General features: G+C 40.5%; 3 protein-coding genes across 3 annotated transcripts in view; all 3 read left to right on the top strand.

The window, feature by feature from the left end:
- bpnt2 (3'(2'), 5'-bisphosphate nucleotidase 2) overlaps positions 1 to 9,369 on the top strand; it is a 10,480-nt gene extending 1,111 nt beyond the window's left edge. The window contains exons 2-5 of the mRNA XM_024435430.2: positions 1,945 to 2,104; positions 4,525 to 4,620; positions 5,244 to 5,405; positions 7,838 to 9,369. Coding sequence (XP_024291198.1) covers positions 1,945 to 2,104; positions 4,525 to 4,620; positions 5,244 to 5,405; positions 7,838 to 8,109 — 690 coding nt within the window. The 3' untranslated portion in view covers positions 8,110 to 9,369. The remainder of the gene's footprint in view (positions 1 to 1,944; positions 2,105 to 4,524; positions 4,621 to 5,243; positions 5,406 to 7,837) is intronic.
- A 28,515-nt stretch (positions 9,370 to 37,884) lies between these two features.
- penka (proenkephalin a) lies at positions 37,885 to 47,899 on the top strand. Its single transcript, XM_024436439.2, has 3 exons — positions 37,885 to 38,279; positions 38,496 to 38,636; positions 46,498 to 47,899. Exons 2-3 carry the CDS (start codon positions 38,499 to 38,501, stop codon positions 47,044 to 47,046), a joined length of 687 nt encoding a protein of 228 aa, XP_024292207.1. The 5' UTR covers positions 37,885 to 38,279; positions 38,496 to 38,498; the 3' UTR covers positions 47,047 to 47,899.
- Positions 47,900 to 57,908: 10,009 nt separating this feature from the next.
- On the top strand, positions 57,909 to 63,184 carry LOC112259587 (epidermal retinol dehydrogenase 2-like). Its single transcript, XM_042329578.1, has 5 exons — positions 57,909 to 57,914; positions 58,243 to 58,356; positions 58,602 to 58,652; positions 60,315 to 60,460; positions 62,368 to 63,184. The coding sequence occupies exons 1-5, from the start codon at positions 57,909 to 57,911 to the stop codon at positions 62,432 to 62,434; spliced, it is 384 nt and encodes a 127-aa protein (XP_042185512.1). The 3' UTR covers positions 62,435 to 63,184.
- Positions 63,185 to 72,089: the final 8,905 nt, after the last annotated feature.

Here is a 72,089-nt window from a genome sequence, read left to right as displayed (position 1 = left end):
GGCATCTATTTGAATAGATCCATTGAATATACACTATCACAAATAAGTCCATTCTTAATTATTTTTAGACGGGCCCTAAGAAACATAAGAATACAATTTATTTTCTAAATAATAGTGTCATATTGTGAGTAGAATAGTGTTACTGGTCTTGCAGCCTGTATGCTAAATCAAATTGTATTGCTCCATACACAAGTGTAGCAGTTATTGTGTGTGTAGTGAAATGATTTTGTTCCAAGCTCCAACAGTGCAGTAATATCTCGCAATACGCACACATCTAAAAGTAAAAGAATGAAATTAAGAAATATAGAAGTATTAAGGTGAGCAATGTTTGAGTCTGGAAAATGTGTGTATGTTCTATCCACATACTGTTCATGTCTGAAGAATACATAGAATAGTATATGTACAGCAATAGTTGAATAGGATAGGCCTTGACTAGAATAGTTTATACATATGAAACGGGTAAAACCGTATGTACATAAGTCACCAATGTTCCATTATGAAAGTGACCATTGTTCCATGTCTATAGGGCAGCAGCCTCTAAGGTCCAGGGTTGAGTAACCGGGTGGTAGCCGGCTAGTGACTGTGACTAAGTTCAGGGTAGGGTACTGGGTGGAGCCTGGCTCAGTCTGATGACCTTGAGGTAGAAGCAGTTTTTCATTTAGCTAGGCAAGTCAGTTAAGAACAAATTCTTATTTACAATGACCGCCTACCCCGGCCAAACCCGGACCACACTGGGCCAATTGTGCGCCGCCCTATGGGACTCCCAATCACGGCCGGATGTGATGCAGCCTGCATATGTCACTAAATACTCCAAAAGTAATCCGATTTTTGTAATACATTTCAGGCAATATTTCAACAGCTAACATTTCTACAGCCTAATTGTAGCCTAACCAACGTACAAACGGAGATTCAGTGGGGGAAAAAACATTCGGACATTGATTGACGTATCAAAACGAGTCCCCACACTTGTCTCAAAGCAGTGTGAAACGGTGCTGTAATAGTTGAACATGCGGGCAGGCTATTGCTTCAAATGTGTTATAACAATTGGATGACTGGGAGTTTCAGTAAGCAACAATTTGATGCCTTCCATGGCATTAGCCTACTTTATTCCAATATTTGTATCATTCAGTAATATTTATTCCCACAGTTATTCTTTATAAATCCGTCCAGTTGTGGTTAAAAAAAACAATGCATATGGTGGGCTATGCAAAGAGATGGGTGAAGTGACATGCTTCGCAAAGTTAAGAACTAGCAGAAGGATCGTAGTAATGGGCACTGCCTAGCAACCATCAATAGCATAGTATGTGCCAATGCATTGCATTACGGCTACATTTCATACTAAGCCGTAGGCAGAACTTCACTGCAATCATGATTGGGTCGTTTAGCGGAAATATAATTAGAGGCTTTGTCGCCGACAACACCTTTCATGTATAAAGAAAAGTCGGCAAAGAGTTGGTAGGATCCTTTGGGCTGCAGGTAGCCTAGAGCGTTGGGCCAGTAACTGAAAGGTTGATGGATCGAATCCCAGAGCTGTCAAGGTTAAAAATCTGTCCTTCTGCCCCTGAACAAGGCAGTTAAACCACTGTTCCCCGGCAGGCCGTCATTGTAAATAAGAATTCAAATAAATAGTAGATGAAGTTTAACTTTTTTTTGTTTTGTTTTTAAGTTGGTGGGAAAACATATTGGTTTGAAATGTGTATTACTGACACATACCATGACTTATTGTAGTTCCATTGTCTACGCCCCAGAGAGTTTGCAATGGAAAGCACACCCTTATTTGTCCCTGTATTGTTCAGTGTCAATCACCATAAGAGGCATTGGTCTCTTTACATGTCGACATTACTTCTAACATAACCACGTGTTCAACAGAACAGCCTTCGTCTTCATAGTATTGATAATGATTTTTACACGCTGATGTTTACGTGTGTTCTGTCCCTTTTGTAGGTGAACTCTGAAGAGCATGATGAGACCAACAATGAGCTGGGGGTGTGGAACAGAGACATCCCTGCTGACATCCTAAAAAGCGTGGAGGTGGGCAGGGATGTGCCTGCTGACAGTATCACCATCTGGATAGACCCACTGGACGCCACTCAGGAGTATACAGGTATGGTGTCATGTTGCAACCCACTATGGTCGGTGTTCTGAAGGGTCATGCCACCTCACCAATTCCCTATTTACCCTCTGGACACGCCCAACTCTTGCCAACTCACCTTAACTGAACTCGCTCTGATAATCACCATTCCACTCCCTTCCTCAGTAGCTTGTTTTACCTTATTGTTTGGTGGCATGGGGCGGCCCAAGTCCTTATTCCTTTTCCTTTGTTGTACGTGACCTGACTAAAAACAACAACATCCTAGAACAACCTCTTATCACAACTTGTATCTCAAATGTACCTACTGGCATTACAAGCCATCAAATCTTCATCCTAACCAGAGCTTGAAACCTACCCTAAGATGGTCCTTTTATTTCTTCGGCCAAACCCATAAACCTGCGCCGAAATCACACGTGTACACTGGTTTGCCTAATGCCGAACCTTCTCAATGATTTGATTATCTATATTAATGTTCAGACCTATACTAAGCTTTCCCGCTAGATGCCATGTCAAAATGGAGCCCTACTGTAGATGTGCCAAAGCAATAGGAGGCCAACAGATGGGTTTACTTTCACCAGTCCTGTTATATCATGTCAACGTTAGCCATTGTCAAGATAAGAAATACAGTGCCTTCAGAATGTATTCACTCCCCTTGACTTTTTCCACATTTTATTGTTACAGCCTGAATATAAAATGGATTAAATTGAGATTCTGTGTTACTGATCTACATGCAATACCCCATAATGTCAAAGTGTAATTGTGTTTTTAGAAGTGTTTACAAATGAATAAAACATGAACAATTTAAATGTCTTGAGTCAATAAGTATTCAACCCATTTTTATGGCAAGGCTAAATAAGTTCAGTAGTAAAAATGTGCTTCACAAGTTGCATAGACCTACTCTGTGTAATAGTGTTTACCATGATTTTTAAATGACTACCCCTCCCCTGTAACCCACATACAATTATCTGTAAGGTCCCTCAGTCGAGCAGTGAATCTCAAGCTGAGTCAAACACAAAGTCCAGGGGGGTTTTCCGATGGTTCGCAAAGGGCACCTATTGGTAGATAGTTTAAAAACAGAAGCAGACATAGAATATCCTTTTGAGCATGGTGAAGTTATTAATTACACTTTGGATGGTGTATCAATACACCCAGTCACTACAAAGATACAGGTGTCCTTCCTCACTCAGTTGCTGGAGAGTAAGGAAACCGCTCATGAATTTCACCATGCGGCCAATAGTGACTTTAAAACAGTTAGAGTTTAATGGCTGTGATTGGAGAACTGAGGATGGATCAACAACATTAACATAGATCCAAAATACTAACCTAAATGACAGTGAAAAGAAGGAAGTCTGTACATAATTAAACTATTCAAAAACATGCATCCTGTTTGAAATAAGGCACTAAAGTAATACTATAAAAAAAACTTTATGTCCTTAATACAAATGTTATGTTTGGGGCAAGTCCAACACATCATGGAGTACCACTTTTCATATTTTCAAGTATGGTGGCGGCAAGGACTATGGCGTTTTTGGGATAAAAATAAATGGAATAGAGTTAAGCACAGGCAAATTCCTAGAAAACCTGTTATCTGCATTCCAACAGACACTGGAAGACAAATTCACCTTTCAGCAGTACAATAACCTAAAACATAAGGCCAAATATACACACGAGTTACTTACCAACACAGCATGGAATATTCCTGAGTGGCCTAGTTAATGTTTAGACTTAAATTGTCTTGAAAATCTATGGCAAGACTTGACAATGAAAATGGCTGTCTAGCAATGATCAACAACCAATTTGTCAGAGCTTGACAAATGTAAAGAATAATCAGCAGATATTGTATAATCCAGGTGTGCAAAGCTCTTAGACTTACAGCTGCAATCGCAACATGTATGGTCTCAGAGGGTTGAATACTTATCTAATCAAGATACATTTACATTTTAGTCACGTAGCAGACGCTCTTATCCAGCGCTACTTACAGTAGAGTGCATACATCTTCATACTTTCTTTCCATACTGGTCCCCCGTGGGAATCGAAACCACAACCCTGGAGTTGCAGGAGCCATGCTCTACCAACTGAGCCACACGGGATATATTCGTGTTTGTGTAGATTGTTGACAGAAAATTACAAATCTATTTTAATCCCACTCTGTAAAAAAATGATAGGGGTGTGAATACTTCCTGAAGGCACTGTAGTTTAGGACAGATCTATACTATAGGACAAGATGGGGGGAAATATATATATATATATATATATAAGTACTATTTAGACACAGCTTAAGTTTGATCTCTACTCCTCTTTGTGTGGGTGATTGAAATGAGACTGTGGGGGCTACCTATACTCAGCTACAGAGTAGTTGTCTTAGCAGTGTCCTGTTTCCTAAGCTGTATCCTGTTTCAATGAGCCCATTGTTTTCTTTCTCCTATTGACAGAGAACCTGCTCAAGTATGTCACGACCATGGTGTGTGTGGCCGTGGATGGGAAACCTGTCATAGGCGTGATCCACAAACCTTTCACAGGATACACAGGTGGGTTTTTCACTGTCACCGATTGTATACAAGGTGTGTACGTGTGACACTCCCTCAATGGTTTAAAGCATGGGATTTTTTTGAGTAGACAAAATGCTCACCGTATTTCCTACACCAATCTAATGCTTTTAAATCTGTTAGGGGAGTGAACGAGTGCAAGCTTTGGAGAGAAGGGGGAGAGACATAATTTGGGTTCAGGACAGAGCAACACTGTTCTACTGTAAGATATACCAGTCAGTGGACTGGTGACAACAGGGGCTAAGTCACTCCTTTGAGAATTTCCCCGGGAGGGGAGCTCACTATAAAGTGGCTTCATTGGTGATTGTGAACGGCTGCATTGTGTCCATTGAATGGCGAGACGATGGATGTGCGAACCCACTGTCAGGAGAGTGTGGGTTTGTGTTGACTTGCAGTGTCCCGTCCATGCCCAATGAAAATGATTTCAATTCATCTTTATTGTTACAGCCAAAATAAGTCATGGCCTAGCCTCTACCCACAGGCGTTTCTTTCCTGACAGTTATATCTGTTTCTTGCATTCTATATTACATAACTGTAACCAGTCCTGTTGGTATGGAACTAAAAGTCCATCTCCAGCTATTTAAAGCATATGTTCCTGTCCACAGCTTGGGCCTTGGTTGGTCATGGGTCTAACATGAAGCCTCGCACCACCTACAACATGAACCCTCCCAAGGTCATCGTGTCCCGGTCGCATGCTGGGAAGGTGAAGGGTTTCATCGAGGAGGCCTTCGGCAACACTACAGTTATTCTCCCAGCAGGGGGCGCAGGTACGGCGCTGTGCTTAAGCGTTCACCCACATTTGTTATGGTAGTAGTCTATCGCCTATGATTGTATGCAACCTATAATTAGTCTTTACTTAACATTTTGAGAGGCATACGTATTTCTGCAGATGTTAGTTTCATGCAGAGACATTAAACTTCACTTCGCCCCATTTTAATATGCACTATATGGATCAATGTTTTTTCTGTGATCATATCGGCATTATATCAGCCCCTTTTTCGATGCAACAAACCAAAACAAATCTAACTTTGCAAGATTGAGTCTGTGATTTTGTTATAGGCAGGTCCAGAGTGCAACAGATTAGAATTCTATTGGCGGGGGAGTAGCCCACGAGCGGTCTTTCAATCACCCGTGAGTGAATGTGCTTTTCAGATCACTTCATATCAGAGCGCAGAGCTGCGTGTGCACATTTGTTGATATTCTTTGCTAGTTAGTGAGTTATTTGCCCCGTTACAGATCAGCATAGGTCAGCAATGGGGAGTTACTGCTTCCTGCAAGAGCACAAAACGTCTAGGCTACATTTCAAGCTGTCTTTTTGAAAAGCCAGTCAAGCTTAATTAAAGGGGCGGTGTTGTATTTTGAGACCGGCTTGAATATGCAAATAAGCCAATAGGCGGAGGGGTAGTCGACATTGTCTAATTCTCTATATGGTAATAATAATTGTATTTTGTAAAGGGGTTTCTTGCAACATGCAACACAGTACCATGCAATTTTGTCATCTATTTGGCCCATGGTATTAGACCAAGTAAAAGAAAACATAAATTAATGTAAAATCGGATTTAAAAGTCTCATGCAATGTAGGCCTGCATTGAACACCACATATAGGCTACTGTAGGCTACATCATGTACATTTCAAATGTATTTCCATTCAAAAATGTTATCTGAATTGATTTTGTTGGTTGGCCTATATTATGCTCAGATAGCCGCAATAGCCTATTGGCTACTGTCTAAACTGTAAGGCCTTAGTGTTCACTGTAAACGCGTGCCGGAAGTTGCACAAAATTCCACTCACAAGACCAAGAATTTGCTACTTACTCGCAAAAAGTTTGAGGGAACATTGGTTTCAAGTGTTATGTAATTTTGGAATCAAATTACTTCAGGTATGTAAACTCAGCAAAAAAAGAAATGCCCTGTCACTGTCAACTGCATTTATTTTCAGCAAACTTAACATGTGTAAATATTTGTATGAACATAAGATTCAACAACTGAGACATAAACTGAACAAATTCCACAGACATGTGACTAACAAAAATTGAATAATGTGTCCCTGAACAAAGGGGGGGTCAAAAGTAACGGTCAGTATTTGGTGTGGCCACCAGCTGCATTAAGTACTGCAGTGCATCTCCTCCTCATGGACTGCACCAGATTTGCCAGTTCTTGCTGTGAGATGTTATCCCACTCTTCCACCAAGGCACCTGCAAGTTCCCTGACATTTCTGGGGGGAATGGCCTTAGCCCTCACCCTCCGATCCAACAGGTCCCAGATATACTCAATGGGATTGAGATCTTGGCTCTTCGCTGGCCATGGCAGAACACTGACATTCCTGTCTTGCAGGAAATCATGCACAGAACGAGCAGTATGGCTGGTGGCATTGTCATGCTGGAGGGTCATGTCAGGATGAGCCTGCAGGAAGGGTACCACATGAGGGAAGAGGATGTCTTCCCTGTAACGCACAGTGTTGAGATTGCCTGCAATGACAACAACCTCAGTCCGATAATGCTTTGACACACCGACCCAGACCACGACGGACCCTCCACATCGATCCCGCTCCAGAGTACAGGCCTCGGTGTAAAGCTCAATCCTTCGATGATAAACGCAAATCCAAATCCATGTAAGACAAAACAGCGACTCGTCAGTGAAGAGCACTTTTTGCCAGTCCTGCGAGGGAGGGCTTGTACGCGTAGGCGACGTTGTTGCCGGTGATGTCTGGTGAGGACCTGCCTTACAACAGGCCTACAAGCGCTGTCTTAGTCGTCCCACAGTACGGACATTGTAATTTATTGCCCTGGCCACATCTGCAGTCCTCATGCCTCCTTGCAGCATTCCTACGACACGTTCACGCAGATGAGCAGGGACCCTGGGCATCTTTTTGTGTTTTTCCAGAGTCAGTAGAAAAGCCTCCTTAGTGTCCTAAGTTTTCATAACTGTGACCTTTCCCACCGTCACTGTAAGCTGTTAGTGTCTTAACGACCATTCCACAGTTGCATGTTCATTAATTGTTTATGGTCCATTGAACAAGCATGGGAAACAGTGTTTAAACCCTTTATGATGAAGATCTGTGAAGTTATTTGGATTTTTACGAATTATCTTTGAAAGACAGGGTCCTGAAAAAGGTCTGTTTCTTTTTTTTGCTAAGTTTACATAGCTCATTATTACTATGGTTTGCAATTATTGCTGTTGTATTTTCCATTGATCCCAGGCTATAAGGTGTTGGCTCTGCTGGACCCCCTTGATGAGGACATTGAGAAGGCTGACGTGTACATCCACGTCACCTTCATCAAGAAGTGGGACATCTGCGCCGGCAACGCCCTGCTCGCGGCCCTGGGAGGTCACATGACTACGCTGAAGGGCGAGGAGATAGACTACTCAGGGGCCGCGGGCAACAGGGAGGGTCTGCTGGCCAGCGTCAAGGTGGACCACCAGGACCTGGTGGCCAAACTGCCGGCATGGGACTCCTCTGACAAACACTGAGGATCACACACACACTCACTCTCTCTCTCACACACACATACACACACACAGATGATCAGAGACAAATGGACAAGATGACCATAAGCCTTGAAGATCTAACAAGCACAGATGAGAGGACAAGACAATAATGCAATATATTACAAAGCCTGCCAGTCTCCTTCAAACTCCTTTCTCTATTTGTTAATGTTTGTTAAGCTAGATAGGTTAACCGTTTGAGGAGATAAATTGTTTAACTCTCGTTTAACACCTTACATGATAGGGGTGGGGTTTTGGCTGCTGCAATGCGAATCGAGTTTGAATATTGGAATGGTAGTTTGAGTAGACCTTTCCTTTAAAAAATATAATATACATTTTCCGCTTGACACAGTCCCAACATGAAAATCCTACATCCTGGAAAGTCTTAACTGCTGACATGCAAGACATTTTGGGATTGTACAGTGGACTAATGGAAAAAATACCAAAAGATTGTTTGAGTGGATTTGTACTTTAATGCATGGTACTTCCTTCAGATTCACATTCATTTGATTGTTCTGTATGCATGTGAAGGTACAGTTTCCTTATTTTTTCATGAATATCATCAAAGTTCACTTTGTATCGCAGCCTCCTTCGCCTCTACCTTTTGGGAAAAAGGCTATACAGTGTGTTAAATCCATATGTGGCTTATTTAGTCGATGCATTTGTAAGTAAATCTACTCTACTAGAAACCATGCTTTTGTACGTATGTTAAGTGGAAATACTTATTAGCTAAACATGCTAATTTAGCAACAATATATTGGAGATCTTTGGTAATGATTTAGATTGTCAACAGAACACCCCTTCTGTAGATTGACATTCGGAATAGACCATCCATACATGGATATCACTAACACTGTGAATACTAACTGTATTGTCCAACTGCGCTTTCTCAAAAGGACTATTTTTGTGCCGTGTGTGCACATGTTTTGTGTCTGAACTGGATGTGATTGCTAAGCCTGTGCATATAGCTGTCATGTAGCTGTGTCTCTCAAACTCCCCTCTTGTGTTTCAAATGAAATGGCGGTGTGCATGACATCAGTGACGGGGTTATGACTGCTTCATACGTGATCGAGATCATTTCATTTCTGTTTGACGTATGTTGCACGGTTGAGAATTACAGGTTCAAAGCTGCCCCTGTCCATTAATTGAACCCGTTTCTATAAGCACTTGTCATGTTTTCAAAAGATAGTGTATCTTTGAAGAGATTACAGCAAAAATAAAGAAGCAGAATGGTGGAATCCTAAACGATCAAGTCTGTTCACTGTACATAACCCATGAAGGTAGATTCAAAAAGTCCAAACTACAGTACAACGTATTGTTTTACCAGAAGAGGGAGACGTTTGCATGGGAATTCTGTTCGTCGGGACGAAATTGGTTTCGCGGAGTTCTCTTGAGTGTACTGGAGTCCATCTATTGTTTGAACCGATTTGTTGTCGGAGTTTGAACTCTGCATTCAAGTAACAGGCCACTATAGGCACACAATGGCACGACGTACCACGGTACAACTAAAATCCTGAGTGGCCCAAACCGTTATCTACCAGCAAAGTCCAACCTTCCAGCACCCCTGACTTATGAGGCACAGACTACCCACTGGGCACAAACTGGTTGAATCAATGTTTCAGTGTTGTTTTGCGGGTGAAATGTCAACCACAGGATAATGTGGTTACCAGTGTTCAACATAGACAGACCTTTTATAAAATATGTTGAATTTGTACATTTGAAACGACGTCAGATCTTCAACATTATATCCACTGTCAAAAAAAAACAACTATAGGCTGGGCAGCACGTCCCTGTGGAGAATTGATCTATCTACAGCACGTGTCAAACTCATTCCACAGAGGGCCCGAGTGTCTGTGGGTTTTTGCTCCACCCTGGTACCTGATTGATGAATTAAGGTCACTAATTAGTAAGGTTCTCCCCTCACCTGGTTATCTAGGTTTTAATTGAAAGGAAAAAACTAACACCCGCAGAAACTCGGCCCTCAGTGGAATGAGTTTGACGGCCCTGATCTACAGCAATCCCGTTGGTCTCCCATCCAGGGTTTTAACTAAGCCCTGCTTAGCTTTGATACACTATATGCCACTGTCTGACTATTACCAATGTGCTATCACGCAAAGGATTTGAGAGATCTCCGCTTAAAAACAAAATAGATTTATTAATGTCATTTGAAAGGGAAGGTTAAACTTTGGTTGATTTCAAATGGAATCTACAAGTTAATAATTAGTTGGATTCACATCTTCATCTCAACCAAAAATCGAAGATACAGAATAGGCCTTGAGTCAAACTTTATATCAAGTGCATTTAAAGTTTGGTCTGATTCAATTTAGTCCTATTCTTTAACTTTCCTTTTTGATTGAGATCAAGATTTAAATCCAACATATCAATTATTCATTTGTAGCTAAACTGGAATTAAACCCAGAATAATTCAGTTGTACAGATGGGACTATCCAAGGAGAAGATAATCTCCTTTAAATGTTGATATTTGGTTGCTTCGTCAACCAAATACAATTCAATATTGCTTTTGTAGTAGGGGGGAGTGGGGTATGTTGAGAATTGTTTTTACATTCAGCATCACTACGTCATGGGAAATATAGTATTCTTTAACCAAGATATCTGCATATATTTCAGGATGTTGTGTATCCCTAGAAATAGAGTGATTATGCTGTTAGAGTGGGCTACATAAACAATGGTGTGGCCTGCTGAACATGATGAGATTAGTTTCCCCTTTATTATGCTGCGTTCATAACCATGTTGAAGGTGCTATTTACCATATACGACTGGGAAAATCCACTTGAACGCCCCTCCAACTCGAAATTACTAGTGGGAAACTATTATCATCCCTGAGCTCTGACTTCTCCCACATGCTGACGTCTGACGTCACCTACTAAGGAAATAACCTTGATAACAGCATTTTCAGCACTTAAATGTAACAACAAAACACTTTTAGAACGCTAACACATTCTAACCGTTCTGATTTGTCCCAGAAACTGATGAGTTGGGCCCAAAGCAGAACACACGTGGGTAAAGTGATGTTTTGAAAATGTGTCATTGGCTTTGATATGCTGATTAGTTAGAGATGATCCAATCGCTGATGACTTTGTTTTGAACAACGCCCCTCATTTTGACGTTACCACAACTTCAGCGATGGCAGCCTCAGACTGACGTATGTAGCGAACATAAAGCAGCGGAATAATTCAGTTTGATTTGTCAGGCAAACAATTCATAGGCAAGTTCTCTGCATTTGAGGCTACTAATCCCATGAAACTGGTCCTTGACATGTTTATCAAGCTGAGACTCCATGTCCTCTGCTACTCTGTCATAGCCTCTCTTTATCAAGCTCAGACTCCATGTCCTCTGCTACTCTGTCATAGCCTCTCTTTATCAAGCTCAGACTCCATGTCCTCTGCTACTCTGTCATAGCCTCTCTTTATCAAGCTCAGACTCCATGTCCTCTGCTACTCTGTCATAGCCTCTCTTTATCAAGCTCAGACTCCATGTCCTCTGCTACTCTGTCATAGCCTCTCTTTATCAAGCTCAGACTCCATGTCCTCTGCTACTCTGTCATAGCCTCTCTTTATCAAGCTCAGACTCCATGTCCTCTGCTACTCTGTCATAGCCTCTCTTTATCAAGCTCAGACTCCATGTCTTCTGCTACTCTGTCATAGCCTCTCTTTATCAAGCTCAGACTCCATGTCCTCTGCTACTCTGTCATAGCCTCTTTCAGACAGGTACATGTTCATGTCTTTATTGTCAATGTACCTCTTCAGTGTCCTTCAGTCTGTTTTTTCCTCCCTTGCTGCTGCTTCCCTTCTCACTTCCTTGGCTGCTCTTTCAAGAACCTCAAGGGTGGCTAGACTCCTATGTGTTTTACTAGACTATCTTGAGTTCATATGCATGACACATTGCAAAAATACTCTGCATATTATGCATAAAACTGACTAAATGTAATAATTTGTATGGGGTATGGTGGCCATTGGCACAACTTACCCAATGAGCGTTGGCTCAATTTACCACAAGGAAAACATTTTGACTATGTAAGCCCACTCAGCTACAAAGATGCAATTTCATGCTAGGTTTAGGACCGCATATTGTTGCTTATACAATCTAAAAAATTAGGGGTTCAACAAGGGTTCTTCAAAGAACCTTAGGGTTCTTGGCACTGAAAATGGCCCCCAAAAGGTTCTTCCAAGAACCCCATTAGAGGTGGGGTTCATCAAGGAACCTCCTTAGTTGGTGGGGGTTCTTGCAGGAACCTAACTGCCCAACTGAAACATTTGGATTTGAATGTGAAAGGAGAGCAGGTGCAGGCACTTAACTGAAAAATGCAAAGATCTCCTCAATTTAAGGTAAGGTTTCTCCCTTGTATGATCTAAATTGACATTGTTTTATGATGATACCATCTATCTTTACAACAGGAAATGGACACAATTCAATGAATATCAATCAACAAAGAGGTAAGGCTATGTAGGCTATAAGAACATGTTGAAGGCTAACTGTATTGGGTGCAGATGACTGAACTGCTCACTTTTGTGTCTGTGTCTGTAGGTATACAGACGAGGAGGCATACAAAGGTATGTCAATTGGTATTGGTATGTAATGCAGATCACATTTACCATCCTCCTCCCTTTCCTCTTCAATGACTATCCCATAGGCCTCTACATTATGGACAAGGTATGTGTATGAAAACCATTATCAAAACAGTTTTATTCATTTACCACAAAAACCAGGGTATAAATACTGTCGTGTGCATATTTTATTAATCATCTGTATAATTACTATTTTGGGGGGTTCATAGACTTCACCCTTCCTACACTTCTGATGAATATAACAGGAAACCTATTCGATCACCATGTCCTGCAAAATCATTCTGGCTATGGATACGGAGAACATCAACACATTAACATCAACACGCCAGATTCAAAAGTGTTTCAGGTGGGCAGTTAGTTAGGTTCCTGCAAGAACCCCCACCAACTAAGGAAGTTCTCTATTGAGGTGCTTAGAAGAACCTTTTGGGGGCCATTTTCAGTGCCAAGAACCCTAAGGTTCTTCAAAGTACTTTGAGGATCTTAGAAGAACCCTTGTCGAACCCCTACATTTTAGAGTGCGTTGGACTTGGGGCTCTGCTGAGAGTTTACATTATATTTATATGTTTTTTATTCTTCTTTGCCACTAAAATCATAACACTGAGAACTAAAATATTGTGTTATTGTTAAAACATTAACCCCAAAAGGTTCTTCAGATAACTTATAAGGGTTCCCCCATAGTTTCAACTTGAAGAACTCCTAAAGGATACTCCAGGAACCTTTTCTTTTTAGAGTGTGGAGACCCCAAATGATATACTCTATAACATGTCTACTTTGGTTTAGATACAAGCATCATGAAACCTACAACACAAAACATTCATTTGACTTTGTGAGAATCTGCTTTTTGGACCTATCTAAAAAGTAATGGTTCCCAGAGTATCCTTTATGGGTTCTTCAAATTGAAACTGTGGGGGGAACCCTATAAATTCTTCAAATAACCCCTTTTTATGGATTCTCAAATAACCTTTTGAAGAACCTTTTATGGTTTGTTTTCGAATACACCCCAGTTAAGATGATTAATAATAATATGCATGACAACAATAACACAATATTTTAGTTGTCAGTGTTTATTATGATTTTAGTGGCATAGCAGAATAAAAAATCTTAATATGAGGTCAAATCCCAGCAGAGCCCCAAGTCCAATGAGTATATCCTCTGGTGTGTTGATGTTAATGTGTTGATGTTCTCCGTATCCATAGCCAGAATGATTTTGCAGTGCAACGTGATCAAACAGGTTTCCTGTTATATTCATGTGTGGGAGGTGTAGGGAGGGTGAAGTCTGAATCCCCAAAAATGTAATTATACAGATGATTAACAAAACACATGACAGAATTCATACATTGGTTTTTGTGGTAAATGAATAAAACTGTTTTGATAATGGTTTTCATACACATACCTTGTCCATAATGTAGAGGCCTATGGGATAGTCATTGAAGAGGAAAGGGAGGAGGATGGTAAATGTGATCTGCATTACATACCAATACCAATTGACATACCTTTGTATGCCTCCTCATCTGTATACCTACAGACACAGACACAAAAGTGAGCAGTTCAGTCTTCTGCACTCCGTACAGTTAGCCTTCAACATATTCTTATATCCTACATATTCTTACCCCTTTGTTGATTGTTAACCATTGTATTGTGTCCATGTTCTATTTTAGAAAGATTTGCACAAATCTGAAAAGATAGATGGTATCATCATAAAACAATATACATTTAGATCATACAAGGGACATAACTTACCTTAAATTGAGGAGATCTTTGCATTTTTCAGTTAAGTGCCTGCACCTGCTCTCCTTTCACATTCAAATCCAAATGTTTCAGTTGAGCGGTTAGGTTCCTGCAAGAACCCCCACCAACTAAGAAGGTTCCTCGATGAACCCCACCTCCTACGGGGTTCTTGTAAGAACCTTTTGGGGGCCATTTTCAGTGCCGAGAACCCTAAAGTTCTTCCAAGAACTTTGAACATCTTAGAAGAACCCTTGTTGAACCCCTAATTTTTAGAGTGTAACATACTTACCACTTTTCCCATGTGGTTTCTTCTTTCACACACTCCATTAATTATAATCTCTTCCAAAATATTTGGTCATATGATACATTTTCTGTATGGTTTCCTAGAAACAAACCTTTGGCTCAACTTACCCCACTCTCCCCTACAGTAAATAGCCTGAAGTTAAGGAATGTAACCGTATTTTTTCAACCTTAAAGTAAGCAACACATCCATGGCCACAATTTGAGGTTACTGTTAGTAGCATACCACCCTGCATACCACTGCTGGCTTGCTTCTGAAGCTAAGCAGGGTTGGTCCTGGTCAGATGCTGCTGGAAGTGGTGTTGGAGGGCCAGTAGGAGGCACACTTTCCTCTGGTCTAAAAAAGATCCCATTGCCCCAGGGCAGTGATTGGGGACACTGCCCTGTGTAGGGTGCTGTCTTTTGGATGAGATGTTAAACGGGTTTCCTGACTCTCTGAGGTCATTAAAGATCCCATGGCACTTATTGTAAGAGTAGGGGTGTTAAACACCGGTGTCTTGGCTAAATACCCAATCTGGCCCTCAAACCATCACGGTCACCTAATAATCCCCAGTTTACGATTTTCTCATTCATCCCCCTCCTCTCCCCTGTAAATATTCCTCAGGTCGTTGCTGTAAATGAGAACGTGTTCTCAGTCAACTTACCTGGTAAGATAACGGATAAATAAAAAATATAAATAAATAAATGTCTTATGTAATCATAGAAAGAGTGCATGTTCAAGATAGCATGCTACGGTTGTAGGTCTGTAGAGACAATTGCAAACATAATCTGTGCAGAATCTCAAACAGCATTGATCACTTGCACCATGTGTATACTTTTAATGTCATCTCAACAGCAATCCAGGTCATTTGGTTCTGCTGTTAGATGAAGCACAGTGATAACACATTGATGTTGTTGTATAAAAAAAACGAAATAACTGACATTGTATTCCCATTTTAACTTTTTGTGCCTTTAAATGGTTGAAAGCGCAGTGATAACACATTTAAGTGACAAATACACCAAAATTCAGACATCGTTTTTCCATTGGAATTTGGTTGTGTTTTTAGATGTTTGAAAGCATTGTGAAACACATTGTGAATTCAAAAACCATTTGCCTAGGTGACTATAGGCTGTAATCTCATTGATCTCAACGTCTCAACCAAATATTACCCAACTGTCCACGTTGAAATGACGTGATGTGCCCAATGTGTAACATTTTTCAATACTGTATTCTCTCATTACAATTTACACATCAAACCCCAACCCACGCCCTCTTTAACCGGGCTCACTTTTAAGTGCAATTATTCTCTGCTTCCTCAATGGCTCTGGAATGAAAAAAGTGAATTAGTAACCGCTGTGATGACAGATTTTCCTATTAAAAATGAGCCCAAAAGTATGAATAGAGCAGATTTGCTTGGAATGGATTGACTGTGAATGTCAAAAGCACTGTGGTTTTCTTCCTGCTGTGTCTGAAGTTGAGCGAGAGTACTTCCTTTTTAAGTGAATTAATTCCTTGAATTAAACTGCCTGGTCTTTCGGACCCTCTTTGCCCTGAAAGAGCAGCTTAGCTACTGTGACTTTGTTCACATTGTGAACAACAACAAAAAGTGCATCAAACTTTCATCCCCAGAAACTTTCCTGTGGAGGTAAAAGTCTTCTTTCTATGTTGGTCTGCGTCTGTCTTTCTCTCTGTCCATCTCTGTCTCTCTCGTCTTCTCTGTCGCTGCCTCTCTATCTCTCTCCCGTTCGCTCTCTCTCTGTCGAGAGTTACACCTTGTATCCTATGCTCTTTAATTCAAATGTTCAGGGTTTCAACCCTGAGCATATTTTTATAACGCATTGGCGAGAGACCCCCCCCCCCCCGAACACTGGTCTGGTCTGGCGGGGCCATCGACTGGTCTCAGAGAGTGAATATCTGTTGCCTGGCAACAAAACACAGGTCACCTTGTCAGCTAATGCTTAAATCTATCCAATTTAGTACCGAGAGAGCTCCTATAGATGTTTCAGTCATTGAACATGCACTGTTCTATCGCTGACATTTTGTTGTTGTCATTGATGTCAGCACACAGAATGTATGTGTTCAGATATATTTTTATGGCTACTGAAATCATCCCTGACCACAAATTACTTTAGATTCTGGGAGTTTTTGTTGCGATTGCAGCCCATTTCGTTATCATTTCCCTCAATGAAATGGCTACATGCTGCGGAAATATGTATCAAGACTATATATCTCAGCCACCTGTCCAGAGGTACTTTAGTGTAAAAAAAATACCACAATTTATGTAAGATTATATACATTAGTGATGAGTAACTCCCAGCGCTTCTGTCTTTCAGTAACAATAACCGTTCAAATGAATGTACATACAATCTAAACTGATCTCACATTGGGAGGTGAGAAAAACAATGTTTTTGTTTTCTGTGATTAAAAAATCAAGTCTCAATTTTGCCCCAAGTGTGCATGGTGTTGTGATGGCGTTGGATTTGATTTATTCATCGTATCTTATTTACAGTGTTGAGTAATTCAACTACATTTTGCAGTATTTTGATGATAGTTTAATTAAATTCAAATCTTGGTGTGTTCAGTAGTTAATTACTTGTTAGCCATGTAGCGGTCTAGCTAACTACTGGAACTACAGACTACTTATTTTTGCAAAAAGATCATTCAATATGCGTGAAATATGCAATTATTTCCTTTTTCGGCATCAGACCTGCCTTATTCTCACTGGAAACAGTTTTGTGTTTAATAGTGTAAATTACACATTCTGTTAACACCTGAAGTCCCACCCTGGCCATAGAGAGGCTTTTATTCTCTATTTTGGTTAGGCCAGAGTGTGACTAGGGTGGGCAATCTAGTTTCTTTATTTCTATGTTTTCTATTCCTTTGTTTTTGGCCAAGTGTGGTTCCCAATCAGAGGCAGCTGTCTATCGTTGTCTCTGATTGGGAATCATACTTAGGTAGCCTTTTCCCCACCTGTGTTTTGTGGGTAGTTGTTTTCTATAGTTTATTTGCCTTACAGAACTGTTTGTTTTTCTCTTTATTTTGTTCGAGTGTTTTTTGAGTAATAAAGAATCATGAACACTTACCACGCAGCGCTTTGGTCCGATCCTCATTCCGACGAGAGCCGTAAACACCTGACTCCAGAGTGATATGTTCTTGCAATTTGTAGTCTATGAAATTTCAGATTTATATATGATAATTTATCACAAAGTAGCTTGGGTAAAGTAAACTATATTTTTCTTAAGGGTAGCTTTAGTGTAGCTTAACTGCTTCTAGTGTGAAGTAATTGGTCATTTGGTGAACTACCAATTATCTCGAGTATATCAGAGTATCTTCCCCAACACTGCTTATTTATTCTGCATTCATAAGTGGCTATACATGCTTTCATTGAGCACTACTTCTCCTTAGGGGGCCTTTCCCAAGGAAGAAGAACATTCAAATGTTCAAGTATGAAACACCCTCAAGTGTTTATCTGAAGAGGGAGTGCAATCAAAGAGTGAGGTCTTCTTGAGAATCCGATGGATGTGGAGGGTGAAGGAGCTTTCAAATCAAATTGTGTTGGTCACATACACATGGTTAGCAGATGTTAATGCGAGTGTAGCGAAATGCTTGTGCTTCTAGTTCCGACAATGCAGTAATAACCCACGAGTAATCTAACCTAACAATTGCACAACTACCTTATACACACAAGTGTAAAGGGATGAAGAATATGTACATAAAGATATGAGTGAGTGATGGTACAGAACGGCATAGGCAAGATGCAGTAGATGGTATAGAGTACAGTATATACATATGAGATGAGTAATGTAGGGTATGTAATCATATTAAGTGGCATTTTTTAAAGTGGCTAGTGATACATTTTTTACATCAATTTCCATTATTAAAGTGGCTGGAGTTGAGTCAGTATGTTGGCAGCAGCCACTCAATGTTAGTGGTGGCTGTTTAACAGTCTGGTGGCCTTGAGATAGAAGCTGTTTTTCAGTATCTCGGTCCCTGCTTTGATGCACCTGTACTGACCTCGCCTTCTGGATGATAGCGGGGTGAACAGGCAGTGGTTCGGGTGGGTGTTGTCCTTGATGATCTTTATGGCCTTCCTGTGACATCGGGTGGTGTAAGTGTCCTGGAGGGCAGGTAGTTTGCCCCCGGTGATGCGTTGTGCAGACCTCACTACCCTCTGGAGAGCCTTACGGATGTAGGCAGAGCAGTTGCCGTACCAGGCGGTGATACAGCCTGACAGGATGCTCTCGATTGTGCATCTGTAAAAGTTTGTGTGCATTTGGTGACAAGCCGAATTTCTTCCGCCTCCTGAGTTTGAAGAGGGGCTGCTGCGCCTTCTTCACCACACTGTCTGTGTGGGTTGACCAATTCAGTTTGTCTGTGATGTGTACGCCGAGGAACTTAACTTACTACCCTCTCCACTACTGTCCCGTCAATGTGGATAGGGGGGTGCTCCCTCTGCTGTTTCCTGAAGTCTACGATCATCTACTTTGTTGACGTTGAGTGTGAGGTTATTTTCCTGATACCACACTCCGAGGTCCCTCACCTCTTCCCTATAGGCCGTCTCGTCGTTGTTGGTAATCAAGCCTACCACTGTAGTGTCGTCTACAAACTTGATGATTGAGTTGGAGGCGTGCATGGCCACGCAGTCGTGGGTGAACAGGGAGTACAGGAGAGGGCTCAGAACGCACCCTTGTGGGGCCCCAGTGTTGAGGATGAGCGGGGTGGAGATGTTGTTACCTACCCTCACCACCTGGGGGCGGCCCGTCAGGAAGTCCAGTACACAGTTGCACAGGGCGGGGTCGAGACCCAGGGTCTCGAGCTTGATGACGAGTTTGGAGGGTACTATGGTGTTAAATGCTGAGCTGTAGTCGATGAACAGCATTCTCACATAGGTATTCTTCTTGTCCAGATGGGTTAGGGCAGTGTGGTTGCGATTGCGCTGTCTGTGGACCTAATGGGGTGGGAAGCAAATTGGAGTGGTTCTAGGGTGTCAGGTAAGGTGGAGGTGATATGGTCCTTGACTAGTCTCTCAAAGCACTTCATGATGACGGAAGTGAGTGCTACGGGGCGGTAGTCGTTTAGCTTTGTTATCTTAGCTTTCTTGGGAACAGGAACAATGGTGGCCCTCTTGAAGCATGTGGCAACAGCAGACTGGGATAAGGATTGATTGAATATGTCCGTAAACACACCAGCCAGCTGGTCTGCGCATGCACTGAGGACGCGGCTGGGGATGTCGTCTGGGCCTGCAGCCTTGCGAGGGTTAACGCGTGTAAATGTTTTACTCACGTCGGCTGCAGTGAAGGAGAGTCCGCAGGTTTTGGTAGCGGGCCATGTCAGTGGCACTGTATTGTCCTCAAAGTGAGCAAAGAAGTTGTTTAGTCTGTCTGGGTGCAAGACATCTGCGACGGGGCTGGTTTTCTTTTTGTAATCTGTGATTGACTGTAGACCCTGCCACATACCTCTTGTGTCTGAGCCGTTGAATTGCGACTACTTTGTCTCTATACTGATGTTTAGCTTGTTTGATTGCCTTGCAGAGGGAATAGCTACACTGTTTGTATTCGGTCATGTTTCCGGTCACCTTGCCCTGGTTAAAAGCAGTGGTTCGCGCTTTAAGTTTCACGAATGCTGCCATCAATCCACAGTTTCTGGTTTGGGAATGTTTTAATAGTTGCTGTGGGTACGACATTGCCGATGCACTTGCTAATAAACTCGCTCACCGAATCAGTGTATTTGTCAATGTTGTTGTTTGACGCAATGCGGAACATATCCCAATCCACGTGATCGAAGCAATCTTGAAGCATGGAATCAGATTGGTCGGACCAGCGTTGAACAGACCTGAGCATGAGAGCTTCCTGTTTTAGTCTCTCCCTAGGGGGAGAGGGGCAACAGAGGACCTCCACTCTGCTACCCTGGCCCTGCTACTGGTTCTCTAAGGGCCAAGAGTCACCCTTCATTCCTCCATCAAGACCTTGTTGATTTGTTCATGCAAAGCTGGGGTGAAAAAAAGCACACACCAAGAGCGCCTACTGTATGTGTTGACCTTTATGAACCTGTGCAACCTGTTTCTTATCTTTGTTTCAGGGTATGGATGTGTTCTGTTTGAAATGCGGAGATCCACATAAACAACCTGATCAGTTATCCTCTCCAGTCAAAGTACAGTCAGGTCTATTTTTCAGTTCTTTGGTTGAATCCAACATTAGTCCTATCTGAGCAACAGATTTGCAGAGCTTTGGGTGGGTGACTGTATTTGAAAGTGGAAATATCTTACTTAAGGGCTCTATTCAAAGTTCAGCTTTACAGCGGGATTGAAATGTCTTTAGCGGAGACTGCATTCACAGCAAATGCTGCAGATGGAGACTGCATTAACAGCAAATGCTGCAGATGGAGCCTGCATTCCCAGCAAATGCTGCAGATGGAGGCTGCATTCACAGCAAATGCTGCAGATGGAGACTGCATTCCCAGTAAATGCTGCAGATGGAGACTGCATTCCCAGTAAATGCTGCAGATGGAGACTGCATTCCCAGTAAATGCTGCAGATATCGGCTCAATCGGAGTAACCTGTACATTTCTAACGCGGAATGTGTAACGCTTCATCTTTACAGACTGAATAGAGCCCCTACAGTATTGCCTATTATCATACAATACAGTTCATTACAATACCGTCCTCATTCCAGGGCCTTGCGCAGTGAGGAGTGACACTGTCCTATCTGCTTGGTGATGTGCCTTTTAATACTACAGTACGGCAGCTTTTAAGTGCTGATATATTAACTGTGCTAAATTAAATTCTGCCCTGACCCAATAGTTGATGTCACCCTACATTTCCACGTCATCACAGGTGGAGAACACCTGGATCGTGTCAAAACACACATTTTAATTTGCCTGGCTACACATTTGGAGATGATAATCATACAGGTTGCATAGCCGGTCCGTCACTTTATTGGCCTCTGACTCCAACCGGTAATTAACTTCCTCATGTGCTGCTGTTTGCTCTTCATAGGGAGGAACCATAAAGAGATATTAGCAATGGGGGACAGGTCAACTCTTTGTTTTTCCATGGAGATGTGGGAGAGGAAACGCCTGGAAATGTACACCATGCCCCTTCCTGGACCTACTACCTACTAACATACACCACCCTGCTCCAGAGGCCACAGCCAGAAAACCTTGCACCTCTTGTCTCCTGGGCATATTTCTGTCTGTAATAAAGCCTTTTTGTGGGGAAAAACTCATTCTGATTGGCTGGGCCTGGGTCCCCAGTGGGTGGACCTATGCCCACCCATGGCTGCGCCCCTGCCCCGTCATGAAATCCATAGATTAGGGCCGAATACATTTATTTCAATTGACTGATTTCCTTACCTGAACTGTAACTCAGCAAAATCTTTGAAAATGTTGCCTGTTGCGTTTGTATTTTTTGTTCAGTATAGTTTTATATTGTGTGGATCTAGTTTTTTTTAAATTGTGTATATGAGAGAGAAATACACAGGAAACAAGAAAGACAGGAAGAAAGAGGTTGGTGTAGAATATATGCGTCAGTGTAGTCCTCAGGCATATAGTGTAGTAATTATCTAAACCAACTGCATGTGCTGTGAAGCAGATGGGGAGACCCAACCCAACCCTGAGTTTATGCCTGAAAGGTATAAAACAAAGGATTCCTGGAGAAGTTGAGTGAACTCATGTATTTCACGAAACTGAAGTGAGAGGACTCACAAGGTCAGGGACAGGGTTTCCAACAGGATTCCAATGTGCATTATGGTCAAAGTCATACTAGTGATATGCTACATAACATCAATAGCAATTGTATTATGGTATACAGAATGTCTAGTCTGGTTTGAATATACCCAGTGTTCAGTCTTGAATGTTTGAAATGTTGCTGTTTGCATTGAAATATTGCTATAGTCCAAAAACGAACATTGTCTGTAGCTCAGTTGGTAGAGCATGGTGCTTGCAACTCCAGGATAGTGGGTTTGATTCCCGGGACAACCCGTACATAAAATGTATAAATGCGTGACTGTAAGTCGCTTCGGATAAAAGAGTCTGCGAAATGGCATATATTATTTATATTATATTATGTTTCAATATGTATTGTATTTAACATACAAAGCACACTCAGATGATAATAAGGGATGGATTCAATCTGTATCGCAGAATTATCACGGAAGATCTGCGTTGTAGCTCGACTGAAATGTAAAGGCAATGTTCCCGCGTTCGCTGAAAACGCTGCATATGTCAGCTCAATCGGAAATGTATATACAGTGGGGCAAAAAAGTATTTAGTCAGCCACCAATTGTGCAAGTTCTCCCACTTAAAAAGATGAGAGGCCTGTAATTTTCATCATAGGTACACTTCAACTATGACAGACAAAATGAGAAAAAAAATCCAGAAAATCACATTGTAGGATTTTTAATGAATTTATTTGCATATTATGGTGGAAAATAAGTTGCCATAGAGTTACATTAGAAGTGCCCATCCAAAAAGGCTCAAGGTCATTGGCCACAGATAAAATGACGTCAAATCACATATCTACAGTAGCATTGATTGGACTGATTATGTCAACATCATACTTTCAAAATCTTAGCTAGCAGTCATCATCATGAATCAAGTCGACAATCTACTGGCAAATCATTTTTAATCCTTGTCATATGAAGAGAAATAATGAAGAGAAATGATAGATAAAACGTATCAGTGTTCATCGGTCATTAGACATAAACATTACACAACAAGTTAGAAATTGCAAATTCAACAATGAGTGGTTCGGAAGGAATCAGTGGCTAACTGCAAGCATTGCAAAGTAATCATTACTGCCTGCTATTCAGTGGCGTGTCTGTGTGGTCCCAAGTCTATAATTAAGGGACTCTTTTCCTAGTTTAAAATTATTGGCCATGCTGTCAATGAAACATGATTTGTGCCGCTCTCAAAACAACTGTTAATTCAGAACTGCAAAATCTGACTTTAGTGAATTCAAGACAACTGGGAAATCGGGGAAAACGAGCTACGACTGGGAAAATACGTTTACTATTTTCTTCCAACTCGGAAACTCAGGCCTCTTTCTAGAGCTACGACCTGAAGATCACTGACGTCATCATGATTGAACTTTTTTTTTTCAAGTTCCCAGTTGTCTTGACAGCACCATAAATCCAGAGAATACCAGACTTTGATGACAAAATTTGCCCACGAAGGACCGCCGCACCACCTTCCTTTTCAAGTGAGCACAGCACAACAAGGTGAGTCCAAAAATGTATTGCTGCTGCATAAATTATGTAATATGCCAGAGAGATATGTATACTGTAGCTAAGAAAGTAATACTAAGTGTATGCTGTGTAGTAAGCTATTAGTAGCCCATGTGCCTAATAATTTGGTATATTTTCACCTCTTAATTCCACCTACTGTTCTGACTTGGTGGTGCACATGTAGCCCCTAACCAGTTTTTGAGAAATGTAATCATTGAATATTGTAAGAGCTTTCATTGTCTGCTTATATGCCTCCTTTATTTATCCTATGGTTCTGACTTGGTGTACAGGGAGAACACTGTAAGATGGCCCATGTTCTGAATTCTGTCGCTGTACATTTCAAAAGTGCTGAATAAATAATTATAATGACTACATTCGTCCTAGCTCGCTCATTAATGTCTTAATTGAAATTACGGATTGCATCTTATCCGCTTGTCGTCCCCTTATGCCATAGTTTGTACATCTCAATTGTCAGTAGAAACCACATTTGTTTAAGCAAGTCAGCCATATCAGCTATGTTTTTTTAAAGGCAGTAAATGAGGCTGAACGAACTGTTTCGCTGCCAGACAAGGCTCTGCTGATAGCCAGTTGGAGCAGTGATAAGGTGGTGGGACTGCTGTTGGTGTAACAGTTTAGCTTCCGTCCCTCTCCTCAACCCTACCTAGGCTTGAACCAGGGACCCTCTGCACACATCGAAAACAGCCACCCTCAAAGCATCATTACCCATCGCTCCACAAAAGCCGCGGCCCTTGCAGAGCAAGGGGAACAACTACTCAGAGCGAGTGATATCACCGATTGAAACGCTATTAGCGCGCACCCCGCTAACTAGCTAGCCATTTCACATCGGTTAGACTCACCCCCCTTTTGACCTCCTCCTTTTCCGCAGCAACCAGTAATCCAGGTCACAGCACCAATGTAACAAGTTTAGCTTCTGTCCCTCTCCTCGCACCTATCTGGACTCAGAACCAGGGACCCTCTGCACACATCGACAACAGCCACCCTCGAAGCATCGTTACCCATTGCTCCACAAAAGCTGTGGGGAGAACAACTCCTTCAAGGTCTCAGAGCGAGTGACGTCACCAATTGAAACGGTATTAGCTCGCACCCCGCTAACTAGCAAGCCATTTCACATCAGTTACATTGGGACAGCTTTTTGTAGGCCCTAACAGCTTGTGGGTACTGTTTGTCACCGTTATAGTGCAATTAATGTATTGTTTAGTGTTGTGTAGTGGCTTTGCTGGCATCCATCCCACTTTTCTTTTTTTCTTTTTGCCCCACCAAGATTTACTTGCTAAAATCGCCACTGGTAATGATCATGCTGTTTAATCAGTTTCTTGATATGCCACACCTGTCAGATGTCTAAATTATCTTGGTAAAGGATTATTTTTTCTATTTTTTATTTTATTTCACTAGGCTAGTCAGTTAAGAACAAATTCTTATTTACAATGATGACCTACTAACAGGGATATAAACAAATGTGTCCACAAAATTGGAGAGAAATAAGCTTTTTGTGCCTCTGGAATATTTCTGGGATATTTTTATTTCAGCTCATGAAACATGGGACCAACACATGTTGCACTTATACAATACTCATAAAAATAAAGGGAACACTTAAACAACACAATGTAACTCCAAGTCAATCACACTTCTGTGAAATCAAACTGTCCACTTAGGAAGCAACACTGATTGACAATAAATTTCACATGCTGTTATGCAAATGGAATAGACAACAGGTGGAAATTATAGGCAATTAGCAAGACACCCCCAATAAAGGAGTGGTTCTGCAGGTGGTGACCACAGACCACTTCTCAATTCCTATGCTTCCTGGCTGATGTTTTGGTCACTTTTCAATGCTGGCAGTGCTTTCACTCTAGTGGTAGCATGAGACGGAGTCTACAACCCACACAAGTGGCTCAGGTAGTGCAGCTCATCCAGGATGGCACATCAATGAGAGCTGGGGCAAGAAGGTTTGCTGTGTCTGTCAGCGTAGTGTCCAGAGCATGGAGGCGCTACCAGAAGACAGGCCAGTACATCAGGAGACGTGGAGGAGGCCATAGGATGGCAACAACCCAAAAGGAGGACCTCTGCCTTTGTGCAAGGAGGAGCAGGAGGAGGGAGCACTGCCAGAGCCCTGCAAAATGACCTCCAGCAGGCCACAAATGTGCATGTGTCTGCTCAAACAGTCAGAAACAGACTCCATGAGGGTGGTATGAGGGCCCAACATCCACAGGTGGGGGTTGTGCTTACAGCCCAACACCCTGCAGGATGTTTGACATTTGCCAGAGAACACCAAGATTGGCAAATTCGCCACTGGCGCCCTGTGCTCTTCACAGATGAAAGCAGGTTCACACTGAGCACATAACAGACGTGACAGAGTCTGGAGACGCCGTGGAGAACGTTCTGCTGCCTGCAACATCCTCCAGCATGACCGGTTTGGCGGTGGGTCAGTCATGGTGTGGGGTGGCATTTCTTTGGGGGGCCGCACAGCCCTCCATGTGCTCGCCAGTGGTAGCCTGACTGCCATTAGGTACCGAGATGAGATCCTCAGACCCCTTGTGAGACCATATGCTGGTGCGGTTGGCCCTGGGTTCCTCCTAATGCAAGACAATGCTAGACCTCATGTGGCTGGAGTGTGTCAGCAGTTCCTGCAAGAGGAAGGCATTGATGCTATGGACTGGCCCGCCCGTTCCCCAGACCTGAATCCAATTGAGCACATCTGGGACATCATGTCTCGCTCCATCCACCAACGCCACGTTGCACCACAGACTGTCCAGGAGTTGGCAGATGCTTTAGTCCAGGTCTGGGAGGAGATCCCTCAGGAGACCATCCGCCACCTCATCAGGAGCATGCCCAGGCGTTGTAGGGAGGTCATACAGGCACGTGGAGGCCACACACACTACTGAGTCTCATTTTGACTTGTTTTAAGGACATTACATCAAAGTTGGATCAGCCTGTAGTGTGGTTTTCCACTTTAATTTTGAGTGTGACTCCAAATCCAGACCTCCATGGGTTGATAAATTTGAATTCCATTGATCATTTTTGTGTGATTATGTTGTCAGCACATTCAACTATGTAAAGAAAAAAGTATTTAATAAGAATATTTCATTCATTCAGATCTAGGATGTGTTATTTTAGTGTTCCCTTTATTTTTTTGAGCAGTGTAGTTTTGTTCAGTGTAGATATACTATAACTTCCTTCAACTGAACAGCAGCAAAAGTGAGGCCATACTTGTTGGCACCTCCCACCAGGTCCAGCCCTCACCAATACCTCACCAATACAGGACAGAACATCCCTCTCTCCCCCTCAGTTTCCACTCTGGGTGTAAAGCTTGATTCCTCCCTGACCTTTGACAACCCCATCAAACAACTGTGTAAAGTGTCATTTTATCAAATCAAGAACATTGCCAAACTTCGTCCCACCGTCAATCAGTCTGATGCAGAGAAGCTTGTCCATGCCTTTATCTCCTCAAGGCTACTGCAACTCGCTCTTCATCAGGATCTCTGGCAGGAGACTCCAGAAGCACCGATACATCCAGAACAGTGCTACCAGGATCCTGATGAGAGCGTGGAAACACCATCACATCACCCCGATCCTGGCATCTCTGCACTGGCTCCCCGTCTCATTATGGATTGAATTCAAAACCCTCCTGCTGGCTTTCCAGTGTATTCATGGCAATGCGCCTCCTTATCTCAAAGAACAGCTCTCCCTCCGTAACCCCACCTGCACCCTCAGTTCAAGCAATAGCCTGCTCCTCCACTCCCCCAGGACCACGCTACGCTCCTTAGGGGATCGGGCTTCAGCTCGACTGCCCCCATCCTCTGGAATGGCCTCCTGTAACCTCCTGGAACCTTTTTCTATTTGGTTTTTATTTTATGGAACTATGAGATTATTCTGTATAATTAAAAGCTCTTTACAAATGTAATAAATTATTATTATTAGATATAACCTTGTACCCTCCACCTCTTGAATTTGTTATGTCATTGTTTAATATTGTTTGTGTTCGATCAAAAGGTGTTAACAATATGCAAAATAATGTTCTCAGCCCGGTAGGTTCTATTTAAAAAATAAGAAATCAGACTTGAGCCATAATCTCTGCTCTTTTAAACATTATTTTCTCTTTTTTTGTGTTGAATTGAATGTGGTATGAATTTCCAAGAACTCTTCAGTCTTGGTACATGTGTAAATTGTCTTTGTAGATATGTGAATGTAGAAGTAAATGGATGGTGGCTGTCCTTCAGCCATCACTTGTCTCCTCGGTAATTGTACCTATTTGAGAGACAGAAAACAGTGAAAGGTTTTCCTCATACATATTCAAGAAGTGGATGAAAAGACAGAGGAAAGATAAAGAAACGTAGTCATCTGAGGCTGCAGAGAGAGAAGCCGGCAATTACATGTCCTTAAATGAATAGATAAATGTTCCGGGAAGATTTTTTTGCCCAATCACTCTTCATAGAAGAATTATGCAAATCTACAGTTCCATTTGACTTTCCCCTATTATCATAGCTTCCACTGAGACAGGTCTCATTCCGAGCTGAGGATGACTGTCAATACTCTTAACAGATCATTTAGGTATGATCGTGTCTTCAGAAATTATTCACACCCCTTGACTTTTTCCGCATTTTAAAATGGATTAAATTGAGATTTTTGTGTCACTGGCCGACACATAATACTCCATAATGTCAAAGTGAAATTATGTTTAGGGATATTGGATAAATTCATTACAAATGAAAAGCTGAAATGTCTTGAATCAATAAGTTGTTAGGGAAAGCCTAAATAAGTTCAGGAAAAATGTGCATAACACACAAGTTGCATGGACTCCCTCTGTGTGCAATAATAGTGTTTAACGTGATTTTTGAATGACTACCTCATCTCTGTACCCCACACATAGAATTATCTGTAAGGTCTATCATTTGAGCAGTGCATTTCAAACACAGATTCAACCACAAAGACCCGGGAGGTTTTCCAATGCCTCGCAAAGATGGGCACCTGTTGGAGATAGGAAAAAAACTTTTTTTTAAAGCAGTCATTGAAAATCCGTTTGAGCATGGTGAAGTTATTAATTACACATTAGATAGTGTATCAATACACCCAATCCCTACAAAAATACAAGCGTCCTTCCTAACTCAGTTTCCGGAGAGGAAGGAAACCACTCAGGGATTTCACCATGAGGCCAATGGTGTCTTTAAAACAGTTACAGTTTAATTGCTGTGATAGGAGAAAACTGAGGATGGATCTACAACATTGTAGTTACTCTACAACAGTAGCCTACATAACAAAGTGAAAATAAGGAAGCCTGTACAGAATACAAGTATTCCAAAACATGGATCCTGTTTGCAATAAGGCACTAAAGTAAAATGTGGCAAAGAAATGTACTTTATGTCCTGAATAAAGAGTGTTATGTTTGGGGCAAACACAACACATCACTGAGTACCACTCTTCATATTTTCAAGCTTGGTGGTGGCTGCGTCATGTTATGGGTATGATTGTCATCGGCAAAGACTAGGTTTTTTTTGTGTGGATAAAATGAAACAAAATAGAGCTAAGCACAGGCAAAATCCAGTCTGTTTTCCAACAGACACTGGGAGACAAATTCACCTGTCAGCAGGACAATTACCAAAAACACAAGAGTACCTGAAACACAAGGCCAAATATAAACTGGAGTTGTTTACCAAAATTACATTGAGTGTTCCTGAGTGGCTTAGTTACAGTTTTGACTTAAAATGGCTTGAAAATCTCTGGTATGACTTGAAAATGGCTGTCTAGCAATGATCAACAAGCAACTTGACACAGAGCTTGAATAATAAAATAAAAAAAGTACAATGTGCAAATATTGTACAATCCAGGAGTGCAAAGCTCTAGAGACTTACCAATAAAGGCTCACAGCTCTTAGAGACTTACCAATAAAGGCTCACAGCTGTAATCACTGCCAAAGTTGATTCTAACATGTAATGACTCAGGGATGTGAATAGTTATGTCAATTATATATTTCTGCATTTCATTTTCAATAAATTAGCAAAAAGTTCTAAAAACATGTTTTCACTTTATCATTATCGGGTATTGTGTGTAGATGTTTGAGAGACTAAATCGACATAATCCATTTTGAATTCAGGCTGTAACACAACAGAATGTGGAATAAGTAAAGGGGTATGAATACTTTCTGAAGGCACTATACCTGTTTACCTCAGCCGGTTGATCTGTAGCTCTCAAGCAAATACACTTATGCAACAATGAATCTTCATTGTTATTCAACTTTGGAAAAACTATTTTATTATTGGATCCCTGGTGATCATAGACACTGCCCACGGGACACGCGCTGGATGAATCAACATTGTTTCCATGTCATTTCAATAAAATTATGTTGAACCAACGTGGAATAGATGTTGAATTGACGTCTGTGCCAAGTGGGTGTTGATTTTGTTAATTTAATTTAATCTAATTGCTCATTATGTAGTGTGGTAATTATCCGGCAGCCATAGCTCAGTGGACAGTCCCGGATTCAGACTGACAGGTAACCTTACTAAATGTCAAAGTGGCTAATATAGAGGGTTTTCATTTATCGAAAGGTTGTAGCACTTTGCTATTCCAATTCATCTCATAAAGGTCATCCTGGTTTTGATTTGCCTTGACAGAAGTTCACTTTTGTTTCCAGGAATACCTGGAACCTGATGCTAATTTGTTGTTGCATGTACATGTAGAATCAAACACATGTTAGTGGTCAAAACCCTTTGTTCCAATGTTTTAGACATGTTTTGTTAAACATGTACTGACACTTGCGCCTTAGATGCAATTAAAGGGAATTATGAAACAAGATAAGGCAAAGAACTCACCTAATTTCTCAGGTCTAAAACAACCACTTATACAAAGGCAAGAGCTGAAAGCAGCGGATATTGTGGCCCCCGGGGAACCTTTATCTGTAGGGGATAATCTGTTAAACTGGGCTTTCTACTCTCAAGTTCACAACTCTCAATCCATTTTTCTATATTTCTACCAACTAATGCCAACATTCATCTCCACATTTCGGGTCATTCACAAACATGAGATGCAGGTGGAAACCTGTCAGAATAAAGTTAGTATACTCTATAGATGTTATGTGCATCAATTTGTTTACTAATTGAAAAATATATATTTTTTAATGGTTTGTCCTTAAAAAATTATATTGAGTGGGATTGCATTTAATGTCCCAATATTGAATAATGCATAAGTGAGCTGTGTGGTCGAAAAAACCTTCAGCAAAGCCGCAAATGTCTTGTACGTGTCGCTGACCCCAAATGGATTTTCAGGATTCAAACAAAATATGTTTTTCAGGTTCTGCCTCTTACTCAAATGGCATCTTGTTTTCACATTCTATTAGACTGGGGGAGTAGAATCACTCTGTGTCATTGTGACATTTCTCTTTATTCCTGGGTGGGTTTGCTGAATATATCTGGTCCAGCGAGGACAAAGCCCCCGGAGTCTAGACTCTAAAGCAAGGTTTTCCACCTTAGTCTGAATTCCAACAGGCAGTTGAATGAAAAGACAAGTATCCCCTGAACCATGTTCATTCTGTTAATGAAATGTTTCACTTTCCCTTTTCATAGACACTCTTCTCCGGTGACCCAAATGCAAATGTGGCAATAGGGCCTTACACATTTGTGTCCTGCACGCATACAGATTTGTTATTATTGCATCTTTTATGTAAATGTTGAACTTTGAATTAATACATTAAGGCAACAGACAGCCGCATTTCTAAATAAGGTTCCAATTAAGACCGCAATTGAGGTTACTACAATTATACAAATCAGACGCCTTCGGTAGAAATGGATTGTGTTGAGGACATTTAAGATACCATTAGAGTGATCCGAGAGGATCCTCTATTAAAACCTGGGCAGTGGAACAGTGTAAAGTGGTTGGTTAGATAGAGCAGACCCTTTGATGGCTAACCATATGACGCATCTATAGTACAAAACATATTCGGGAAAAACAGTTGAGCTTGAGCGAAGCTCTTTGCTGATGATAATGGTGAATCCATCAACTGTGTTTAAGTTCCTTTTGATCCATTTCTTTGCAATATGAGGTCCAACTTTCCCTATTTAACATACAAAGCACACTCAGATGATAATAAGGGATGGATTCAATCTGTATCGCAGAATTATCATGGAAGATCTGCGTTGTAGCTCGACTGAAATGTAAAGGCAATGTTCCCGCGTTCGCTGAAAACGCTGCGTATGTCAGCTCAATCGGAAATGTATATACAGTGGGGCAAAAAAGTATTTAGTCAGCCACCAATTGTGCAAGTTCTCCCACTTAAAAAGATGAGAGAGGCCTGTAATTTTCATCATAGGTACACTTCAACTATGACAGACAAAATGAGAAAAAATAATCCAGGAAATCACATTGTAAGATTTGTAATGAATTTACTTGCAAAGTATGGTGGAAAATAAGTATTTGGTCACCTACAAACAAGCAAGATTTCTGGCTCTCACAGACCTGTAACTTCTTCTTTAAGAGGCTCCTCTGTCCTCCACTCGTTACCTGTATTAATGGCACCTGTTTGAACTTGTTATCAGTATAAAAGACACCTGTCCACAACCTCAAACAGTCACACTCCAAACTCCACTATGGCCAAGACCAAAGAGCTGTCAAAGGACACCAGAAACAAAATTGTAGACCTGCACCAGGCTGGGAAGACTGAATCTGCAATAGGTAAGCAGCTTGGTTTGAAGAAATCAACTGTGGGAGCAATTATTAGGAAATGGAAGACATACAAGACCACTGATAATCTCCCTCGATCTGGGGCTCCACGCAAGATCTCACCCCGTGGGGTCAAAATGATCACAAGAACGGTGAGCAAAAATCCCAGAACCACACGGGGGACCTAGTGAATGACCTGCAGAGAGCTGGGACCAAAGTAACAAAGCCTACCATCAGTAACACACTACGCTGCCAGGGACTCAAATCCTGCTGTGCCAGACGTGTCCCCCTGCTTAAGCCAGTACATGTCCAGGCCCGTCTGAAGTTTTCTAGAGAGCATTTGGATGATCCAGAAGAAGATTGGGAGAATGTCATATGGTCAGATGAAACCAAAATATAACTTTTTGGTAAAAACTCAACTCGTTGTGTTTGGAGGACAAAGAATGCTGAGTTGCATCCAAAGAACACCATACCTACTGTGAAGCATGGGGGTGGAAACATCATGCTTTGGGGCTGTTTTTCTGCAAAGGGACCAGGACGACTGATCCGTGTAAAGGAAAGAATGAATGGGGTCATGTATCGTGAGATTTTGAGCGAAAACCTCATTGAAGATGAAACGTGGCTGGGTCTTTCAGCATGACATGGATCCCAAACACACTGCCCGGGCAACGAAGGAGTGGCTTCGTAAGAAGCATTTCAAGGTGGCTGATGTTTTGGTCACTTTTGAATGCTGGCGGTGCTTTCACTCTAGTGGTAGCATGAGACGGAGTCTACAACCCACACAAGTGGCTCAGGTAGTGCAGCTCATCCAGGATGGCACATCAATGCGAGCTGTGACAAGAAGGTTTGCTGTGTCTATCATTGTTAAAACACTTTGTTTGTGTTTCCTTCATTTTGGCAGTTACCTGTACACATGGTACAGTAGACGTAAATGTTACAGTGCACTAGATCCTACATGCGCCCCGTGGTTTCTTCAGTGTAGGGACGTGAGAGTAAGATTACACCTGACACTTCTGTCTTATCTGTGAACAATGAGTCTCTGTGTGTGTGTTTTTGCGTGCATTTGCCTCTGCATGCGTGCATGTGTCCATGCATTTTTGTACGGGAGTGCGTGTATACGTGTGTGTGCGAGAGAGAGAGCGAGACAGGGTTCTACAGTAATTAACTCTCCTGTCATCTTTCCATGCTCCAGTGTGACTGACACATCCATTACCAGGCTGATACACCCTGCTCTTCCCACACAGCAGGAAATGGGAGATGATTAGAAGCATACTTGCTCAGGCCACCACTGGCCATGTTCTGTTATAATCTCCACCCGGCACAGCCAGAAGAAGACTGGCCACCCCTCATAGCCTGGTTCATCTCTAGGTTTCTTCCTAGGTTTTGGCCTTTCTAGGGAGTTTTTCCTAGCCACTGTGCTTCTACACCTGCATTGCTCGCTGTTTGAGGTTTTAGGCTGGGTTTCTGTACAGCACTTTGAGATATCAGCTGATGTAAGAAGGGCTATGTAAATAAATTTGATTTGATTTGATCACTGCACTTTATTTGAACCTGACTATTGTCTGACAGTTCGATTGCAAGAGACGCTGTTTTTCTTCTTCTTGTAGTGTCACGCCCTGACCTTAGAGAGACGTTTTATTTCTCTATTTGGTTAGGTCAGGGTGTGATGTGGAGTGGGCATTCTATGTCTCGTTTTCTATGTTTCTTTATTTCTATGTTTTGGCCGTGTATGGTTCTCAATCAGGGACAGCTGTCTATCGTTGTTTCTGATTGGGAATCATACTTAGGTAGCCCTTTTTCCCTCCTTTCAGTGTGGGCAGTTAACTTTGTTAGAGGCATCATATCCCTGTTAAGCTTCACGGTTGTTTTGTTTTGTATTGTTGTTGTTGGCAACATTCTACTAAATAAAAGGAATCTGTACGCTCACCACGCTGCACCTGTCACGCCCTGACCTTAGTTATATTTGTTTTCTTTATTATTTTGTTTAGGTCAGGGTGTGACAAGGGTGGTTGGTTTAGTTTTTGTATTGTCTAGGTGTTTTGTCCTGTCTAGGGTTTTTGTATATCTATGGGGTTTTAATGTCTAGGTATATGTAGGTCTATGGTGACATGAATTGGTTCCCAATCAGAGACAGCTGTTTATCGTTGTCTCTGATTGGGGATCCTATTTAGGTTGCCATTTTCCATTTTGGTTTTGTGGGTTATTGTGTATGTGTAGTTGCATGTCAGCACTCGTGTTATAGCTTCACATTCGTTTTGTTAGTTTGTTTAGTGTTCTTCGTTTAATAAAGAAGAATGTATTCATATCACGCTGCGCCTTGGTCTCCTCGTTATGACGAACGTGACAGCACCTTGGTCCACTTCTTGCAACGCCCGTGACATGGGGCTTATTTAAAAGTGTGAATACTTTATAATCAAGCTACTGAGAGAATGAGAGAGGGGTGACAGAGACAGAGAAAATAATGAAAGAAAATAATAATCTGGAACTGACCTAATGAACTTCAACAAAAATCCTTCACTCACATGAATGCCGTATAGCATCTTTCTGAGAAACAGTTTAATTTCGTGGTGGATGATGCATCTTTGTATTGTTTTGATAACAATGTAGCATTCTACTATAGCAATTTGGAGAGAGAGAAAGAGATGAAAATGATGATGAGACAAAAGAGGCTGACATTTATGTGTTAGGCATATAACAGGATCTATCATTTCCATAGAAGTGGGAAACCATCATTTGGTGTTTTGGTGATGGAGAAAGCTGTCTCGGGCACCGCTTCAGAATCTTCCATAAGTGTTTAATTGGGTTGAGATTTGGTGACTGAGAGAGACACACACACACACACACACACACACACACACACACACACTTTAAGCTCCCTTGAGACCTCTCTTTTAAAGTCACTGATATCTCTTCTTCTAGACATGGTAGTCAATAAAGCTCATTGTTATAATTGCTCAGCATCCAGGATATGCAGTAAAAAAAAAAAAAGATAACTGATCTTGTTTAGCATGGTGTCATTCTGGATGTGTCCCCCATGGCACCCTATTCCCTATATAGTTCACTACGTCTGACAAGAGGGCCCTGGTCAAAGGTAGGGCACTATATAGGGAATATGGTGCCATTTGGGATACTTTCAGAGTATTTACTTCCAATAACTAATAGACTCCACATATTGAGTAGGTTCCGACAAGCTGTGTTGACAGGAGAATAATTTCCTGTGATGCTGTGAACACACGTTGCAGAGATAAACGGGGATGTGTTTGAATATCACCATCAGGGATGGTTTGTTTGTACAGTGGACATATTTGTGAAAGACTTAACAATGATTTCCTACGCTACTAATGTTCAGGTGCACACACATCACACTGGGTTGAGCTACACTGTATTTAGTTTAGAAATCAGATATCACTGGATTAGAGTGGACTGTCATACATGGCAAAATGACACTCAAAAACGGCAGAAATAATGGAATAACCATTTCAGTTGAGTTTAAATATTGAGGTTGAAGTTCATAGTTGAAAGAAAAAAATCTTATAAAAAAAACAGTGTAGGTCACAAGGTAATAGTTCGATTTAAACGTTTTTCTCTTGGTTCATACCATTATTTCCACCCAACCACAGAGATTTCCATTAGGGTTCTAGATTATAATGACATTAGGAACCAGGGGGCCTCAGAAGCCATATTGTAGCACAGTAGTATTTCATCTACCCAGCTTGTTGGCCCACTGGCTTCTCATGCTCCAGGAGAAATAACTAATTTATATGAAATAACAGCTATTACTGGGTATCATCCGACATGCCGATCTCATCAGGAGAGCTTAGTGCAGTAATATGGGTGTACTAGCACCATGGGGTTACATAAACTGCTGCTCAACAGGACTCGTCTTCATCATAGGGCACAATTGGACCAGCGTCGTTCGGTGTTAGGGTTTGGCCGGGGTATGCCGTCATAAATACGAATTTGTTCTTAACTGACTTGCCTAGTTAAATAATGGTTAAATAAAAATATATATAAATAAATTGTCATCTTCACCATTTATCATCATTATCACATCTTCATCATTATCATCATCATCAACATTATTATCTGCATGATCATTGGCATTGTTTATCTCACACAATGGCATGCACATTCATATCACCTCAATAGGATTTGAAGAGAGAACCAAACGGACTACTTTTTAGACCACAGTTGTAAACTATTGTATTCAGGTTCAATAGTCTAGACAGAGGCAGAATCAGCTTTAATCAGAGGTGAACATAATTACCAAGTTCCCTCCCAACCTCTCACCTCCCTTTATCTGACTAGGTGTGCTTTTTTGTTTACTCACTCTGATAAGGACAAGACAGCTGTAGATCATAATTATGGTAACTGACTGCTCTCAACTTCATATTACTGTCTGTAGCTCCTCTTTCCTGACAAACAGTTTGACGACAAACAAGGCTGTTAACAGTGTAAGGCCAGTTTTAATTAAAAGCCGAGGTCCAATACAAAATGATCTGTCCTTGCCTGACTAGGACTTTTCTACAGAATTCAGCAAGTGAAGTTTTTCTAAGGAATCAATTTGACATATTTCATTGGACGCTTTTGTAACAAATCCCTGTGTAAAACATACACGGATTATACCAAACATTAGGAACACCTTCCTAATAACACTGATGAAGTGGATTTAACAAGTGACATCAATAAGGGATCATAGCTTTCACCTGGATTCACATGATCAGTCTATGTCATAGAAAGAGCAGGTGTCCTCAATGCTTTATACACTCAGTGTATATTGACGAAAGAGATGGCTGATCATGATGATTCATATTGCCTTTTATTTTTTTTTATACAGGTGCATATATCTTAAAATAGGTGCCGACTCTTGGCCCTATGTGACCTAATCTCCCAGAGCAAGATGAGTGTGTCTCTGAATATCGTAGCTGTAAAGTCTGGCACCATAATCCTATGGCACAGAACACAATCCACTCTATGGAGTGCTCATTCAACAGAAAGGTGTGTGTGCTATCATCAGGATTATCATCTCATAGTTTACGACTTGACTAAGAAGTCATTTTTATTGATCTCTGTTACCTCATGACATAGGTGATGTATTGTGGCAGTGTGACAAATAACTGGTCCACCATGTTTCAAAATGAACTGAAAATTGTCATTATCTTAAAACAAATAAGTGTGGACCCCATTATTAAATGCAAACACAAAGCTTATTATAAGAACTGTCTCACATACCACACCTGTAGTCAAAGTATGACTGAATAGCCTACATTTTCCAAACATCCTATTATAGCCTGCAAGGTCAAATAAATCTAAGGAATATGAATTGCGTCAGTCTATGCGTCAAATTCCCCTCTGACGACTGGAAACATAATGATTACGTTTTCTGAGGACTACTTATACCTATCAAGATACTGAACTTGCATTATGAACTCAGCTCACATAAGCATCCATTTTGAGCATCCTCCTGAGTATTTAGCTTCGTGAACGACGAGCTCTTCCATCCGCGAGACTTTAGAGAAAGCTGATAGGCTCAATCGCAACAGTTCTAAATGTGTTTTTTTCCAGCGACTTGGTAAGCACCGGGGGAAATACTATATTTGGTATAAAACCTCACAATCAACAGTTCCTACTGCAACACCACAGGGATTGAACTAAGCATAAAAAACAGAGGCAAGTATTGGCTTTTGATGGTTTGTTTTTTCTTGGCAACTTTGGAATGAGGATAACTGAGTTGAATTTAGAGTCCAATTAAGGATAGAAATTGCTTTTTTCGTATAGTCCATGATTTAGCACTTCGTGAGAAATGAACAGTAAGTAAAACTCTAAATAACAAACGTTTTCTAATCAAGTCTTGGTGGATTCTCTCCCAAAACACATGTTATCCAGTCTATGGCTGTCCCGGGGAACTCACTATGGAGGCTGCTTCTCTGTGCGTATTTTGCGCTCACGGTCGGAGCGGACTGCGAGAAGGACTGTGCGCTCTGCCTCAACCGCATACTGGGACAACAGACGGTAATTAACACTCTGGTAGGTCCACAATTGGTACATTTTGGACATGTTTTAATTCAAATGTTTTTAAAGTAAAGTAACTGGGTGCTACTTTTTCCGCGTCACTTTTTCGTGGGAAAGATTGCGCAGTAGGCAACCCACCTGTTTATTTTTGTGATTTCAATGTTAGGCAATGCTGTGTGAGGTGCATGTATCCTTGGAACACGACTTTATTAAGCTCTTTTTCATTTATTTTGATGCAGGCAGACAATTAATGAAATACCAAATAAATTAGGAAACCCATCATTTTAACTGCATCAATATGAAATGTCATAATAGTTTCGGTTGAATGTTTAATGTAGGCAACAACTTGTGTTGTTGGTCTAACTGGTGACAACATGTAACCTCGAGACATTTCTATGCACCCATCATTCAGTTTTTAAAATTACATGAGTAGGGTAGTAGGGGGTAACTGCCCCCCCCCATGTAATTCACATAAAGACCACAAGATGCCATCAAATTATTTCTCCAACACTTTCCCCGGCTGGCACTGTCTTGTTGAACAAAAAATGTTATTTCAACAAAAGGATATTTGAGGTAAGTTGATCATTTTTTTGTAGTGGTAGATATATTCCAATGAAAATAGATCTATATATATATATACAAGTAGGAAAGCCTTAAATAATCAACTTGTTTAGAGAGAAAAATGTAGATATTCTTTTAGTAAAGTAGTAATATGTTGGATGAGCGTGTTTGGGGCAACTCACCCCCCCCTTATGGTTATGAATGTGTTTCTACCTGAGATTTAGACAATGACTAGCCCAGTTAGCGCTAGTTTATGCTAACTTCCTTGCTAGCAACTTCTCTAGCAGTAAATGCTAGCCAGCTAACTAGTTAGCATAAGATGCTAGGAGTACTAGTTAGCAACCTTACTACCAGATCGTCTGAGGTAAAATACATAAAAAAGATAACGTATCTTAATTTCAGTGGTAAATGTTTCCACTAGTTACTGATAGCTTTACAGTTAATGCTACTTTATAGAATTTTAGCTCTTTTACACAGCATTTTATGTCATATAAATAGATAGCTTTTCAAATGATATCTCTCCCATTGTTTTCAGTCACAGGTGGGGACTGGATTAGGTGTGAGCAGTGCAGGAAGTGGGCTCATGAGTTGTGCTCCAATTTTACTGGGGATAGCTTTATTTTTGACCTACAGGTACAAATTAGAATCGTGCAATAGCAGAGCATAAGAGAAGTGCCACATAAATGTTACACTGAGTTAATTACTTAAGTTATTGTTATTAAATGTTATATTCCAATGTTATTTAATGTTATTATTTATATTCCATTCCAATATTATATTCCAATTTTTTTTTATGAATTAAAAACAACTATTAAAAACCTTTTGCTCCTGAATGTAATTTTAAAGACGGCTGGGATTTAAAATCTTGCATTATTAAAATCATATTTAAGTGCAATTGTACATGATGGATTGTATGGAAAAGGAACAACAAAGAAAGAACATAAAAAATGAATGTGCAGGTGAGTTAAAAAGAGGGACTTTACATCAAATCTCCTCGTAGTGCGGATATTAATGGTGACGTATTTTTTTTAAAATTCATTTTATTAGGATCGCCATGAGCTGTCGCAAAAGCAGCAACTACTCTTCCTGGGGTCCACACAACACATGAAACATGACATAATACAGAATATTAATAGGCAGGAACAGCTCAAGAAAAAAAACAAAGGCACACATAGCTTATATATCAATGCATACACACACAAACTATCTAGGTCAAATAGGGGTGAGGGGTTGCTTTATCTGTTGTTTTTTTTTAACCAGGATTGCTGTTTATTTGAGCAATATGAGACGGAATGGAGTTCCATGCAATCAGGGTTGGGTAGGTTACTTTCTAAACGTAACCCATTACAGCTACTAGTTACCTGTCCAAAATTGTAATCAGTAATGTAACTTTTTGATTACCCAAACTCAGTAACATAATCTGATTACATCCAGTTACTTTTAGATTACTTTCCCCTTAAGAGGCATTAGAAGAAGACAAAAATGTATGTTACCAATTGAACCACATCTATTGCAGGATAAATCAATGTTAAAGTTCACCTGGCCTGCCATCTATGGATGTTACATTTTACTTTATGGGTTGGTTATGTAGGCTTCTTCTAAACCATCGCTTTCTACTACATATATTATTTTGATTCAATTATATCTTAATATTAAAAACCAAAGTCTATCAGAATTCCAGTCATTCCAATAAATGTTATACCCCTTGATCTTCAACAATAGGACTTAGAAAATATGGAAGTAAAGATTAGCCAAATTGTTTTACCTGAGCATGACCCCAAAACTAAGGACTAATTAGCCAGCCCTACTCTGTTGTTTATGATTTTGTTGTCATGGAGGACTGATTGGGCTCATTGATTCGATTTGAAAAATAAATGCTGCGCTCACAGAATGGCCTGCTTTGAGCACCACTGAAAAGTGCTATTTACATGTGAAAAATGAATGCAATATTCTGAATTTGCTATAGGCCTATTGTTGAACTTTTTGTTGGTGACACTTTGATATCTTGATAATATGCAGCTGTTTAAAGGGTAAAACCACAGATGAAACAATAACAAAACCCTACCTCACCTCTGTTTTGGTAAAAGGCTGAGGGATGGGCCTGGAGAAATGTAACCACTCTCAGATTAATAGACAGAGCTATGGATGCAAGGACTGACCATCCATGATATCAACATTATTTATTAACCATGTTATGAGGATATACAGTATTTGTTTACATTTACAATGTTTACAAACATTGAAGAAAAACAAGCTTATATTTTGGGTTCTCATGTAGTGTGACAGTTGAACTAAGTTATATTCTTCAAGAATCAATGGATATATATATAAAAAAGTCCAAAAGTGGATGTAGCACCTACAGATTGCCCCTTTAAGTCTATAAAAAGTGTACGAGTTTGAACATGTGTTCATTAGGCCTATGGATCACATTCTTTTATCAGCATGAATGAAATTGAGCAATAAAAGCTCATAGTCTGGGATCCACACTGTGCAGCTGTTGCAAGAGCACATCTTTCATTGGCTGTCCACTGGTTTCAAAATGAGTGATTGATAGGCAGTTTATACTTCTTGAATTCAACCATTATTGGGTTCAAATACACATTTAGATTTGTGAACAGCCATCCACAACAACCACAATCCGTAAGGCGCAAATAGCTAAATGAGAGAGCAGCAGTGTGATTCACATCAATGCGGTATGTAGATAACAATAATAAGCGATATCCGTATCGCCTCAGACTACACCACTGCTGTCATTCTTACCTCCAAGGATGTATTCAAATAGGATAATCTTTGAATGCAGACAGCAGTCGTACCAGTAAGACATAACTTGGACTGTAGCCTACAAAAGCCTATTCCTGCTCTTTTCCTACAATCCATCAAAGCCACTTGGTATGTCATCATAGTGGTCTCTGACTTGTGGTCAGGCTCGCTCAGGTGGAACAAACTTAAACTTGCGCCTTTTTTCAATTCTGATTTGAATGTCATTGAGAAAACAGAGGTGTCAAACGTTTTTTTTTGCAAACCTCCTTTCTGAATTTAAAAGTAATCCTCAAAGTAATCATCTAGTTTTTCAGTATCTATAATCTGATTACAATATTTTTGTTGGTAACGTAACGGATTACAGTTACCGTTTTTTATAATCCGTTACATGTAATCCGTTACTCCCCAACCCTGCATGCAATAATAGCTCTATATAATACTGTATGCTTTCTTGAATTTGTTCCAAATTTGGGGATTGTGCAACCCCATTTCCCCCCATATTTGATTTAAATCATTAAAATAAAATTACTAGACTTAGCTTTTAAGTATTACTTACTAAAGAATTTCTAAATCAAAGTGATAAAATGGATTTTAACTCACTTGTGTAAAACCCTATGCCTTTTCTAAAAACAACATTTCATGAAACAACTAAAAAAGTGTAAACTGTAGCCATTTATTTCCCTTTATAGTTCATTCGCCTAAGCATGACCTTCATCCACATATCAATTTTTTCCAAACGTTGCTTTTTTGGGTCAGCAAGTAGAGATTGTCTTAGGGGGGGCTAGTTACCCCCTAGTACCCTATTTGGTTTAATTGAGACATTTACAACAATATAGCTTGTATTAAAACCAAGACTGATCAATTTCCAGGGACATTTTCACTTTGTTTAAAGTTTAAAGGCAGGTTTCGGAGTGTCTGAATCAGATTAGACAATTAGTAGTACTAGTTTATCCCAAATGGTCAACATCGAACAACAAATTACAAAAATGTACCACGATGAAAGGTAAGAGGGCTCAGAGTGGTGCAGCGGTCTAAGGCACTGCATCTCAGTGCTAGACGCGTCACTACAGATCCTGGTTCGATCCCAGGCTGTATCACAACCAGCCGTGATGGGGAGTCCCGTAGGGCGGCACATAATTGGCCCAGCGTGGTCCGGGTTAAGGGAAGGTTTGGCCGGGGTAGGCCGTCATTGTAAAATAAGAATTTGTTCATAACTGACTTACCTAAATAAATAAAAAGAGTTCAGTCTCCAGAAAACCTGTCTTTATTTGTGACCTTAGTGTGTTTAGTCTCACCAGGGGGGCAGCATGTTAGTAGTTATGAGCTTCAATAAAGCCTCAATTAAATGTTACTCTTCATTAATTCAAGCATTTTTTCAGGGTTTGATTGACACATTTCAGAGAGAGTTTATTTAAGCAAAAACCCCTGTGGTGCCTTATTGCTATTATAAACTGGTTACCAACATAATTAGAGCAGTTAAAATAAATGTTTTGTCTTACCCATGGTATAAGGTCTGTTATAAACTTGGTGGGTCGAGCCCTGAATGCAGATTGGCTGACAGCCATGGTATATCAGACCATATACCACGGGTATGACAAAACATTTATTTTACTGCTGTAATTACGTTGGCAACCAGTTTATAATAGCAATAAAGCACCTCTGGGTTTTGTGATATATGGCCAAAATTCCACAGCTAATGACTGTCCAGGCACTCCGTGTTGCGTCCTGCACAAGAACAGCCCTTAGCCGTGATATGTTGGCCATATACAAAATTCAAAAGGCACTCGCACATCTGAGCAATCTTATTTGCAGGTGCATGGCAACAATTGAACAAGATGAAGGAAAAAGGAAACCGCACACTGCTCTTGATAGTATCACTGATCTTTATTTAATAAGCTTTATGTATCGGCCTCACGGCCTTCGTCAGAGTTTTAGTACATTTTTTAAAATGTGCACCCTTATGTAGACCTAGCCCCACCCACATCCGTTCCACACACATCGAAGGGGGTTGGAGGCAAAGGAAAAACAAATAAATGCTACCAAATATAACAATAGTGTATAAATAAGACGTATGAAACACGTCTGTAAAACCACAATGTGGACATAGCAAGTTTTCATTAGTCATTGGGTACATCATACGAAAAACAGAGTAATCTTAAATAGGCACATAATTCATGTTCAAATTCACAAAAATAACATACATAGACATTTCATCATTAAGTCCTTTAGGAAATAATGTCTGGAGGGTGAAAATCCCAAAACATTCTCTTTTTCTCAGGGTATTATTAATATCACCTGTCTGATATCTTAACTTTCTCTATGCCACAAAATCTAAAGGTAGAAATGTCATGCTTCAGGTCATTGAAATGTACTGGGACTGGATAATCCCTGTCGTTTCTCCTGATTGAACTTTTATGTTCACTAATTCTGTTTGAGAACGAGAAGTTTTACCGACATAGCAGAGCCCACATGGACATTTAATAATGTAAATAACATGGGTGGTGGAACACGTAATAATGTAATTTATTTGGAACCGTTTTCCTGTGTGTCGGTGGCAGAAATATTCACACTTCATCATATTGTTGCATCCTCTGCATTAATAGCTACCATTTGGTAGAGGGCGTAAAAGAGCCTGTCTGATTTTCTTTTGTGGCTAGCAGTTTTGGAATGAACCAATTTATCGCGTAAATTGCGACCTCTCCTATACACAATAAGTGGTGCATTTTTTAAATCAGCCAGCAAAACTGGGTCCGATAATAAAATATGCCAGTGTTTTTTGACCACACCTCCCACTTTTCGCGAGTTCAAAGTATATGTAGTTGTGGACATTACAGAGTGTTCTTTAGCTTTAGCGGGTCTTTTTTGTAACAGTTCATCTCCTGTTTTTCCCAATGCCAAATTAAGAGCTTCTTCCACATATTGTGGCGAATAGCCTCTTCTTAGAAACCGAATGCGCATCTCCGCTGCTTTTTCTAGGTAATCTTCTGTGGAGTGGCATATAAAGCGCAGTCTGAAAAATTAGCTTCTTAGAAGTCCCCTTTTTAATGGCTCAGGATGGAAGCTGTCCACCTGCAATAGAGTATTTCTGTCCGTTTCTTTTCTATACAGAGTTGTAAACAGGGTTCCATTTGATTTCTCAATCCACATATCAAGGTAATGAACACGTTGAGTGTCACGTTCAATAGTGAATTTGAGATTGGGGTCAATGTCATTGAGTAGTGCCATAAAATCTGACAGCTCTTTTTCAGTTCCTTCCCATATGCAAAAAATGTTGTCAATATATCGATACCACTTCAGAACTTTATTCAAAAATGGATTTTCGTTTTCATTATTAACAAAACGTTCTTCAAAAAGACCCACATAAAGGCGAATGTGGAGTCCATCAATGTTCCATTCGTTTGGAGGTAGTATTCATCATCAAACCTAAAATAGTTATACGTTATGTACCCAATGACTAATGAAAACTTGCTATGTCCTCATTGTGGTTTTACAGACGTGTTTCATACGTCTTATTCATACACTTTTGTAATATTTATGAAATACATATTGTTATATTTGGTAGCACTTATTTGTTTTTCCTTTGCCTCCAATCCCCTTCTATGTGTGGGACGGATGTGGGTGAGGCCAGGTCTACATAAGGGTGCAATTTTTTTTTTTAATCACAAAAGCTCTGACGAAGGCCGTGAGGCCGATAAGTAAAGCTTATTAAAGATCAGTGATACTATCAAGAGCAGTGTGCGGTTTCCTTTTTCCCTTTTCCTTCATGTTGGCCACATACCACACCTCCTCCTGCCTCATTGCTTAAATTTACCATGGCTGTCAGCCAATCAGAATTCAGGGCTCCAACAACCCAGTTTATAATTGTTCTTAGAGATCATTTTTTTCATATTATTCAAATACCTCCAATAAAATAAAGTAAAATAAAAATGAATCTGAGACATTTATTTTCCACGAGATAATGTATTCAGAATTATCTGTAGGCTATACAAAAGCCCTCTTCTCTGCTGCTTTGATGTGCTCAGAAATAAAAAGACGAGTGCTATGAGGCATTAGATGTAGGCTAGTAACAGGCTTTGAGGAACGTCTCATTAACTGTGTTTGCCAGAAGCTGTTTAATGAACCAGATGAAAGTGTCCCTCCATCTGTTTCCCATCTTACTTATTTAATTACTCTTAAAACTAATAGAGAAGTATCATAACATATTGGTATAGGCAAATAGAATCCATTTGTTTGTACATCCAACTGTGTCTCTCTGGCATTGGAGAATAGTGGCCGCACCTAGTTATTTCATGCACCAGAATTGGACTTGTTTCTGCTCCTGTTAAATATTGTCTAATTAAACACTACTCTATATGTACAATTTGCCTTTTTATGGCAAAACATATATCACTATATCACTCCAGACAATATATTATTTCTTCACGGCTGTGTACCATGTGCCCCTTGATAGAGACAAGTCTCAAATTAAAACTAGATTTACAGAAAGGAAATGGGTTTGTGAGCCTCTGCTACACTTCTGTGTTTTGAGGTTCCCCTCCCCTTCATATCTTTGCAGACATGCTCAATAGAATGTGAGGGCAGCCTGGACACCACAAAGCTCCGCCTCTGCCGAGACGTCCTATTGGAGGAGGAGCCTGTCGCTGTTGACGAAATCAAACAGGAAGGGGTGGAGGGCGAGCAGCACCAGCTGGCCAAGAAGTATGGCGGCTTCATGAAGCGCTACGGGGGGTTCATGATCAGGAGGAGCCCACCCGTACAGGATGGAGGAGTGCAGGGAGGACAGAACAGCCCAGTGGTTGAGGAAGAGGACATCCGTCTGGAGATCCTGAAGATCCTGAATTCAGAGGCCGAGGCGCAGAGAGACGGAGAGTTGGCCAAGCGCTACGGGGGGTTCATGAGGAGAGGGGGGGACTTCGGGGCTCTGGAGGTGGCGGGCAGGCCATTGAAGAAGCGTTATGGGGGCTTCATGAGGAGGGTAGGGAGGCCTGAGTGGCTGGAGGATCAGAAAAACAAGGGGGGGCTCCTGAAACGCTCCTGGGAGGGGCAGGGGGTTGACTCCCCCCTGGCTGAGATACAGAAGAAATATGGCGGATTCATGGACTAGGGGCTGCCCCTTCTCCAACTCCTCCTGATGAGTCTGGACTCTCAATATTGATCAGATGATCCATTCTTATTCTGTTGTTCTGCTTGTACTGTGCTGCTTTTTGTTTGTTTGGGTTTACTGTGACAAAAAAAACACTTAGCCTATCAGGTGATGATAACTACATTTATGACAACCAGTACTGTATGTTTTATGGGTTTGGTTATTTATAAATTAACCCGTGTTCATTGTGGTGTGCGCGGGCTGGGGCATGTGTGGAAAACCAATCATGGCATGACCTGTTTGCTCTCTCTCTTTGACTTGCCACTGTTTTTAAATCGATAGTTAACTTTTTTGTAGTGTTAGTTGATTTTAGACTTACCTGGGGTATTGTTGTGTCATCCAAACCATTTTTAATGGTTGGTTATTTAGTATTGCCCAGAATCTCTTGGCAAGGCAAGATGAAAATATGTCGGTGGCTAGACCTACTTTCCACCGTGCTCACACTTGTCTCAGTATGCTGATGTCGAAACATGTTGCTTTCAGTTGAAAATGTCCTCGTTTTGTGTTCTTTCTATAGAGAACAGAACAGCATTTGAGACCAATTAGTTGTACAAAACCTAATAAACCCATGAATCCTGCAGAAATAATTGGACTCCGCTCTGTCTTGTTCTGGCTGTTTGATGTGTTTGTCAGCTTGGGAAGTGGAGCTAATGCTACTGTCCCACCTGATAATAACTCTGGTGTTAAGTGGTGAGGATTGGATTCATTTGACAGATTCACTCAGCTTGGGGGGAGATTTATTAAGCAAATGTAGGGTTTTTGTGGCCTGTCTATATTTTTGTACACATTGCTCACGTGAACACAAAATATTAACAGCAATTTCCCTTAAGATGTTGTCTCTTAGCTCCCCCAACTTCACGCAGTACCAAAACTTCACAGCTTGGCTAGATATTTTGCTTAACTTAATCCCTCCTAGAGGTCTATATGAAGAATGCTCTTCATAACAATAAGGCAGTATTTGAAATATGATTCACAAGTTAGATTTCTACAAAAGGGGATTGATAGCCCCGCTCCATTCTGCCACATTCATTAATATCTTCAATTTCTCTAGTTTCAGTGTTCAGAGGCACCACCATATCTACACTGAGTGTAGAGAACATTAAGTAAACCTTCCTAATATTGAGTTGAAGAGATCCTTCTTTAACATCCCTTCTCCCCTTCATCTACACTGATTGAAGTGGATTTGACAAGTGACATCAATAAGCGATCATAGCTTTCACCTGGATTCACCTGGTCAGTCTATGTCATGGAAAGAGCAGGTGTTCATAGTTTTTTGTATACTTAGTGTATATCCACAGATTTTCACTTCCAAAATGTTGGCAGATGCATACATCATATAGATAAGTCCTTTATCAAATGTATAGATGAATATCTATCATATCTATCAAAGCTCTATATATGGTCATGTCAAAATATGAATGGTATTCATTAATCAATACATATTAATTGAATGTCTTGTCAGCCCTCATTAGGCATATGCTTAAAGAAAATGTGAATTGTTACTTATGTATCATGTGATTATGTATGTATCTAGTTGGTCATTTATTTTCTGTATGGAACAAAATCTGTTTTTATTTTTACATGCAAAAATATAAATCATCTAAAGAATATTTAAAAATGTAGCCTGCGGGACCTTTTGAATGACAAACATACATACCTAAATCCCATAATTCCTTACTCGAGTTTTGATTGGGTGTCCAGAGGCTCCAGATCAAATCTAGGGTATGCTCGGCTGCTCTTTTCAGGCACTTGAAGACGGGAAAAGCAACGAAGAAACCACGCAGAAGGTAGTTATATGTCAACAAGAAGTAAGTAGACAAATTCCTGTTTTAGTGAGTATCTTTTTTGCTTTAATTACCGTGCGCTTCACCGCGGAGTGCAAAGGTCGATTAAAGACCCGAATGTCCAGTGTTGAAAGGAGGCGATACAAAATATCCAAGGTTGAGCTGATTGTCTATTGAGGTAAATTTGCATGGGTTACATTTTGATACATTTTCAAATACGGAAATGATGTTGACCTAATTTGCTACTTTTTATTCGCTCTATCCTATCATTCAGTGCACCAAATGTTTGTCTACATCACTGAATTGAGGTTGTGTTTGGCGTGTGGATTCATGAGTACATTTCATGAATCATGAATATATTATCAGTTGAACGTTGACCTTTTTAGATCAAATCATGCTAATCTGCAATCTATTCATTGGGTTTATTGCTTATTAGGATCTCCAACGAGCACAAACAAATTTGCCAGCATACAACAGTTAAACCAAAACAAACAGAACTGTCTTTCCAGGGGTCAGCAAAATGAATGTCCTCTTGGAAACCTTTGTTCATTGTAATGCCCATCTATTACAACATGGAGGCATTTGTCAGACCGTTCATCTGACTCGAGAAGAAAAATGTTACTGGGGAAATCGTCCTTATCACAGGGGTAGGCATTGGCTGGCTCATGGCAGAGAAGGGAAAAATCTGAGTCTCAGCGTAATTCTGTTACAATGAACTTGCCCGGCTTTGTCTTATGCAGCTGGTGACTTGTTCATTATTACTACAGTCATCATGGAGGTTGACCAACCCCCCCCCCCCTTCTTTCCATTGTGTGTAGTAAACTGTCTGTCAAAGCAAACTGATGTCTGGAAAATCTATTGTGCTGGAGGCACGTTGAATGAATGGGAAACGAGGGAGTAGCTGGTTACCAAATGTCCAGTGTTGCTGATAGTGTAAGTAAAGCCACATGACATGGTGATTCCTTGCAAAACTAGAACAAAAAAATACCATGGTCTTTTGGATTTTCACAATGTAATCCATAGTATGCTCCTTTGGAGGAAGGATTGTTTACATATATTTGACATTTGTAACCTAAAGCATTATAAAACGTTTATTGATTTTTGAACAATGGTGACATTTTGGCCTTACCCAGGACTCCTTCAAGACTCCGCAATGTTTCATCTGTTGGTGCTACAAAGCAACAAAAAAGTTCTAGTATGAAGCTTTACCCCTTGCCCTGTAATATGAGTAGTATTTCAATTTCAATTAAATATTTAAAAAAATAAATGTACCTTTTCAATAACTTTTTCAAAGTTAACACCTATTTTATACAGAGGAATTGGCATAGTAGGCAATGCAACAAATCACAGCACTCCTTTTACTTGCACATATCATTGCACATCCTGAAAATCAGTAACAGGGTGACCATTTTGAATCCATTTTCACATTCACTCTGTTGGTCATGTTCACAGATTGGATTATAACTCTAGAAGTAGCAGAGATCCCACTCTGGAACTTTGATATGGCCATAGTGTGTTTAATAATACATAGATTTGCATAATTTGCTCAATCAAAAAATGTACATTTTCTACATTAATGTTTAGACTTTTCAATATTCATAAATTAATGTAAGAATTGTTATTTAGATCAAAATGCTACTCATATTACAGAGCAAGCTTTGTAACACTTCCAGATTATCATTATGGAGTCTTAAAGGACGCCTGGGTAAGGACAAAATGTCACATTTGTACTTAAATTAATTATTTCTCAGTTATGCTTTAAGATACAAATGTTGCATATACAGGTAACTGCCAAAGTACAGTAAACATTTGAGTAAATGAGGGATACAAAGTATATTGAAAGCAGGTGCTTCCACACCGGTGTGGTTCATCAGTTAACATCCCATCATGCTTAAGGTCATGTATAAAAATGCCCAGTGTTACTGAATATCCCGGTATGGCACAAGGTCGGTATGACAATCTGGATACCGCCCAAACCTACAAAATACCAAATGATGGAACAATGGTGTCACATCAAATGTAAAAGTCTGTTTTAAACTCCAGGCAATCTTTTAAAACCCCTTCAACCTGTTACCCATGTCCATAAGTACATAGCAACAATGTTAAATATTCCTTACCATAACTGGGTTGCCAGGATGTAAGAGACAAAGATGTCATGTGTGTTGATTCAACATGTGTTTTTAAATGTTAAATCCTTACGTCTATTGACGCACCCGTGTGTCAATCTACTGTAAGTGACATAATTTTAAAAATCCCCATTCAAATCTATCAGTCTAAAATGGATATCTATGGGCTTGGTCTCATTCCACCGCATCCGCCTGTGTCTGCCTTCCACATCCGAGGAGGAAGGTGGCTGAGCTAAAGCGGTGCTTGTCAGATCATGAGACATCCTGAAAATCGGTCTTCTTACAACATTTTTAGGCCTACAAACAAATATGACCACTATGGAACGATGGTGTTCTCCATTTTGCTTGACGACTCCCCCACAAGCCCCACGGGACTCAAGTCTGTAAAGTGGATGCGTTAACTTCTGTCGGAGGCGTTCTAACCGTATGACCTACAAACTACACTCATAATTTAACAATTTTATTCGTATTTACAGATGGCATACAAGTTTGTAATTAAGGCACATATAAGTTAAAATGTTCCAGAAGGAATTTCTGCCCCCAAAAAAACATTTAGATTTTTTTTTCAAGTTTACGTTCAAATGGCTCTCCTGTGAAGAAGTGATGTGCGACATACGCCTAGTTTCCTGAAACGAGTCACAGAGGTTCTTTAAGATAGGAGACGATGCCAGACGCATGACGGAACCAACCCTATGAACTATGCCTATGTAACATGTCTGTAATCAGTATATAAAGAAACTAAACGGGACTGCCCTGTGGGAGCTCCTGACAGACAATCACTATGGTGCATCAAGTTTGTTGGAACCTCTCCAGCATGCCGACAAAGAATTATTCATTTAAGATTGACTTTGAGTGTCCCTGTGTAAGAATTTTGACAATTTGGTGTCAACGAACAGAATGATGGATTCTGCCTGCGGAGCTTTCCAGTGGGGGTCTGCGAGAAACCGGTGGGTGGCGCATTTTATGAAGCATTAGGGAAATTCCTGTCTGACCAAAAGACGAGGAGACCCACCCAGATCCTTACTGTGAGCTGTCCAGGAGGAGACGCATCAACCACAAACAAAAGAGGGACATGTCTTCTGATTTCAGTAAGTCAATTTAAATGAATCTGTATAAAACATTTAAATGATTAAAAATAAAATCAAGGTAAGTAGTAACGCATAAAAAGGTACCCATAGTTTTCTAGAGAGAAGGCTTATGAAAAGACTAGAGCGAGGACCGTAACGGTACCCTGGAAAGCCCCGCTGACAGCTGTCTGTAGGCATTTATAAGAAATGTCTACGTGGTCTGCTGCCACTACAAATAACACAAGTTGTTTATGAATACGTGTTGTTATTAAATATGTACAGGAGATGCATACGGTGCATAGCAAGTAACAAGATAATCGCTGAAGATGCACATGGGGTAATAAGTCATTAGTAATTATTTTTACTAAGTGAATGCGGATGTGAAAGTTGTGTATGGTTGAGTAAGTGTGGAAGGACGTGTTAAGCTGATTGAAATATGGATAATAAATGGATTGAAATTATTACTATTAAGATTGAAATTTGGATAATAAGCTGATAGAAATGTAGCTATAATGTACTGAGTGAATAAGAGCTGTCAGGGGACTACCTCCAGTGTGAATGTAAGCTGAGTTTTCCAGTTCTGTGTGAGCTGAGTTTTTCGATCTATAACATTATCTACGGTTCTGGGGGTAGGGGTGTCTACAGGTAGAGGCTAACTTGTCTCAGAAATCTCATTCGAGTAACATGTCTCAGAGGATAACATGTCACGATTAGTAACGAGGGAAACATGATTACACGTCTCATTAGTAATGAGGATAAAATGTTTCTGAGGGTGACATGATTTTAGATTACATGAGGATAACATGACTCATCAGTGGTGGTATAACATCATTATATATGTGGAGATATGAAAGAAGGTACTACTCCCAAATATGTTGTTAAATAGAACATGAGTGAATATTTCAACCCCTGTATGAATAGAACACTGGTGTAGAGGAGGAATTTGCGATGTAACACATGTATAATGGGTTACTAGAGATAAAGATGAAGTAACAATATAAATAATAATATCCAACTTGCACACCCACACTTCGTACGTAAGTGGTGTAAAAAGTATTCTGAGTTCAGAGTGGTCCCTTTTTGGATCATTTGATAAAGATAAGGTTAAACCATTATACGGGACTTGACTTACTCCTAACCAATAAAACTATAAATCCTTATGTGATTTCCTCCACCCTGCTAATACATTTTGAAATAAACCCCATACCCTGTTGAATAGAACCAATGATTTTCTGTTAACTAAACTTAAGGCTACAATGTATTGTACTCCTGATGGCGTTTTTCATTGAAATCCCAAATGATGACATTCTAAACCAATTTGTGAGTATGCTGTCTATGTTGTGTAATACATATTGATCCCTCCAAAGCATTACATGTTAATCTTAAATGTTAACCGTGCTTAATCTTAAAATTATAGCCATCTTTAATAAGTGGAAGCAGAAAGTGAATATCCAATAGAAATTTGAAATAAATATATAAAGTAACATTGTTAGGGTAGGCTAAAATGAAAACCATGCCTTCCAATATGGACAAATGTGTATCATTTTTGTTTTAAACCTTGCAATAGGGGAAAAAGCAGAACGTTGTTTGAGACTGATCCATGTATATTAGTAGTAGTAGATTGAGAAGAGAGTCCTAGTTGAAAGAAACAGATATGGAGATTAGTGAAAGTAACAAAGTGAGTTGTAATTGGCTTTCAGATAGCACTCCAATAATGCAATGTCTTAGTAATTTGAAGAAGTAAAATAGAGGGATTGAGCATTGGGACTGATATTAAATTAGAGGACGCTCACTCTTTAAGGCCTGGTCCACTGCTCTTGTGTTTAAGTCATCTGTTGTTTGGGTTAGAGATAAGCTTCCGTTGGAACAATAGATAGCCTCGAGTACACACTGAACTCAACAGGTTGTAAGAGAGACAGTGTGGGAATTTGGGACAGAGGTATGAATAATTGAATAAGACAAGTTTTTGACAATTACTCAATTGTATAGTTTAGGTAGGTAGCACCAGTGATTTAAATAAGGTAATGTAATCTAAAACAATATTTTTTCATTACGTTGAACTGTGTCGAGAATTGAAGTAGATCCAAGTAAATGGTTTTAGTACTGAATATTGAGCTGATAAGCCAGCACCAACTTTTTGAAGGTCCTAGTAGATTTGTTAATCAACAGGCTTCATATTGACATGTTTATCAATGATTATGTACTGTATCTCTCCCTTTGAAAGGCTTCCTAAGGCAAGTGCATTGGGAGAGCAGTTAAAGGTGCCCGGATCATTAACAAGTTTATAATTGATCAATAGTCCTATGTGTGCTTCAGGTCACGTGAATGTCAGGGAGAGAGCGCTGCCCCTGAATGTGGGACACCTGTCTCTGGTCTGTTTTACCATTACCTTATGAGATACAATTATTTCCTTTATGGAGTTGTAATTTGTTCTTTTTTATTTAACAGGCAGTGTTGTTGTTTTTTTGGTACGTATGAGTCATGATGTGAGTCACGATGTGAGTCATGTATCCAAAGGCGTATTACCGATCCCCTATGGTAAATATGCAAATTTGGTTCCCTGGGCCTTTGGAAAATATGCAAATAGCTTTTCTTCACACGCCTTCCAGTAAACGGAAAAATGTGTTGGTAATGGTTGAGTTACTTCAAATGGGTTGAAGTTTTCCCTACCTCGAGTGATGTTGTTTTGTTTTTATCTTGCTTCAATAACAAATTTCTCCAGATTGGGTCTGCTGGATGGTCGGGATTTCTCCCTAAGGATTAGCCCTCTGACTCCCTGACCCTGTAACTCTGCAATGAGATCGCCAAGATGATCGGTGAGTAAAAGACACTTTTGAGGTAATGGCGAAGGTGACCACAGATGATATCTAGATGCATGGAAGGGATAATTTGACCAAGAACTGGGTGAACCTCAACCTTCCCTAACCGGCTGAAGCAATGACGACAATGGCGTTCAGTATGGTCTTTCACCACTTCTACCGTGAGACCTGAGTCCAAGCCAGCAACCTGTACACAGCATCCACTGTCATCTTAAATTTGGGTTGGATAATTTAGCAGTAGTTATTATGATTTGGAAAGGCTTCTAGAGACATATATGCCCCTAAAATGTGAGGAGAGCCAGTAGATTGTAGCTTGGGCTATCCTTGCCCCAATCTCATTCCTTTCAAGGTTGGTGTGAAACTGTTATAACGTGTTTTCTCTCTTTCCTGTGAAAATCAATATGCATTTACCTTAGACCATATATGGGAGATCTCTAAGAGACGCAGAGAACTGGAAATGCTAAAATAATTGCGGACTCTGGCTCTGCAAAACAGAGGCTCGACTATCTTTTGGCAGGTCAAGGGGGCAGTTGTGCAATCAATGGCAATGGATGTTGTACTTTTGTCCCAGATCACTCTTCTAATATGACTGATCTCGCCGAATACATTGCCACTGCTGCTGAGAATAATTCCCCACAACTGGAGTGGACTCCTGCAACTTGGTTGGAATCCCTGTTTGGAAGTTAGGGATCCCAAATTCCCAAATGGGCTGCGGCGTGTGTTTTTGTCTCTTAGTTTGTATAAATTGTGTTATTTAACATGCTGTGTGCGTGTAGTTTTGATAAATTCACTCCCATTTAATAGAAGTAGCTTTATTATGATAGTAATAAGGACTACCTGACATGATGACTCCTTGCTGTCCCCAGTCCACCTGACCGTGCTGCTGCTCCAGTTTCAACTGTTCTGCCTTATTATTATTCGACCATGCTGGTTATTTATGAACATTTGAACATCTTGGCCATGTTCTGTTATAATCTCCACCCGGCACAGCCAGAAGAGGACTGGCCACCCCACATAGCCTGGTTCCTCTCTAGGTTTCTTCCTAGGTTTTGGCCTTTCTAGGGAGTTTTTCCTAGCCACCGTGCTTCTACACCTGCATTGCTTGCTGTTTGGGGTTTTAGGCTGGGTTTCTGTACAGCACTTTGAGATATCAGCTGATGTACGAAGGGCTATATAAATAAATTTGATTTGATTTGTATTACCATAGTAAATTGGATTGTATAACCCAGAATGAAGGGATTGAAATGAAGTGTCTGGTTTTATGTGTTGATTTCCCTTACTTCAATAGAAATATGGTATGGAAGATTTATTTTCATACAAGTGATAAAAGGGTGGAATGTGAATTTTACTTTGTACATGTTGTGGGAAAATTCTTACACAGGGACACTTGAAGTCAATCTTAAATGAGTAATCGTTTATTGTCAGCGTGTTGGAGAGATTCCAACCAACTCAATGCACCATAGTACACATGTCAATCAGGAGCTCTCCCTGGGCAGACCCAGCAGTTGTCTTATATACGGCTATACACAGACAAGTTATATTTGCATAATTAATTCATCATTACCGTTTTGTTTCATTTATGTGACCGACCAATACTGGTTCATAACATGTGACAGACCAACACCTCACGAGGCTTCTCTCTAAGCTGAGACCTTGAAACAGAGATGTCTTTCCTTTGTTCTCAAAACACGGTCTGGACGTACTGCAAAATTGCAGCTATTGATAAGAGGAAGATTTGTTCAGTCAACAACTTCAATGAACACAGAAATGGGTTTATAGAACATCACATGAATAGAACACAGAAATGTGTTATAAGAAAAGCACACATTAAAATTCCCATTACATGCATCTTGTCTTTGGTGTCATAAACAATCCTTGTTTACCTGTGCCTGGTAAAGATATGAGGGTGGCCGTCATGACCTCCTACTTTAGACTATTTGGCAGAACGCCCAGAATATGTTCTTTAAGATAGGAGAGGGTGCCAGACACATGACAGAACCAACCCTATGAACTATGCCTATGTAACGTGTCTGTAACCAGTATATAAGGGAACTAAACGGGACTGCCCCGTGGGAGCTCCTGACAGACATTCACTAAGGTGCATCAAGTTTGTTGGAACCTCTCCAGTGAGCTGACAATAAAGAATGATTAATTTCAGATTGTTGATTTTTCCACGACACCATACACACCATCTGCCCGGTACAGTTGAAACCGGGACTCATCTATGAAGAGCACACTTTTCCAGTGTGCCAGTGGACATCGAAGGTGAGCATTTTTCCACTGAAGTCTGGGTTACAACGCCGAACTGCAGTCAGGTCAAGACCCTGGTGAGGACGACAAGCACGCAGATAAGCTTCCCTGAGATGGTTTCTAACAGTTTGTGCGGAAATACTTTGGTTGTGCAAACACACAGTTTCATCAGCTGTATGGGTGGCTGGTCTCAGACGATCCCGCAGGTAAGAAGCCAGATGTGGAAGTCCTGGCTGGTTATACTTGGTTGGACGTACAGCAAAATTTTCTAAACAACGTTGGAGACAGCTTATGGTGGAGAATTTAACATTACACTCTCTGGCAACAGCTCTGGTGGACATTCCTGCAGTCAGCATGCCAATTGCATGCTCCCTCAAACCTTGTTACCTCTGTGGCATTCTGTTGTGACACAACTGCACATTTTAGAGTGGCCTTTTATTGTACCCAGTGCAAGGTGCACCTGTGTAATGCTATTTAATCAGCTTCTTGATATGTCACATCTGTCAGATGGATGGATTATCTTGGCAAAGGAGAAATACTCACTAACAGGGATGTAAACAAATTTGAGAGAAATAAGCTTTTTGTGGATATGGAACATTTATAGGGTATTTTATTTCAGCTCATGAAACACAGGACAAACACTTTACATGTTGCATTGGTATTTTTGTTCACTCTAACATGACAACTCTATGGAAAGGGGAGATGCTTATGAACACCATTCTCCATTTTGCTCTACGATCACCACAAGTGTCACGGGACAATACAAATGACGGAATTATGGAGGTAGTTTTGTGCCAACAAAAATAAGGGGTTAAATATGTCAAAAAATGAATATTTATTGAGATTTCTTGTATCTCCTAGATATAGGATAGACGCTACTGTCTTTTTTGCTATTTATAAATGATATTCAATGCGTTTTATGGGCTGTAGTAGTAAAAGACAAATTCAATATTATTTGGAGATACCTAAAAGTTGTACTAAAATTCAAAATCAAATAGCGAAATAATGAGCCATGGTATCTTAAAACCATTCTATATGTTAGTTTTGTAGACTAACCCCCCCCCCAAACGACTTAGACTTTTAGAGGATTTATTAACACATCTTTGTTCAGGTCAAGAGAGAGGTGGGGGACAACGCTGGCATCGTCACAGGCAGGAATTTCATGGACGCGCCAGACTCCCTCATTGAGAAAACAATTGAAGTAAACACCATGGCTCACTTTTGGGTGAGCTAATGCGCTTACAGCTCACATCTGCTACACTGACATCAACACAACTATCTTGTCGGTTTTCCCTCCCTTGCTGTCTTTATCAATGCAGTCATTGAAATGTGAAAGCAATATCCTAAAACATCTCCCTTATTGTGGCAATTCCACTCACTCTCCCTCCAGTGAACACAGATCTGAAGCAAACTGAAATTCATATTTCATTGTGGAAGTTCTTATCCTGATTTCTTCTCATTTCTCTCTAGACTTATAAAGCCTTCCTCCCAGCGATGACTGCCAACAACCATGGTCATCTGGTCAGTGTTGCTAGCACAGCGGGTCTGATTGGTGTCAATGGACTAGCAGTTAAATCACCTACTATGCATGTGTGTGCATGACTTACTCCAATGTTCCTCAATACTGGTCCTGGAGAGCAGCAGTGTGCAGGCTTTTGTTCCAGTCCAGCACCAAGAAACCTGAACGCTAATCAATGTTTGACTGACTAAATCAGGTGTGTTGGTGCAGGGCAAGAACAAAGCCTACACTGCCTGTAGCCTAGCCTGGAAACGCAACATTGAATTTCATGGAGAGCATCACTGCACAGCTATGTTCGATCGAGTTCAAAACCGGGCTCTGGCTGTGCCACTCAAGGACATTCAGAGACTTGCCCCGAAGCCTCGCTTGCGTTTTCTTGGCTGTATGCTTAGGGTTGTTGCCCTGTTGGAAGGTGAACCCTCGCCCCAGTCTGAGGTCCTGAGTGCTCTCTAGCAGGTTTTCATAAAGGATCTCTCTGTACTTTGCTCCGTTCAGCTTTCCCTCCAGCCTGACTAGTCTCCCAGTCCCAGCCGCTGAAAAACATTCCCACAACATGATGCTGCCACTACAATTTTTTAAAAATGTATTTTTTTTTAACCTTTATTTAACTAGGTAAGTCAGTTAAGAACAAATTCTTATTTTCAATGACGAACAGTGCCTGTTCGGGGGCAGAACGACACCGCAGGGATGATGCCAGGTTTCTTCCAGATGATGCTTGGCATTCAGGCCAAAGAGTTCAATCTTTTTTTCGCCAGACCAGAGAAGCTTGTATCTCATGGTCTGAAAGTCTTTAGGTGTCTTTTGTCAAACTCCAAGTGGGCTGTCATGTGCCTTTTACTGAGGAGTGGCTTCCGTCTGGCCACTACCGTAAATGCCTGATTGGTGGAGTGTTGCAGAGATTGTTGTCCTTCTGAAAGGTTCTCCCATCTCCACAGAGGAACTCTGGAGCTCTGTCAGAGTGACCTTCAGGTTCTTGTGTCACCTCCCTGACCGAGGCCCTTCTCCCCCGATTCCTCAATTTGGCCTGGAGGCCAGCTCTAGGAAGAGTCTTGTTGGTTCCAACCTTCTTGCATTGAAGAATGATGGAGGCCACTGTGTTCTTGGGGACCTTCAATGATGCAGAAATGTTTTGGTACCCTTCCCCAGATCTGTGCCTCGACACAATCCTGTCTCTGAGCTCTACGGTCAATTCTTTCGACCTCATGGCTTGGTTTTTGACATGCACTGTCAACTGTGGGACCATATACAGAAAGGTGTGCCTTTCCAAATCATGTCCAATCAATTGAATTTACCACAAATTAACTCCAATCAAGTTGTCGAAACTTGTCATCATGGGGTATTGTGTGTAGATTGATATAATTTTTTTTTTTAAAGTAATACATTTTAGAATAAGGCTGTACAGCAAATGGTTCAAGGACAATGCAATTCCACAATTTAGTTAGTATTATCTTGACGTGGAAACCTGTTTTATATATCTTCTATGTTGTAGTGTTTTACTTCTATTTCTCTATTTTCTTTATCTGATTGTTGGGAAGGGCCTGTAAGTAAGCGTTTCACTGTTAGTCCACACCTGTTTACGAATCATGTGACAAATTCAATTTGATTTGAGACCTTTGTTTAACCTGCTCTACTGTATGCCAACACATGTGTTTCTCTCCTGATAGATTACTGTTTCCAGCAAGTTTGCTGCTATTGGCTTTGCTGAGTCTGTGGCTCTGGAGCTGCTGGCAACGGGGAAGGATGGTGTCAAGACTACCATTGTGTGTCCACACTTCATGAACACTGGCATGTTCGATGGCTGCAATTCTAAGTAAGTTATCAGCCATAAGAAGTGTTACTGTATATGGGATTACATTTCCCACTTTAAAGTTGCCATTGTGTTTATAAGAGGTTATTATCCTCATTGCATATTTGTAATAGTTTTTCTCATGAAAAGTTTGAGATGACCCTGCTGAAGGGTATTTATTCATCCATGAATAAATGAATATGCAATCCCTTTAAGAGCCAGGGCCAGTTCTGTTTTTATGGGACATGAAACTGAACAAGAGACTTTTTAAATTGAGATTGGTTTTATGAAGCGTGAAATGGAAGGCCTTGTCTCGGCATTGACAGGGTGGAATTGACGATTGTGTTATGACATTAGTAACGAAGGTGCTGGGAGACTTCCTCTCTTAGCGTGTGTACACAATCACTATCAACAACAAACATGTAAGTACTTACTTTACACTAGACGAAATGCTGCTTACTGTGGACTGGTGGCCTCTGTTGTTGCCTATCCTGGATCCAGACTAAGTAGGTTGCCCTCAGTCTAGTTCTCTAGCCTGCCTCCCCACCTAAAGTAGATTAAAGTATTTCAATGGTTAATATCGGCCCTCGATGTCACTTTTGCAGCTTCTTTTTACTGTTCCTGATCCAAGCTAGGCTGTTAGTATGAGTCTTCAGACAGGCCAGGAATAGCCAAACAGACTAGCGAGGTGTCCTAAAGTGGTCAGATTACAGTAGACTATGTATGGTAGGGATTTACGGATGGACCAAATGGTCACAGGTGACAGCTCTGAGCCGAAGACAGGCTCAATAGGTTGTTGAAACCAGGGACGTCCCTGTTTTGACCGGGGACAGCCCATAGTGACCATTTGGTCCAGCCTGTCTTCGGCTAGAGCTGTCCCCGATATACCCCCCGAGGCTGAACGTTTGATAAATGATACATTGTAACCACCGTATGAGCAACCATGGCCAGAAAGTGCATTCAACACCATAGGCTACCAGACTTTATAGGCTAAGATTAAGATAACTGTGGAGGGGTAATACATTTTGGGGTTATAATTAATACAAGGATTTGACAGGACTGTGGGGAAAATTGATAGTTAAATATAGTTCCATGCCATTTTAAATAATCAATATATATCAGCAACACCCCCTCCTTAAAATCAAATCACCTTGCAATAGGTCAACTTCAGATTCTGCTGTTGAAACGCCTTGTGTAACAGCAAGGAAAGTTAGAGGCACAACTTTGAAAGTTAGAGGCACAATGATCATATCCCCCGACATTCTAACCTCTCAACATTACCAATAACAGGAGGTCAGATTTTTTTTGGCCGTATGATAATTATAATGATATATTATATTATATAATTATAAGGGTTTAGAAACATGTTCTATTCTTAATGACATACTGACTCCAAAATGACACAATACATCATTTACCATTGATTTCTATTGGGCACAAAATAATCTGAAATGCAACTTAAACAACCAAAACCCCCACGCTTTAAGACAATAGTCAAACATTTTCATACCGTTAGTGTATGTGGACCTAAGCTTTTGAGCTGGGTTGCCAAGCAACAGAACTTTAGTATTTTGACTATGGACAAATGCATAGCCAGGCTAAACTTCGAGCACTTATGAAGTGTGCTACTTCACTGCATCAGGCAGGCTCAATAAGATCAGATATAGTCAAGATAAACGTATGTTTTACAAAAATGCTATGTTTCTTCACTAGAATAAGGAATACTACATTCAATAACGTGGTTTTCTTCAGATATTGTGAGACACACTGGTTGTTATTTGGGAGCACACATTAATGATCACAGGTTCTAGTTGAAAACTTCACTTCTGATCCACTATAGATGGTCATTTATCCAAGAGAGTTGATCATGCATAAATGGTGACGTGAGTGTTTTATAAAGTGGCTGACCTTTCCTCACTGTGTCCTCGTAGTTCCTTGAGGTGGAAGCAGACGGCTCTCCTGGGGAAGGGTTGCCTTCGAGAACACAGAGCACTATGAGACAACATGCCTTAAGCTGCGTCGGTCCCTTGCACGCTGTTTGGCCCACGTTTAACCGATGGCCATTGCCAACACACAACTCAGACTGTGAATTGTGCTTTCTGTTCCATTCGAAGCCATTTGATATGAGCATCAGTGTCATTGGCTACTGATAGCAAAGTGTAGATATGTGGTTTTAACAGCTGTCTGCATTTCACACTGTTTGAAGACTCCAAGGGGATATTTGTTAGTATAACATAATTTTCCAACATTTGGATAATGGCTCTAGGTAAATTGTCAGCATTCAATTTTCACCAGATGGGCAATGGGAGGTATCAGAGAATTCCATCTGCATAGTGTTGGTGCATCATCATTGGTACAAAAGGTAGATTCTATCACTTTTACTTATTTATTTGTGATACACAGATGTCACCCAAAGTCCCGCTGAAGGATTTTACATGTGCATTGATGGATTTCCATAACGATATATTTTAGGGAACTAGTGAGTGAAGGAGTTGATTATTCCAAAAACATTTTTCCTGCTGCATTACAAAAATATGTCAAAGCTGTTTGAATGTGCCTAATGCCACTGTAAAAAGAATGCAATATTGTGCATAAATGAAAAACATCTTACATTATGTAGATATGCAGTTTTGGGGTTGTGGTTGGGTGTGAGTATGTTGAACTTTTTATAGTGGCCATAATTCTGAATCCCCTTGGGATATGTGAATACTCGAAAAATTATAATAAATATTTTGTACGTTTTTGTCATCTGATAGTGTGCGATCATTCAGCAAACACTCATACCCAGTGCAAACCTAGTCAGTGCTAATACAGTAGTTACTGGGGTGTATTCAGTTAGTTAACACAATCTGATGCACAACTGGTATGATTTTCATTCTATGGCCATATGTTATTATCTACACACATCTACATTTCTATCTAAACTTTCTGTAACATTGTACCCTCCTGAACAAGCCCCTGGTGATGGGGGAACCGTTTTTGCTGTAAGAGCTGGGCCATTTGGGTACTGACACTCAGCTTGACCTCTCTACAACCTAATCAGATGGCTACTGGGAACAAAAGTCCTCAAGTCATTGGCTTAATTTGCATATTTTGCATATTCAACAACTTACAAAAAAATTGAAGTTGTGATTTTGATTTAGAAATAACGCCTGTTTTTCATTTGAAGCCAGAAGGCTACATATGAATGCTTCTGCTCAGTGTTTGAGATCAATTGACACGCTTTACCATGGAGCATTGAGATGTATTTTAAACTGCAAAACCCTTACCGCACCACTGCACTTCATATACAAGGGTTGGCTGGCCTTCTCTAGTCAATCGTAGGCTCAGTCACTGGAATCATTTATTTATAAAGCCATTTTGGGTTTACTACCATTTTATTTGGGCATTTTTATTGTTCAGAAATGTGGTGGGTACTCGCTTCATTCGGCAGGAGTTTATCCTGCTAACGGTTCCAAATGTCCAAACTGAATTTAGTAAAAGGGCTTCTATGTACTCTGCACCATCGGCTTGGAACGCCTTACAAAATACTTTTTTAAACTGGAAGAACTTATCCCGATTGGTGTTTATAAATCACTGATGAAGGATTTTTAGGCCGATTCCCTGATATGTCAATGTTTTTAATTAGCTGTTTTATGATTTTGTTATACTCTTGTGAATTCTATGTTTTTTTCAATAGATTACCTGTAGTTTTTCATGTCTGTCTGTAATTGTGTAATGACTTGGTGCTGCCTATCTGGGCCAGGACTCTCTTGAAAAAGAGATTTCAAATCTCAATGAGCCCTTCCTGGTTAAATAAAGGTTAAATAAATCAAATAAATATTTCATGACAATATTATACAGCCCAGGGCATGTTGCATCAAGAGATCATATCAGTTTGTTTTGAAAATATCAAATATTTCATTCTAAGTTAATTTATTTTGCAGCGTCATCAAAAGGTCTTCAATCTGCTTTCTATATAACAGGGTCATCAGATGTTTAAGTATAGTATGACAATGGCATGTACAGTACTTGCATGAGTACATCTAAATAATATGATACTTAATGTCAAATATACAGTGCATTCGGAAATGATTCAGACCCCTTGACTTTCCACATTTTGTTGCGTTAGCCTTATTCTAAAATGGATTAAATAGTTTTTTCCCTCAATCCACACACAATAGCCCATAATGACAAAGGTAAAGGTTTTAGACATTTTAGCCAATTTTGTTAAAGATAAACCTAATCACATTTACATAAGTATTCAGACCCGGTTCTTTAAACACCTTTGGCTGAAATTACAGCCTCGAGTCTTCTTGGGTATGACACTAGAAGCTTGGCACACCTGTATTTGGGAGTTTCTCCCATCCTTCTCTGCAGATCCTCTCAAGCTCTGTCAGGTTGGATGGGGAGCGTTGCTGCACAGCTATTTTCAGGTCTCTCCGGAGATGTTCGATTGGGTTCAAGTCCGGGCTCTGGCTTGGCCACTCAAGGACATTCAAAGATTTGTCCCGAAGACACTCCTGCGTTGTCTTGGCTGTGTGCTTATGGTCGTTGTCCTGTTAGAAGGTGAACCTTTGCCCCAGTCTGAGGTCCTGAGCACTCTGGAACATGTTTTCATCAAGAATCTCTCTGTACTTTTCTCCGTTCATCTTTCCCTCGATCCTGACTAGTCTCCCAGTCCGTGCCGCTGAAAAACATCCCCACACCATGATGCTGCCACCACCATGCTTCACCATAGGGATGGTGCAAGGTTTCCTCCAGATGTGATGCTTGGCCTTCAGGCCAAAGAGTTCAATCTTGGTTTCATCAGACCATGGAATCTTGTTTCTCATGGTTTGCTATTTGACAAACTCCAAGCGGGCTGTCGTGTGTTTTACTGAAGAGTGGCTACCGTCTGGCCACTCTACCATAAAGGCCTGATTGGTGGAATGCTGAAGAGATGGTTGTCCTTCTGGAAGGTGCTCCCATCTCTACAGAGGAACTCTGGAAGGTGTGTGCCTTTCCAAATCATGTCCAATCAATTGAATTTACCACAAGTGGACTCCAAGTTGTGGAAACGTCTCAAGGATGATCAATGTGAATAGGACCTGAGCTAGTACCTGAGCTCAATTTCGAGTCATAGCAAAGGGTCTGAATACTTATGTAAATAAGTTAATTAAAAAAAAAAATTATACAAAAATGTCTAAACCTGTTTTTGCTTTGTCATTATGGGGTATTGTGGGTAGATTGAGAAATGTATTTAATCCTTTCTAGAATAAGGCTGTAACGTAACAAAATGTGGAAAAAGCCAAGAGGTCTGAATACTTACTGAATGCACTGTATCCAAATGCCATGTTTCCCAACTTCTGTCCTCGAGTACCCCCAACAGTACAGATATGTTTCGTAGCCCCGGACAAGCACACATGATTCTACTTGTCAACTAATCATCAAGCCCTTGATAAGTTGAAATTTTGTCCGGGGCTACATTAAAAATGTGTGCTGTTACGGATAATCGAGTACCGGAGCTGGGAAACCATGTACTAGAGCATGCAGCAACAAAGATACAGTCAAAGAGGGGAACGATGAACACTGCTCGTCTCTGAGTAATACGACACTCAATCCAATGTGACATTACAGGCCCTTGGTCCCGTTCCCCTGCTCTGATGTTGCATGTGTACCACGTCAGACTCTGCCGTCAAGGAGCACCACATTGCTATAACATACAGTGCCTTCAATGCCTTTTTCCACATTTTGACGTGTTACAGCCTGAATTTAAAATTGATAGAATTTCGATGTTTTTGTCACTGGCCTACATAAGCCCATAATGTCAGTGGAATTATTATTATTGTTTTTTACAAATGAATAAGAAATGAAAACCTGAAATGTTTTGAGTCAAGTTTAACTATTCATCCCCTTTATAAATAAGTTCAGGAGTAGATATTTGCTTAAGTTGCATGTACAGTACTCTCTGTGTGCAATAATAGTGGTTAACATGATATTTTAATGACTACATCTCTGTACCCCACACATACAATTATCTGTAAGGTCCCTCAGTCGAGAAATGAATATCAAGCACAGATTCAACCACAAAAACCAGGGAGGTTTTCTAATGCCTCGCAAATAAGCACACCTATTGGTAGATGTGTTGAAAAAACCAAGCAGACATGTAATATCCCTTTGCGTATGGTACAGTTATTCATTACACTAGATGGTGTATCAATACACCTAGTCACTACAAAGATACAGGCGTCCTTCCCAACTCAGTTCCCGGAGAGGAAGGAAACCGCTCAGGGATTTCACCATGAGGCCAATGGTGACTTTGAAACAGGTTCAGAGTTGAATGGCTGAGGATGGATCAACAACATTGTAGTTACTCCACAATATTAAATTAATTGAGAGAGTGAAAAGGAGGAAGCCTGTACATAATAAAACTATTCCAAAATATGCATCTTGTCTGCAACAAGACACTAAAGTAATACTGCAAAAAAATGTGGCAAAGCAATTCACTTTTTGTCCTGAATACGAAGTGAAAATCCAATACAACACATTATTGAGTACCACTCTGCATATTTTCAAGCATGGGGGTGGTTGCATAAGAAGACAGTGAATGTTCCTGAGTGGCCGAGTTACAGTTTTGACTTAAATCTACTTGAAAGTCTATGTCAAGACCTGATAATTGTTTGTTTAGCTATGATCAACAACCAATTTGACAGAGCTTGAAGGATTGTTGCCCAATCCAGGTGGGGAAAGCTCTTACCCCAAAAGACACAGCTCTAATTGCTGCCAAAAGGTGCTTCTACACAATATTGACCCAGGGGTGTAAATATTTCTGTATTTCATTCTCAATAAATTTGAAACATTCTAAGATGTTTTTTTATTTTAATTATGGGGTATTGTGTGTAGATGGGTGAAAAAATAAATATATTTGGAATTCAGGCTGTAACAAAACAAAATGTGGAATAAGTGAAGGGTATGAATACTTTATGAAGGCACTGTATGTGGTTAGCTGATACAAAGGCAAGCCTGGATAGGTATTTATGTATCTCCATAAGACTTGCAAGTACCAGTAAACACTTATCAAGCCATTACTTATGCATTGATGCCAATTACGGCTCAGTCACTGATAAAGCAGCACCTGGTTGAGTGGGCGGCAAGACTCTATTTATCTGGAGACAACACAGATTTATAAAGACCTACACCTGATTTGTACTGCAGCCGAATATAATTATCTCCAACCTCAACATTTAAGTCTACACCAAAGCCTTTGTGTGTTATGAAAATGTCCTTGAGACAGGTGTGAGAGAAAGAGGGCTTTTAGAAACTTGGATAGGTTCTGGTGGCTGAAGTCTTAATTTGGAGCGATTTGCAGAGCTACTTTCATTCCTTGAGGCCTTTGAGAGTGAGTTGTTGGCTTCATGTTGAACACAACACAATACAGCCATGACTAATACAGTAGACTTAATCACTCACCACCAATTAGACTGAATTATCATGACATGAAATGGCTCCTTTCTTATTATTAACATCTTAAACCTTTACACTCATGGCAATTGGCCTATGTGTATGGGGCTAAATAGAAATGTCTCTTACGGAAGAAATGTGAAAAGCATATGCGTAACCATGGTAGCAATTGAAATTGAACATTTTGGAGATAATGGGACAATTATTAGACCGAAGGTGAGTACATAGCAGTTCACCTGACAAGACTGAATCCAAATATTACACTGTTGATTGTATGTGCATTTTACATTTAATGTACTTTTATCTGCATTTGTTGATAACAAAATCTGAAAGACCATTCCTGGAAAATGTGGGGTAGGTGCAACATAATACAAAGAAATGACAAGGGTTTGAGTGAGAGGACTAACTGGTGTCTCCAAGTGGACACATCTCTCCAAAGTGTGCCCAGTTCCGAAGTCATTTCAATGCACTATTACGACTCAGAGAGTCTTCAACTAGAAGGTACTTTTTTCAGCTCACTTAATTGTGCCGTTGAGGAACTAGAACAACCCATACTTGTAGTTGTTTCATTTTGAACACAACCCTGCATCCGCCATCACGCAATTACTGTTGTTGTTTACGCAATCTAAAAAGGGTCCATTATAAATCGCAATCTGGGTCAGGTGGGCATGATTTGAAAGCTTGTTCTATTGCCAACATGACTAGCTAAGTTATTAAATACGATCTTACATTCTCAGGCTTTCACAAGGTAGTTCAGAAAAACCGATTTGTAATTTTGGGGAGCATAGAAAGCAGTCATGAGCCACAGTGAATTTTCTAAATAAACACTGTTCAGAACAACCCAAGGTATGACACCATGTCCTCTTGTAACTGTACATGAAACATAATGATCATAAACTTTGACCTTGTATATGACATGAGTTTTATTTGGAAATGTGAAGTGCACATTTGGACTCGGGTGTTTGGCTTGCTTGTATGACATCAAAGTGGTATTTATTATCATCCTCAACATCATCTTTCAAAATACATTGAATCATCTTCATTTACTGGATTTCCATCACTCAGACAACAACAAAAATTAGCAAAAGTTGCCCAATCACCGGGAAGGATGGGGGCAACTTCTTGTCGTGCGTGGTGCTAAAGTTCAGAATGTCTGTCAGTCAAAACCCATACTGCGCTGTGAAACGCAGAGCCAGAGCTCTGGCGTCATGTATAGCATGCTACTGTACAGCCACTACTTTCCAATGTAGGTGCTTATTAGTGCCAAAATCGACCCTTTTCAACCCGTATATTGGTACGACTGTAAAGTGTTAAAGATATTCTCCGGTACTTTTGTATACCTTTTAGCCAGTAATTCTGAAAGTAGAGCTCATGAGCCAGAAGTGGTCACCGAACATTGTGTACTACGTCACATACAGTTCCAGTCAAAAGTTTGGACACACCTACTCATTCAAGGGTTTTTCTTTATTTTTACATAAAGGGTTTTTCTGTTTTCTACATTGTAGAATAATAGGGAAGATATCAAAACTATAAAATAACACATATGGAATCATGTAGTAACCAAAAAAAGTGTGAAACAAATCCAAATATTTTATATTCTTCAAAGTAGCCACCCTTTGCCTTGATGACAGCTTTGTACACTCATGGCATTCTCTCAACCGGTCCAACCTATCCCAAACCATCTCAATTGGGTTGAGGTCAGGTGATTGTGGAGGCCAGGTCATCTAATGCAGCACTCCATCACTCTCCTTCTTGGTCAAATAGCCCTTACACAGCCTGATGGTGTGTTTTGGGACATTGTCCAGATGGGATGGCGTATGCTGCAGAATGCTGTGGTAGCCATGCTGGTTAAGTGTGCCTTGAATTCTAAATAAGTCACAGACAGTGTCACCAGCAAAGCACCATCACACCACCTCCTCCATGCTTCATGGTGGGAACCACACATGCGGAGATCATCCGTTCACCTACTCTGCGTCTCACAAAGACACAGTGGTTGGAACTTAATATCACAAATTTGGACTCATTAGACCAAAGGAAATAGTTCCACCGGTCTAATGTCCATTGCTCATGTTTCTTGGCCCAAGCAAGTCTCTTCTTCTTATTGGTGTCCTTTTGTAGGCCCGATTCACGTTGTTTCGTCTGAACAGTTGATGTTGAGATGTGTCTGTTACTTGAACTCTGTGAAGCATTTATTTGGGCTGCAGTTAACTCTAATGAACTTATCCTCTGCAGCAGAAGTAACTCTGGATCTTCCTTTCCTGTGGCGGTCTGTAACGGCATTCGAGAGAAGAAGGTGAGGACCAAGGTGCAGCGTGGTACGTGTTCATAATTATTTTAATAGAACACTGGAAAATACAAAAACAACACCGTGAACGAACGAAACCGAAACAGTTCTGTCTGGTACAGATACGAAACAGAAAACAACTACCCATAACTCAAGGGTGAAACCAGGCTGCCTAAGTATGGTTCTCAATCAGAGACAACGATTGACAGCTGCCTCTGATTGGGAACCATACCAGGCCAAACACATAGAAGTACAAAATAAAACAAAACATAGAATATCCACCCACATCTCACCCTGACCAAATTAAAAATAGAAACATACAAAGCAATCTACGGTCAGGGCGTGACACAGTCCTCATGAGAGCCAGTTTCATCATAGCGCTTGATGGTTTTTGCGACTGCACTTGAATAAACTTCAAAGTCCTCTAAATTTTCCACAATGACTGAGCTTCATGTCTTAAAGTAACGATGGCCTGTCATTTCTCTTTGCTTATTTGAGCTGTTCTTGCCATTATATGGACTTAGTCTTCTACTAAATAGGGCTATCTACTGTGTACCACCCCTACCTTGTCACAACACAACTGATTGTCTCAAATGCATTAAGGAAAGAAATTCCACGAATTCACTTTTAACAAGGCACACCTGTTAATTGAAATGCATTCCAGGTGACTACCTCACAAAGCTTGTTGAGGGAATGCCAAGAGTGTGCAAAGCTGTCATCAAGGCAAAGGGTGGTAACTTTTGTTTAACACTTTTTTTTGCTTTCTACATGATTCAATATGTGTTATTTCATAGCTTTGATGTCTTCACTATTATTCTACATTGTAAAAAATATTGAAAATAAAGAAAAACCCTTAAATGAGTAGGTGGGTCCAAATATTTGACTGCTACTGTATGTGTGGATATGTGTACCATGTCATTGCTTAGAGTAGAGTGGCCAGACGGAAGCCATTCTTCAGTAAAAGGCACATGACAGCCAGCTTGGAGTTTACCAAAAGGAAACTAAAGGACTGACCATGAGAAACAAGAATCTCTGGTCTGATGAAACCAACAATTGAACTCTATGGCCTGAAGGCCAAGCATCACATCTGGAGGAAACCTTGCACCATCCCTATGGTGAAGCATGGTGGTGGCAGCATCAGGCTGTGGGGATGTTTTTCAGTGGCAGGGACTGTTAGACTAGTCAGGATCGAGGAAAGGATGAATGGAGCAAAGTACAGTGAGATCCTTGATGAAAACTTTCTCCAGAGCACTCAAGACCTCAGACTGGGGCGAAGGTTCACCTTCCAACAGGACAACAACTCTAAGCACACAGCCAAGACAACGCAGGAGTGTCTTCGGGACAAGTCTCTGAATCGATCAAACCGATCGATTCCCGATCGAACATCTCTGGAGAGACCTGAAAATAGCTGTGCAGCGACGCTCCCCATCCAACCTGACAGAGCTTGAGAGGATCTGCAGAGAAGAATGGGATAAACTCCCCAAATACAGACATGCCAAGCTTCTAGTGTCATACCCAAGAAGACTTGAGGCTCAAATCACTGCCAACAAAGTACTGAGAAAAGGATCTGAATACTTATGTATATGTGATGCATTTTTTACTTTAAATACATTTGCAAAAATGTCTAAACGTGTTTGTACTTTGGCTTTATGGGGTATTGTGTGTAGATTGAGGAATCTGTTGTTACGTAAGGCTGTAACGTAACAAAATGTGGGAAAAGTCAAGGGGTCTGAATACTTTCCGAATGCACTTTAAATTACTTTATTGAGCTACGCAATCAATTTCACGCAATCAATTTCATACTTAAGAATGATTTGAACATGACGCACGAAACATGCTAATATAGGTACCATGACTTGCATAGGATTTGTGCCAGAAATGCTGTAACATTAACATTTAGAAACATTACCAGGGAAACAAAACCAAAGCATGGATTGCTGTCATACC

This window comes from Oncorhynchus tshawytscha, linkage group LG10, assembly GCF_018296145.1.
Source record: "Oncorhynchus tshawytscha isolate Ot180627B linkage group LG10, Otsh_v2.0, whole genome shotgun sequence".
NCBI lineage: Eukaryota > Metazoa > Chordata > Actinopteri > Salmoniformes > Salmonidae > Oncorhynchus > Oncorhynchus tshawytscha.
Note: the sequence above shows the minus strand (reverse complement) of the source record. Positions and strands in the feature narration are given on the sequence as shown.

Excerpts from the sequence above, each read along its gene's own strand:
- penka (XM_024436439.2), top strand. The coding sequence starts at position 38,499 with ATGGCTGTCCCGGGGAACTCACTATGGAGGCTGCTTCTCTGTGCGTAT. Across the intron at positions 38,637-46,497 it reads AGACGGTAATTAACACTCTG|ACATGCTCAATAGAATGTGA; the intron begins GTAGGTCCACAA and ends ATATCTTTGCAG.
- LOC112259587 (XM_042329578.1), top strand. Across the intron at positions 58,653-60,314 it reads CCAACAACCATGGTCATCTG|ATTACTGTTTCCAGCAAGTT; the intron begins GTCAGTGTTGCT and ends CTCTCCTGATAG. Across the intron at positions 60,461-62,367 it reads TTCGATGGCTGCAATTCTAA|TTCCTTGAGGTGGAAGCAGA; the intron begins GTAAGTTATCAG and ends GTGTCCTCGTAG.